Source organism: Melanostigma gelatinosum, assembly GCF_949748355.1.
Source record: "Melanostigma gelatinosum genome assembly, chromosome: 13".
NCBI lineage: Eukaryota > Metazoa > Chordata > Actinopteri > Perciformes > Zoarcidae > Melanostigma > Melanostigma gelatinosum.
The window spans coordinates 20,111,914-20,180,340 of NC_136646.1; the positions used below are offsets into that span (position 1 = coordinate 20,111,914).

The 68,427-nt window shown below is 43.6% G+C and overlaps 2 protein-coding genes and 1 long non-coding RNA gene across 3 annotated transcripts in view; 1 reads left to right on the top strand and 2 right to left on the bottom strand.

Annotated features, from left to right (window-relative positions):
- sec14l1 (SEC14-like lipid binding 1) overlaps nt 1-6,992 on the bottom strand; it is an 8,829-nt gene extending 1,837 nt beyond the window's left edge. The window contains exons 1-13 of the mRNA XM_079281413.1: nt 6,823-6,992; nt 6,405-6,493; nt 3,501-3,650; nt 3,248-3,379; nt 2,674-2,802; nt 2,365-2,578; nt 1,684-1,793; nt 1,278-1,467; nt 1,097-1,185; nt 931-1,001; nt 662-833; nt 151-285; nt 1-67 (exon numbers count right to left, since the gene is read on the bottom strand). The exon at nt 1-67 is cut by the window's left edge and continues 68 nt beyond it. Of these exons, the coding sequence (XP_079137539.1) occupies nt 1-67; nt 151-285; nt 662-833; nt 931-1,001; nt 1,097-1,185; nt 1,278-1,467; nt 1,684-1,793; nt 2,365-2,578; nt 2,674-2,802; nt 3,248-3,379; nt 3,501-3,650; nt 6,405-6,493; nt 6,823-6,901 (1,627 nt within the window). The 5' untranslated portion in view covers nt 6,902-6,992. The remainder of the gene's footprint in view (nt 68-150; nt 286-661; nt 834-930; nt 1,002-1,096; nt 1,186-1,277; nt 1,468-1,683; nt 1,794-2,364; nt 2,579-2,673; nt 2,803-3,247; nt 3,380-3,500; nt 3,651-6,404; nt 6,494-6,822) is intronic.
- Nucleotides 6,993-20,840: 13,848 nt separating this feature from the next.
- On the bottom strand, nt 20,841-60,671 carry mgat5b (alpha-1,6-mannosylglycoprotein 6-beta-N-acetylglucosaminyltransferase B; the record flags this gene model as incomplete). The annotated part of the gene is made up of 17 exons (XM_079282082.1): nt 60,542-60,671; nt 59,166-59,278; nt 51,110-51,254; nt 47,654-47,763; nt 45,889-45,962; nt 44,688-44,855; nt 43,095-43,259; nt 39,230-39,399; nt 33,014-33,145; nt 31,571-31,704; nt 30,585-30,715; nt 28,570-28,725; nt 28,326-28,472; nt 28,074-28,190; nt 25,578-25,652; nt 21,926-22,191; nt 20,841-21,039 (listed from the first exon to the last, which is right to left on the bottom strand). Exons 1-17 carry the CDS (start codon nt 60,607-60,609, stop codon nt 20,841-20,843), a joined length of 2,370 nt encoding a protein of 789 aa, XP_079138208.1. The 5' UTR covers nt 60,610-60,671.
- Nucleotides 60,672-65,883: 5,212 nt separating this feature from the next.
- LOC306786947 lies at nt 65,884-68,387 on the top strand. Its single transcript, XR_013772514.1, has 4 exons — nt 65,884-65,914; nt 66,004-66,097; nt 66,396-66,701; nt 66,784-68,387. It is a non-coding gene; the product is annotated as an uncharacterized lncRNA (long non-coding RNA).
- Nucleotides 68,388-68,427: the final 40 nt, after the last annotated feature.

Sequence of the window (68,427 nt, forward strand, 5' to 3'; positions counted from 1 at the left end):
CACTCTCCAGCGCCTCTGCTGTCCTGTACAGAGATTTGTGGACCAGACCTCCTTCAGGGATGTCACACTGGAGAGGACAGAAGAAGAAAAATAGAGTGGAAGGAGAAGCTCAATAAATACTGCACACTAAAGACCTGGACTAAAACTCACCATGCAGTCGCCTCCCAAGAAGTCAGGGATGATCTCTTTGTCAATATAGTCCACTAATCCTCCTGGACCTTGGTAGTCGTTTCCAGCGTAAACGAGGAACTTCTTGCGCGTGTTCTCATCGATCAGGGGGCTGACCTGGAAACAAGACCCCAAGAGTCACGAGAGGACCGGCAGCTTCACGTCATGAACCGTAAACGTAGATCCAAGAGTATTAGAATGAACGGGTTGGCTGGTTTATGGATCTGGATGTGAACTTTATATTGATTTGATCATCATAATGACTGATACTATATCAGCATTTCTGATGGAATTTTCTATTCGTCGATAAATAGTTATATATATTTATGACATATTGCTGAACAGCAGCAATAATCAAATCCCCATGAGGATCTACATACTGCATGGCTTCCTTTGTTTATCGTTTGCTCATATTCACAATGCAAGATGCATCTTCATCCATTCCTCCACAGTCGGCTGCACATTAAAAACGAGTGACGACATTTATTCTCACCAGAGTCCAGAGCACCGGAAAAACTCTGGGCGCCCTCAGTATGAGGAGGCGACCCAGAGTCTCGGGGTAGTTGGCCTCCACCACCTCGATGATTCTCAGCAGAGCCTTGACACCTGGTCTCCACAGGTGACGCATGTTAAGGCCCTCCAGGTCCACCAGGCAAGTCCAGCAGCTGACAGAGGCATTATTCATACATTCAGACATACATACATACATAAACCTGATGAGCTGTGAGCCAATGAGACACTGATAGATTCATATTTAGGCACCTTATGGGTCGACCGAAGACTCGGGTGTTTTCTTCACATCGCCTCAGTCCCTCCTCGTTGATGGACAGGACCTGAGTCACATTCAAGTTGTGGCATTACCGATACTTTAAAATGAAATGTTCATGTGCACGTTAAGGCTTAAATCTGGGGCGTGTGTTCCTGTCACCTGTCTCAGAAGCCCCTCCTCTCCCGAGGCTCGCACCAAGCCCTTAGTGTCCATTAGCCCCAGACGCAGGATATACAGAGGACGTCCCTCTAAACCACACACACCCACACACACAGCTCTTTTGACTCAACACTATCTCTCCAGAGAAATTGGCGGCTAGCCAGTGTTACTCTCACAGTACCTCGGTCGTGGTGGTGCCAGCCTCCAGTGTAATAGTCCTGAAGCAGAGCCGGGCGCTCCCACGTGTCCAACAGGAAATCTACCTGATGCTGCTTCCTCCAGGTCAGCGACTGGCACAAGAACTCTCTGGCCTTGTCCAGGTTGAAATCTCTGGCCCTCAGGAAGCGTAGCACATGCTGATCCTTTGGAATCTGTACAACAACAAGCACCGGTCTAATAACCGCAGAGACATTTCTTGACCTTTCAGCCAACGGAGGCTTGGTGTTTTCCATTTGTAATCTACAGCACATGCGAGAGCTGAGCAGAAGTCTGGCTTGCGCGAGTGAGTGTCCAGGAACAAATGTGTATTTTACATAATTGCGCAAACTGCCCTTTCGTCAGACAACATGCGTTTGTGTTTAAGTGACCTTTCCCTTGTGGGTTTCCTGGAGCCACTGGCGCAGTCGGATGAGACAGCTCTCCTGCAGAGGTGTTAAATCACCAAGGTAACGTCTGATGTAGTCAGCATCCAGCTTGTCTGCGGGCCAAAACAACACGTAAAGTTAGCACATATTGCGTAAATCTGAGACACCAGGAGCTGGACAATAGCCAATGTAACGTACAATGTAACGTACTTGTTTCCAACTACAACATGTTTTGTTACACCTGACAAAGTAGCTTTAGTTTCACTTAAAATTCCATCCACGTGTTTAAAACTGCGACCGTTTGACAGCGAGTGCCTGTCGCCGGTACTCTCCAAAGGTTATAATACACGTCGTTCAGCTCTGAGGACGTGACTAACAGGTTGCGTTGATTCTGCTGCCCTGTTTCCTGTTTTTTCAACATTGTTGTTAGAAATAAAGTCAAGGAGGGTTCCTGCTGTGAGATTAAAAGCTCGGTACACATCAAATACTACGTATAGTGCCTTTAAATCAATCATTACTTTCCTGTTATTAGTTAGACGTCTCACCCTCTGCAAAGATCTCAGACCTTCGTCAATCCAGTCGATGAGGAAGGAAGCGCGTGACGTATGCGTATTTTAACTTCATCACTGTTTGTGTGTTGGCTGCTACTCTGTACTTATGTGTGACCAGTGAGGAAACACTGACCGTCGGGAGAGCCAGCCGCTGGCTCTGAGGGAGCGGTCGGGTCTTTGCTGTCCGGGCCGGTCTTAGCACTGCTGACGGGGATGGCTCTGGCAGTGGAGCGGGGCGGCAGCTGAAGCCTGGCAGCGCCAGCGACAACAGGGGGAGTCCAGCGAGGGATGCAAGTTACTCCTTCTTCCTCCAGCTCTTTGAGGTAGTACTCAATCATTTCTTTACCCTGCAACACAGGACGGAGACTTCAGGTTCATGTGACATCATCACAAATACATGTAAAGCAAGAACAGACCTACTCAACAGATCACAGAGGCAAACCTTTTTAATGCTGCTGGCGTACTGTTTCATAGCGAGCTTCTCTGCCGTGCTCTCAAAGCCGAAAAAGGACTTAATGTCCAGACTAGCCGCCTGCTCGAAGCTCGTCCAGTCCTCGTTGTCTGGATGAACCTGTGGGAGAGGATACACATCTGTGACGGGGCACCAAAACCTCAACTAAACACGTCGTAGTAGTTGACATTTCACTTGTGTGTCACAGCAAACTACAAAAGCAGCGACAGAATAGAAAATGATGAATACGTGTCACAGATGAGGTGATCACATGCAGCCCAAACGATATCGCTGGCGAGGGTTACGTGGCGGAAATTCAGCAAATGTTTCGGCAGGGTAGGTATTATTTGAGTGAGTCACACTGCATTGACTTTAAAGACTCCACCTGTTGACACAAGGGTTTAGTGCATATGGCACACTAGAAGAGGATCATTAAGATCAGCGGTAGAAGCGCTGAATAGAAAACACACACATTTAACAGAGGGGATCTGCCACTTCTTGTTCTGCACTTGGCAATCTGAAAGTAAAATACAAAAGAACAAAGAAATGAAACTCTGGGGCTCACCGTGTAGTTGCAGCACTCTCGGATAACGACCCTGTTGGAAAAGGTCTCGTTGTGGACCTCAATTCGGAGCGTCCTGTCTCTGCGATTCAGCGTGTTCTTTTGCAGAAAGTACAAGTAGTCGACACCAGCGATCTGCAGGCAGGAACAAAGTCAGAGATGTGATGGGTTTTTATAAAAAACACAAATGATCTGATGAAATGATCCGAAGGCTTCATGGCCTTTCGTGCTCTGTGAGGCGTCGGAGGAGAGGTACCCGTTTAAGGAGCCGAGGAGCCTCGATGTCGATCACGCACCGCCTCTCGGTCACCAGCGTGGCCCCGTCCTTGCTGTGGCTCTCGCTGATGACCTCGCTGTCGACAAACAATGGGATCAGGGGCGACTTTGGGAACCTCCTGACGTAGGCCTGAGAGCGGAGAAATTAACCACACGTGAAGGAAACGCACTGAAGAAACCGATGTTCTGAATATCTCGGCGTTCGGTTCGATGAAGAACTCTCAGTGAGTTTACATCGACACGTTATCAAAGCTGAAGCTGATGTTGGTGATTTCTTTTCAATAGTTTATCTATCCAGGTCAAATTGATCCCTATAAGCGGATGATTATCGCATCATTTACGGAATTTTATTGACCGTTTCGAAATGCAATCCAGTCGTTTCGAGCGCGGCTTCAACGACAAGTGCTTTCCCTGAGCACACTTGTTTTCCGTCTCCATCACTGGCAGCCGCGACTGTTTATCCTTGTTTGTACACAAGGCAGCCTGAGGAACAACAAGCGCCACCGCGGCATCTCTCTGCCTCTTGTTTTGGCACGTCAAGGCTCACGGAGACAATTATTTTCATTAAGAGACAAAGACTTTATTACCCGCCATGAAAGCAGACAGGCTACAACGAGAATAACTGTAAGCGGACTACTTGAGTACTACGAGCTCGTTATTCAAACAGTTTGGAACGATTCTGTCCCGAGCTTTCAGATCCACATGCAGCTGATCGCTGTAACCGGGTTCACTGGAAACTTTTCCCACTGTACTTGTATTTTTTTTTTTGAAGAGCTGGTTCTGTACATTCTGTTCCCTGAGAGGGTTGTTGTTGTCGTTTGTCCTGCCCACTTTGAGGCAGCGCTCTGATTGGACAGGAGAGTCATTTTGAATGGACCCATTATAGGGTCACTTGTATTTGCCAGAAGAGTAAACTGTTCTGTTGCTGGACTTGAGACGACAACATGTGATTTAAAGCAACATCCTTTCTGTGTCTGGTTAGGACGCATTTACTAGTTGGTGGCTTTAACAGAAGATATGAACACGAGCTGCTGCTGCGGCAGCGTTTACAAGCAGCCAGTTGCTTTTTACAGCCCACAGCCCACTGCATTACCATCTGTCCAAGCAGCTGTGACCGCAGCTCACCTGTAAATCGAGTCACTGGGTGCAAAAAAACAGTCCTCAGTCTATGTAACGAGTAGCTGTGTGGTTTTTACTGATAAAATACAGTTACAGAAGGCAGGGAAGGAACTCCACCCTCACAGTAAAGACAGCTTTTAATGTTTAGAGCAACAATAAATGAGTGGAAGACTATGTCTTCCACTCTTGAGGTAAACTTACAGCCTGAACTAGTACACGTGTGCAGAGTTCTACCTACTATAGTACAAAAAAGGATCAAAGGAACAAATAAATGTATTTTTTTTCGACTCTAAAATGAATACGTAAAAGGGACAATTCACTCGTAAATCAAAAATACATATTCTTCTACTTACCCGTTGTGCTATTTATCAATCTAGATTGTGTTGGTGTGAGTTGCTTAGTTTTGTAGATACATGCCGTAAAGATGTCTGCCTTCTCTCCAATAACACTCAGCAGCAATGTTTCTTTCTAGGAATCATGACCCGCTGTGAAACAGCTCACACGGTTATTACTAGGGGTGTAACAATATGCGTATTCGTATTGAACCGTTCGGTACGAGGCTCACGGTTTGGTACGCATGACGAACCGAACAATAAGTTTGATTAAAAAAAATATATCTTTTTTTTGTTTAAAACCTTTATTTAACCAGGTAGACCCATTGAAATATAGTCTGCAGAGCGTCATTGCCGTGCTGCTGTCTTTATTCAGCTCTGAGGATATTGCACAAGATTTTAGCTTAATATGTAACTGCAGAGAGCCAACTGTGACAACAGAATCTTGGAAATGCACTTTTAATTTCCCCTTTGTCCTACTTTTGCTTTACAGAGAGCCGTGAGCTGAAGGTTGTAAGTGAAGAGACGAGATCAGCATCATAAGGAGACATCTTCCTCTATAGTTTATCACATGACAAAGAAATATTAAAGAGAAAAACAAGAGTGAAAATAGGATCTCCATCTTTGTTTCAGCACATTTCCCTGGTGTGACTGTTGAATACTGCTGACATAAATGTGTTGGAAGTTACATTAAAAAAGCTGGAAAGAATTCCGCTGAATAACTTATCCCTGATGTTCAAGGCTCACACAGCTACAGATGCTTCTATAATAAGAGTAGCTTTACCAATAATTTGAAATTCAATAATAATTTCTTTATTAAGATTTTGTCAACTAATCAATAAGTTGATTTAATCAAGAGATTTGTAAAACTGAGTTTCTCCACGAAGAAGCACAACTTTAAATCTCGTGTTTTCCAAAGATGTGCTCATAACTTCCTTGGAAATACGCCGTTCAGCATGAAAAAGCATAAAGAAATACTGAATAAATCTCAGTAGTGCAACCAAAACAACAGATTAGTTGACTGATCGATGAACATTTAGACCGGTTAAAGAGGCAAATACAGATTAATAAGCAGCTTCTCACAGTATTTAGCCTGAGCTGCATATTAATGTATTTACCACCAGAAGAAAACAGTGTTTTCAGTTTATTCTGTCACTGAACACGAAGCATTGATGCAGGTGAGTTTATATCAAAAAGGAGACAGGTGACCCTGAGAGGCAGACACAGCTTATTCTGAAAGTGTCTGGTTTCCTACAAACTGAACCACAGTTTGTGTTTCTGTTTCATATTTAGAGTAACGTGTGAGGGTCAGAGCCACACTGGCCACAGCCTCACAGATGCACCTTAAACTCCAGGTTGGTTATGAAAGATCCTGCATGATTCGAACATGATAACAGTAAACCATGTCACAGGATATTAACACGGCTACTCACCGCCATTATCAGCTCAAACGAGTGCTTGTAGACCCGGACGGGGGACTGGTATTCCTGCACCATGGTGGGAAGGGTTCCACGGGGAGCCTCTGATAGAGAACCACAAACATGACACAACGAAAACATCATCAAACAAAAAGAAAAACAAAAGCATGACACGGTTTATTTACTTGTAAACAGAATCAGCCGAGTGTGCAGAGACAGGAAGACTTTCACGTGACTCTCATTTTTGACGCTGCTGGGGGTTAAACCGTAGAAGAAGAACCAGGAAGAGCCCTCAGGGTTGAAATAGTTACATTATCAAGTAGGCAAAGTACAAAAACTAGAAACGCGCATATTACTGCGCATATTGTGCTACTTAAAGACACACGGCCCGAGCAGCGGAACACAACAACCAGACGAACCTTCTTATACTTACTTTGATTTGAATCCTGGCCGCTAAATGTATGCTGCGTTATATATGCGTTTATGACAGCTGTTAACTTTCTGTGTATCATCCATGTCGTCAGCTGACTGGCTGTAGAACAGTAGTTCTCCACATTATGAACCCGAAAAAGTAAAACAGTCACTTTGGTCCGTCTGTCGGTCCGTTAGCACGCAGACTGTTGACTCCGCCTCTTCCACGCAGACAGGAAGTTCAAGTCGCGTGACAAGTTGGAAGTTCAGTGGTTTTATTGTGAAAGGCCGTAGTACATTTCTAACTGATGGGCCTGCGTTAAAGTAAACGTACCCACCAACATTCATTTACAAAGTAGGTGTCCATAAAAGGGCTTTTTGCAATTTATTTTTCACAAAGTAAATATTTATTTAATTTACGTTAAATTCTTGTCCTGATTATGCCTTCCTAATTCTCAGTTATAGAGGTGAGCGATATTATGACTTTGTAGTTTTATAATGTTGCAAATGTTGCAAATGTTTTGTACTGATCACTTCTGTCCTCCTACACATTACAATAACAGCTGACATTTAAAATGCTGTATCAATGAAGTGAATTTGAGGATTGTGAACGTTATGTTCACATGTTTGAGTGAAATTATGACAAGAAAACTGTGTTCATTTACAAATTGTGATATACAAGTTGTAAATTAGAGGCGCCTGTACAAAGCCCATTTATGAGACTGTTTTGACACTGTATATATTCGCTGTCTCCCATCAGCTGTTAGATGCAGCTGTTCCCACATTGAGACTCCTGAAGCAGCATCTGTAGGGAGTGGGATTCAAAGCTTCTGGATATCTGGCAGCCTTCAAAAGGTACTGGAGTCCAGCAGGGGACATCCTGAGAGGGGGAAGTAGAGTTCAGATCAGCTCTTATTCCTAATCAGCCACAGGCACAAAGAACAATGTTACCATGAAACACGCTGCTCTCAGCAACCGTCTCCACGTTATGTGGGATAAATAATTGAGCCGCATCGGTGCAACACAGTGAGCCTCTCTCTGAGAATATCTGAGTGAGGTACAACGGGCCCCAGTGCACAAACACACAACCATCAAATCTCTCGTCACACAATACAGAGATGACATTGGACAACATCAGCATTCATCAGAGTTTACCTGAAAATCAATGCACTGCAATTCTTAGATATCCCACGAAATCAATTTGTATATAATTCACGTAATCATGAGCCAGAAAGCAGTGAAAGTCCACACGGGGTGGTCGGGAGTAGAGGTGGATGGGTCAAACGGAAGTGGATCTTCAGGACACCGTTGTTTGTGAAAAGGAGAAGTCACTGTTTGTCACATAACTTCCATCGTTATTTTAACCCAAAACACAATATTTTCCTCAACCTAACCAAGTACTTTTGTTGCCTAAACCTAACTAACTTGTTTCCTGTGGAGACCGAAGTTTATCTTGAAAAGAGTGTATGCATGTAACAAGAGGAAATTGACAGGTGTTGCTGGAGTTTCGTGGGAAATCGCACGAAAAATGAAGAGCAACTTTTTTGTAAGTGTGGAGAATTTCAGTATTAAACACATTATAAGTACGATTAAATAACCCCCCTAGTGATGAGTAGAAGTGTCACAATAATATGTTAGTCACAATATGTTTACAATATTCTTAGTTGTAGAAGATATTATGTGTCACAGTATATTAACTAATTGAATGTATTAAATCATAAAAGTATCGTCACTAAAGGTATTAAAACACTGTAAGAATAGTTTGAGGGTCAGACAGGGATTGTGAACGAGACATGCTCCGAATGGAGGATGTGACAGCTGACCAGATGTGGAGTCAAGACAGATGTTTTGCGAGGAGAGAAGATGTTTCGCTGAAAGATATGTAAGAACAGTTGCATGAGGATACGTTGCATATCACCCATTTCGACTTTCACAATGGAGCCGTAATTTTAATGCTGATAGTCAAACAAAATCAAATCATCTTAGTTTTGTTACAGAAAGACTGACTGTACCGTACATAACAGATCCTTCCTTCCTGTTGTTGGGTGATTTCGGTTGTTTTCACAGCATGTACAAAAGCAATTTCCATTTGATGCTCTAATTGTGATCAAGATCCATAAATATCCTCCTGATCTATTATGACAACAGCTATTACTTTAAAATTCATATCCTGCCACATCCCACCGCCTAGTCGAAACATTTCACAAACACAATGACTCATCTATTCCCTCTGACTTAAATATTCACCTCCATTCTAAGTTGTTGGTGGTAATCATAGTCCAACAAGGTCAAATGTGAGCACTGAGGTTTACCGTCCGTCTCCTCACAGCTTGACTCACCAGCTCTCTGAGCTCATCATTCTTTTTTTAGAATCCTCTTAGCGCTCCTGTTTAACTCTAATAATGACTCAAGCATATTGCTTGTATTTCTCTCCAGACTTCACAAAGACTAAAACACACCTCAGGCACTGTTGAGCTGCAACCTCTGGCAATAACGTTCCTGGAGATTATGAAACCTTCTGCAAATCTGTGTCAGACAGCAACATTTAAAGGAATAAACATGTCTTTTCTGTGTTGTTTCCTCTTTGAATGCAACTTAAGCTCTTAATGAGTAAGATGAGAGGCAATGAACCTTGTCAGCATTGCTACTTGTGGCCGTCAGCTCCAGTGATTACTGTTTCATGTGGCCCCTGAATCATTGTTGTTCTCCTCTGTTTCTCTGGAGAATGCACCTCAGAGAAGGAGCCAATTAGAATTGAAATTAAACATCTCAGAAAAAGATAGACCAAGCTTTGAGGAATTTAAAATGATTTTCAGACGAGGACAGAATTTACCCAGAGGCTGTTTCGCGCTGTGAATTAGATCATTTAAATTTCAATTAAAGTACCCTCTGGCCCATTGCTACCCGACTTTCAACTCCCTGATGAAATGAAGCGTGTGTGTGTGTGTGTGTACATTTACTTTGAGAATAATACTGATTCTAGGACAGATCCCAAGCAGGGGAAGTAGCTATACTTGTATTTGTGCATTGGCCATCAGGGAAAGCTCAATTAATCAACCAACAAAACCCAAATTGTGATTTGAGAGAGAGAGAAACCATTAGAAATGACTGTGATACTGATCTTGAGTAGATTTACAGTTCAACGTTGAGAAAGTTAGCTGAAAGTAGTGAAAAAGTAGTAAGTTGGAAAGAATACATGGTTCAAACATCCAGAAATTAATGCGAACTTGACCAAAGATGAATCACATTATCACAAAGCAATAACAACATCGAGTGAGAGATTGCACGTCACCTGCATTCCTTGTCGAGGTAAAAGGGATTCAACAATACAAGTTCACAAAACAAATCACACAAATTCAGTTTGTCATGAGAAGGTATTTAAACTAGGAAGTGATCTGTGAACCAGTTTGTACTGAAATGTGTTGAAGGAGGTGACTCCGGGACTTCAGCCCTGACAGCTCGGTCATCTTTCAATGAGATTCAACGAGTGCAACACCATCAGAGTACTTTCCTTTATTGGTTTCCATGTTGCAGTGGCCTATCTGCTCTGTTATCATTTATTAGATTGTAATATTTACTCGTGAAAAAATCACTAATCCTCAATACAAATATGTACTGAGATGGAAACATACATTTCCCCGATGAAAACACACTTTCATCCGCTGTAACAAACAGTTGATCTGAAGATTTGCCAGCTGGTTAGATGAGACACCAACACACTTAGTGCGACAATGTAAAGGTCAAACTACAAGGAGCACGCGTGGGAAGCCTGTTCCTGTCAGATCCGGAGAGGGATTGGTCTTTTGAATGAGTGGGAAGCTTTCTCTTTCACATTTCTCTCACAGGAGCGTGTTGTTCATCAACCGTCCACTTGAGGTCCTCAGTCAATTACCAACAATTGGGAAATTGAAAATAAATCAACAGGATATTTAAATGAATGTGTGAAAATAAATACACGAGGATACTCTTCATGTCTTTGATGTGGGAATCAGCGCTATAAATGCTCCACCACACCGCTGGTATAAGATTCATAACAATTAATAATTGCATGTCTCTATGTATTGTAAGATGCTATGTTTCTATCACCAAATGTGCTTATTCTGGGTCCCAGCAGGCAGACTGAAGGTCAAAACAAACCACGTGTTAATAATAATGAAAATGATTGTGGAAGGGCGTTTCATGCATCGTCTGAACCTCAGGGATGGTTTCTGTTATTGTGTGTCTTATTGCGGTGAAAATAAGTCATGTAGCTATTCATGTCAAATGGTGAAATATAAATGCAATGGCTGTTATTTATTTTTTTATTAACAGCGAAATGATTTCCTCGCCTAGTCTCCTCCACCCACACACACCTGTGGAAGCACCGGGCTTTTCGCTCTGCACACTCATGAATCTAATCTTAAAGCATGCTGAGGGAAAACAAACCAACAAGGTGAATTTATAAGCTTGGATGACACAAATAGATTGTTGTTTTATCCTAATTACGACTTGTTGCAAATTCATTAACTTTCATCAAAAGTAAGGAGTTAAACTGTACATCTGTCTTGCAGATAGAGGTGCTACATGCAGCGCACATGCAAAGGCTAATTAAATATATCGCATCCATCCCCTGAAACCCCACATCAAACCGTGCCAGCTTAGTTCACCCTCAAGGATCAAATTTGTAGAAATGAAGTATGATTTATGAAATCCCATTCCTCTCATCTCAGAGGAAATGAAGTTTCTTGAAGTGCATACTCGTTCAAAGAAACGTCAAGCAGAGCGGGAAAGCTTAAAATGAGCCTTCTGAAGTCAGTGTGAGACAGAAAATCACATTATGGCCTGGGAGCAGGCTGAAATAATTACGTCTGAGAGCAATGTCTTCCAACATCGGATTAAAGAGGACGCGGCGGGAACCGACCCAGCAGCCACTGAAACAAGAGGCAACCAGATATCCCACACATCCAACACTCACCCGAAAAACCTACAACAGATGCCACATTCGTGCGTCTTCCAGCTCAACGGGCATGCTAACCCAGGAAGCGTCTACTTCACCACAGAACATGTGACATTTTAGGAGAAAGGCTGCAGCTTTCAGAGCGTGCCGAGATGGTGAAGGTTTGTCCGCACACACGGCAGGATGTGCTGTAACGGCACGTGCAGTGCTTCCAGGTTGGGCTGGTTACTTTTGATTGAGCTGGGAGAAAAAGCGTTGGACTGGTAAATTAAATTTGGGCTGCTTTCGGTTTTGGCGGGGCTTTAAAAAAATATTGTGAAAACAATATCACCAAACAAGCTTTCATTTAATGGCAAGGACGTCATCATCATTGACTCTAACATGGAAATATGAGGGGCTGGTTCAGCATATTTAACATTTTATCTTTGCTTATTTGATGCAGATACAAATCTCTTCATGCTGATGTCTTCTGTGGCTTCTGGAAACTGTCAATCTGATCTGGCAACACTCTGCACGTGGCTAGCAGAGCAATGCTAACGGGTACAGGCGTTCAGACAGCTATCGGTTGCCAACATACATTTGTTATCTATAGAGTTGGCATGCTGCAGCTCTCATCCAGGTGTAATGATGATCTCTGAGTCGCTACTTAATTAGTAGATCTATATGTTGGCCTTCTGATATAAAGACAGATTGCAATGCTCTGGACTCTGAGGTGCAACGTGACAAATGACTCTTTCCCCCGCTCAGAATCAATCATCATGATGTGTGCCTCCAGTGCCCTTTCATATTCAAATGAGCAAGACGTGGGAGCGTACGGGCGCTGGGCAGGTGTGGAAAGAAGAACCCATTCTGGAGATTCAAAGAAGGGATCACTATGCAATATCACTCGTCTTGTTGCTTTATTCTAATTCAGAACCTCATTACTCAGTGTGCGCATTGTTTGATGGAGAGTTTTTAACTTGTTAAGGCATAAAACCCCATGTTGACTCAGGTGGTAATGGTCACTGGTTGCTGGGTTAGTATCACATGGTATGAATTATTGAAGCCATGCATACATTCCTGTTAACAGCCTGAATGTTTTATTAATCGCATAGCATTACGGAGACATTTATCTTTATCTATTGATCATTAACCTGGAACAATATTAGAGGCAGAGTGTTGCTTTTTGATAAATATGCTTCTTCACTGTCTTGCAGAGAGTTAGACGAGAGGAACGATTCCCTTCTCTTGTCTGTGCGCTTAGTGTGAAGTAACAGCCAGGAGACAGTTAGCTTAGCTTAGCTTAGCTTAGCGCAAAGACTGGAAACAGGGGGAAACCCTGTCACACCGTCTACCGGCACCTCCAAAGCTCACTCATTCCCATGCTTTCATGTGTCAGAAGTTTTCTTGGCTTCGTGTTGAAACTTCCTGGAGTTTTGTCGTGACTTTAGGTTGCCAACAGACTCCAGAGACTCCCAGTGCCCAGTCATGTAACAGTCCACCACGTGAGCGCCCCAGAAATCCTTTTTTACTTTGTATTCTCTTTGCCGCCTGCAGCTTCAAATCCACTGCAGAGAAATTACAGCGACATAGATCTTCTAATCTGACTGCAAGGAAGCAAATAAGCAAATATCCCAAGTGTCAAACTATTCCCTTTCTCACTAAATGGATCTTATTACATCTCCAGAGGGAAAGAATTGTGTGGTTAACTGTGCAGCGACTGGAAGGCATTGCCTCCCTCAAGATCTCATTCTCTTTTCATACCCTGTCATTTTCAGTAAAGATATCACCACGCAGAATATTGCATAAGACACCCAGATATATATATTCTGTATCAACATAGTCTTCCGTGTGAACAGACAGCAGAGAGTGTGTGGGAGAAGATACGATGCGGTGCTCTGCTTTCGGCTGCTGACTATCTCAGCATACGTGGCGCTTCACAGATGATGTTAGAAAGAGGAGCGCCAAGCAGAAACCCTCCGGCGGGTTTTTCTGTGAGGCCACGCGTAAATCTGTGTCACATGATAGAGGTCACATGTGATTCGTAAGTTAGTGAGACAAGCCAGGCAGCAGTTGTGTCCGTCTGAAACAGCTGGAATTAGAGGCCGGAGATCACACAGCTGCTTTTAGTGTCATCACGGAGATCCAACACCTCAGGAAACTATTCTCTTGTGCATGTGGCTGAAGTGATTGGAATAACTATCTCCTGCAGCTCCATTTGTTAGGGTTCTCAAAATAGCTGATATGCCATGCAGATTGTTGCATGCAGAGACAACAAACAATGCAATTATGTCTCTCTTAAATAATTGCTGCCAGAAAACAAAGTAGCTGTCAGGAGAAACAATGAGGAAGACACAAAGTTCCCTGAGCACTCTCTGTTGCTACCGATTCATTTCGGGATATCAATCAATCACACACACACAGGTCCCTTATACGCCAACAACCCTTAACTGAGTCATGGTTTAACCCACAGCCACAAAACAGGAAGTCAGGATAATTGATGAACCAAGCGTTGAGTCATTTGTCAAAAATAGTCTTTTGAGTCACTCATCAGAAGCGTTTCCAGGAGATGGAACATCTTTAATCACGGGTAAACCTCTTAATCATTGACCACTCAGGATGTGCGTTTTGGCACGAGGCCATTTGCTGCTTCAGGGACGTCATCTGTGACCGGGCCTTCGAAAAACAAGCCGGTCTAAGCTCACAGATTTCCAATTTCACAAATGCTCCAGATGAACGCAGAGGTACACAGGGCCATGCAGGAAAAAGCCGAAGGTAGAAATCATGCTCGTGCACATTTCAATGAGGACACATGAGACACTCAAGCTTTACTTGTAGTTCATTAGCGAACTGATTCTGTTTGTTATCCAGGAACACTCTTCATGTTTCCACAAATACTCGTTTCTGTACACGAACCGCGTATGTTCAACGTGTTTGACACGCCCTCGGGGCAGCTCCACTTCTTCGTCCTCTCATGGTGGACTGAAGACTCACTATCACCTCTCCAGGTACAAGTGGTATTACAAGACAGGACAGGCAGGGGCTAGATATCTCTGCAGCACAATACAGAGACGTCTTCAAGACTGTAACCTCTTCACATTCTGTTGATAATGTTCATTCAACTAACATTATGGCCTTTGAACGAGCTACACTACGAAGCTGATATGAAAAATGACTTTACTGTACATCAAGACATGCCACACTGTTCTGTCTCAACATTTTCAGCAGCTTACTTGCTTTGTTTTTTGCCCAATGGTATTTTTGACCCTTTAAGTCGAAGCATTCACACACTGTTGCCTCACTTCGCTAGCTTCAGGGACAAACTTTAAGTTGTAATGCTGGTACAGCAGCTTCGAGCTCTCTCTGATCTGATTTGGCAGCCTCTTCACCTCCTGCATCAATCCACAGCTCACTGAATAACTCATAAGAACATGCAGCATGCTGGCTGTAAAGCCGCGTGATGCTTTTGATCGACATCGATCGATGCTTTTGGAGACCTTTTACTGCATATCCTTCATATGGCGTTGGTGGAGGATCACTTTGAAGTGGCTGACGCCCTAATAAGAGCTGTCATGTACACACGCATGTGGAAAAGGATGTGGAAAAGGATTTCCCAGGACTCTTGACTCTCCTCTGACTGCAGGACAGATGTAGTTTAAGTGGAAACTCCACAGAATATATTCACACAAAAAGGCACCCTCGCCTGCTGTCCAGACAAACTTTACTGCCGCTGAAATTTAAAGGAATAATTGAAATATTTTTGGAAATACACTTCACTCACTGTGTTGAAATAACATTTCTCCGAGTAAATACTGCAGTTGTCCTTACAAAGTAAGTACTGTTGTATGCATTATGCATTCATTCTTCCTCATAACATTGGATCTTTGACCCTCTTGCTCATTGATCTGCTGTGAAGAGGATTGTGGGTCAGAGTAGCCAGGAGAGCATCCTGGCTTATACTGCAAAATATGACCTGATGGAGTCGGACATGCAGGTATTTTTGGCATACTGCATTTGATGCGCTCCGTATTACGACGTACAAAATATATTTCAGGCAAACTAAATAGCATGTTGGTATGAGTATTGGAACACACAGATGGATGGCGTATTCCAGTTAACAGAAAGATTGGACATATATATATATATATACACAAACACGTACATTAACCTCTGAAGTTATAATTATTTAAAACACATCAAGCAGTCAGAGTAACATGATCATTGATTTGAGCCGTGTTTCTGGCTGATGTTCACGCTCCTCTGGTTGAATAAGTAGTGAATGAAGTATTGCGTGAGTGTATATTGGTTCCTATCAGAGGACGAGAAGCTGAAAAATCAACATGGACCTTTGTGATTGCATGTGTTTGCTCTGTTAGCGCTGCCTCGTCGCGTATGGAATGAAGCGCTCTTCACTGTGCTGGACAACAGCACAGAGCCTCATCATGCCGCAGCAGAGCTCTCTGTAGGTGGGCAGCAGGAGTGTTACCTCAGGAGCTACATACACATCCAGTCCTGCAGAAACATGCACACAGACCTCGAGCAAGTTTCCATTTCACTTGTTCATGTTGTCAAGTGCAAACGGAATATTGACTGTCTGCAGCCAGACCTGGGGAATGCAGAGAAGCACAAAAGAGTGAAACAAATCCATTGTTGAAACCAGCAGATAAAGAATGCAATTACAAATTAAGCCTTTCCACGGTCTTCAACGGCGGTTGAATTGTACATTCTTGTTTGCATTCACATGTGATGAAGAAGCTGAGGGCAAAGAGGAATGAAGAGGAGGAGGGAAAAATAAGCTGGCAGACAAAAACAGACGTCTGCGCCATCATAGATCTGTTCATGACTGCACAGCGTTATTGTTAAACTCCTACACTGCCGTTATAACTAATACAAGTACACTGTGTATCTGCACATCTCTGACCTGCAGCACCACAGTTTCTATTGAACGGTCTCTCAAATTGACCAATATTTCTTCCACTCTGCAGTTCTTTGGTCATAACAGGTGCATGCCATTAAGTGTCCGTTTTTCAGACACCTATTGTTATGGAGGGCGGCATCAGCATACAGGGCATTTATCTTTGTGGGAGGCAGCCACAGAGTCTCCACTCTGTCCCAGATACTAAAGAGTCAGAGAGAGAAGTGAAAAGAGAGAAGTATCAAATACACAGCAGCCATGGAAAGAGTGGGTAATTGGTCACGGAGAAGGTTTCAGCATCGAAAAAAAATAAAAATGAGGCGAGGATTGAGAGGAGAAAGAAGACCCTGGATGGATTGAGAGTAAAAGAGTCGGTAAGCGGAGAGGGCACGGGGGAGGAGGCGAGCGTGAGGCAGGAGGGATGAAGACGCCTGCTGTGTGCGGAGAAAAAGTGATTCATCGAGGCCTGCGTGACCTCTCCTTTCAGAATAGGTGGCCTGCTATGCTATGAATCATACTGTGTCGTGGCCACCGTCTAATTCACAAGTGAAGAGATCACACCTTCACAGCGCCGTGAGAGCTGTTGTGTTGCAGCTCTGAAACAACCCACACACACACACACACACACACACACACACACGCACACACACACACACACACACACACACACACACACACACACACACCTCATCACGGCCAGGACATTATAGATATATACAACCCAGTTTTGTGTGTAAATGAGACGGGGCCATGCTGTGTAATTGTGTGAATAGCTATTATGTCCAAAGATAAATCATCTCTGTTACACCCCGCAGCTTGTTCTGTACCATCATTTCTATATATGAGAACTTGGGAGGATTGCTACAACAAAGTCTTTTCGACCAATTCAAAATAAAAAAGAAGAATCTAAAAGCACTTTTAAGGAGGTTAAACCACAGACTGGATATAAGAAGTGGACGTAGTCACAGTGACGTCACCCATTGTCGTTTTGGAGCCTCGAGTTCGGTGTTTTGACCGTCACCATCTTGTCGTCATTGTGTTTTTTTGCAACTAGAAGTGACACGAGAGGCTGGTGCTGAGCACAACGCTGAATAAGACGTTTGACAGTCATCAAGTAAAAACACTGTGAAAGGAGTAAAGTTGTAAGAAGAAAACAGACGAACTCCCAGAGCGGACAACGTGGTAGCGAGGTAGCTTTATGGTCCATCTGACTCTAAACGGGACCATCGTCTACTGAACGAACATCATGCTGTACTGAAGAAGACTTGAAACTAGAGTCCATAAACATAAACATGTTTACAATGTCAGGCAATAAATCAGGTGAGAAGAAGGGTCATTTTCTGACTTACTAATCTAAATTAGTGAACTAATGTTTACCTGAAACAGTTACCGCTGAGCTTCCGATCCGAGCACGCCGAGTCCCAGACCGATCCACATCAGCAGGTCGTCAGGACGGAACACCTGCCAAGGGAGCACATCGGATCTGCAGGATGGGAAGCCGTCATTGTGGGGTTTATGCGGTATCCAACAGTTTCTTATTGTGCCATTTCTTTCTTGCAGGCAAATTAATAGAATTTTTGAAGTAGTGAAAAACACACAGAAAGGTGAGTTTTTTTTCTCTCTGTGTAGCTGAATACTGAAGTGTGGGTGCAGCATTGTAGGTTTAACTCACAGAAAAATACCTTTTCAGAAAACGCTGAAGTGGTGGATTTCAGTTCTATTTCTTCTTAACTTTCCAAAGTTTTTGTCCAACACCTGAACTCACACAATTAAATCCGTGAAGGATTCAAAGTCTTCCCGACTGCAGCTACCACACACACATTCTTTTTCCTTTGGCGTTTGGGAGAAAGCTCATAATGAGTTCAGAGATTATGGATTGCAGAGGCGAAATGGGCACATTGTGAAATGGTCCTTACTATCAGTCAAAGAGGCACCAGCGCCATCATTAAATGAAAATTCTGACTGTCTTTTGAGGACGTCTCATTAAAACCCTCTTATCTTAGCGGAGGGTTTCAGCTCCAGTGGAGCAACAGCTCACACGAAAACGACTTCAGCGACATCGCATCGTTTCTGTGCATATTACAACGTGCATCTGTGAAGGGGATTTAAAACAGCGCTGGATATTAACAACAACAATACACTTTACGTCTACAAGAACAAACCAGAGAGCGACAGGAAATATTAAAACACTTCACTGTATGCTGGTTGCAGCAGAAGGAGAAACCGAATAATGGCTCGAATGCTACTTACAGAGTAAAAGAGTGATGATCTGACACAGAGTCAACACAAACACACAAACTAAACACAGGGAAGGAGGCCGTACACGAGGGGCAGGTGAAACTCATCAGGGCGGGGCAAACAATTACAAAGGCGGGATAAAGACAGGAAGTAAAACAAGAAAAGAAACAAGAGGCGAGGACTTTCAAACTAAAACAGGAAACATTGCAGATTTTCAACCGTCCCAGTTTTGGTGTGTCATGTGAAAAACACCTGCAGTTGTTCTCTGTGTCTTTGGGACACAGCTGCAAAATCTTTTGTTCTTCCTGCCAGCAGCGCCCCAATTTCACATGACAGTGACATAGTTGGTGGTATGAAGACCTCCGGGCTATTTCAGTTGGGTTGTGCTGCGAGATGCAGTTTGTGGTCCCATTTTTACTACAGTAAGAAAGAAACATCAGCATTATATGTGGAGGGTGGAGGATGAGTCAAGTATTCTCAAAGACTGAGGAAAGAAGCTGCCCTGAAGTCTGGTGGTGCGGCAGCTGATACTTCTCTTGCCAGATGGCAGCCGGGTGAACAGGCCGTGGATGGGGTGGGTTTTGTCTTTTAGTATTCTTTGGGCTCTTCCAATATCACAGATGCTCGGTCGATGGTTATCAATGATGTTCTGGGAGTTTTTTTATCACCGGCTGTAGACACTCCCCATCCCAGTTTGTAATGTTTACTGTTTCCAATATTGCTCATCTGTAAAAGTTAACAAGAAGGGGACCAGGACTTTTGCCCTCTTAACTTTCCTTTAGAAATACAGCTGTTTATGATTCGACCTAGCGTCAATGATAAGACTTGACCAATCAGATGTGATTATGTAAAGGCTTAGTCAGGGACATCCATACATTTACAGGATGGCAAAAGGGTCAAAGCTAAAGAACTGGACCAAGTGTTGCTTATGTCAGCAGGGGAAGAAGGACGATCCAAAGTCTCCTCAGGCCAATGCTGCCGAAAGAGGAGATGAAAGGTATGTGAACTTGGCAGTGAATATTCCTGTTTCACTGTCTCCACGCACTAACAATCAAAGTTAGACCCGGCAAGACCTGCCAAAGGTGGTGGGATAGAGGACACCTTGAGGCAAAACAAGATATAAACAGAGGCTCCTGTTCAACAACATAAACGTACACAGAGCTGTAAGAGATGAACCGCAGCAGCTACTAGGATCACCGTAGAACCAGGATCCCACGAAAAAGGTCCAAAAGACAAAAACACTTGAGTGTCTCCTACGTGAGACTAAAGGAGGTGAGCTGAGAGGAGGCAACGACAGTGAATCAGAAAATAATTGAATGTGCATGAACACAAGAATTGAAGCATCACCCTTCCTGCTTAGATTGATGACATCTTATCATTATTAATTAATCTCACAATTTAACAACAAATGTATTATAATTATATAAAATTTCCATCCATAAATAAGGGCATCGACTACTCTTGGTCTGTATTTTATTAAACAACACCTATGTACAAATATATTGGTTACAGGACATCTCAACATGGTGTAAATGGCTTTGGGTGCATCTAGTACAAATATCCAAACTCCACTATGATACTGTAGGTATTCACACAACACTGAGTCAACACACTTGTGAATTTCAAGCATTTTCAATATATATATTTTTTAAAATCAAAGCTCTCCATTTGATTGTACTCTACTAATCTAACTGATCCATCAAATGAGACATTCCATCACGACTTTAGTTAAGACGGTGGTCCTAATGCAGCCATGTAAACCTTTAAACTGAGGCTTCAAACCCAACACATTCAAAGTACAATCATGCAGCTCCCTGAGAGGTTATACCGTCTTACAATTTTGGCAGCCAGTCCTTGGTCAGAGGTAAAGGAGTAGAGTTCATGTGTTACACCATTTCACCATCGACTCTCCTTTTCAAAGAGATCATGCCGAGTGTTAGGAAAGAGCCTCCGTCCACAGATGCTCCTCTAGTCATAGGCAGTCTCTGCACAGTGCCACCTGGCCGATACGATAGTCTCTGCAGGGGCAGAGGCGCTGGTATTTGGCACCGGATCCGGCACAGCTGAACAGCAGCGGATCCTGCTGCAGGCCACATTCAGCATGCTCTGCTGAGAAGGCAGGGAAGAGGTGGTTCATCTCCGACTCCAGTCCGTCACACTGGAGCTCCAGCCTGGAGACAAAGACAGAAGAGGAGGACACAGATTAGGATGCAACTATAAAGACTTTTAAAGGTTATTTTTCCACTAATGCACCACAGTAATATGATTCATATTACTGTTACAGTGCTGCCCCTTGAGATTTGACAGGAAAAGGGTGAGCTTTGGTCTTCCTCTGTAGTTTGTGCTGCTGCATCATTTTGAAACTAGATGTGCTAATGAGCCGTGACGCTGTGGAGAGGGAAAGTTACTGAAACCAATTTATTATTTTGCAGAATGAGCAACTCAAAAAGTCCAGAATTTATCAAGAAGTAATCAACAGTGTGGATGGTGCATTGGTCAATGTACTGTACATCACTATCACGGCTGTAAAGTTGACTTGATAATGGTGAATGGACTTTTTCACCCTCTCACCGATTCATACACTGATGGCAGAGGCTGCCATACAAACTGCCCATCAGGATCTAATCTATATGCTAAATCCACTCTCTCTCTCTCACACACACACACACACACACACACACACACACACACACACACACACACACACACACACACACACACACACACACACACACACACACACACACACACACACACACACACACACACACTTCGGCAGCAATTTGGGGTTCAGCATATTGTCAGAGTACACTTCGCAATGCTGAATGGAGAAGCCGGGGATTGAACCGCCGATCTTCCGATTAGTGGGCGACCTGCTCAACCCCTGAGAAACAGCCGCCCCATGTGCACCCAAAAATCTGTTTTTTCAATTAAAAAAAACAAAAACAAAAAACATATACATATATATATATATACTGTATATATATAATAAATAATGGTTTGGGGCCAAATTGTTCGTCAGTCAATTGTCAGTCAACAAAGTATCCCTCATCTTACGCGCTGAAGGCCTCCTTAATGTTGATGAAACGATACAAGGCAGGTTCACAGATGAGTCCTGCACTCTGGCACGCCTTCACACACGACTGGCCCTCCAGCGAAGCCAAAAGGCGCAGAGCGCTGAGGGGTGGCCAGGACGAGTAGGAGCTGGCGTTGGCGGCCCAGGTTAGGATGCTGGAGTTCGGCAGGAGGACGAAAGGACCGGGAGCGCTGCTCAGCCAGGACGAGTTCACTGGAGGAAACGGAGCTTCAGGGGAACAGAAGTCCTGCAGGTGAAAAGACAAAGAGACCCAGATCAGAAATATGTTCCGTGTTATATTGCAAACACTTTGACCTGTCATCCAAAATAAACTCCACACTCTGACAAATCATGCATTCAGCTCTGGTACACGTGGTGTGGACAGCTGATAGAGGAAACAATAAAAGAACCGTTATGATACAGAGCTGCTTATCAGAGCTGACAAGTCCTCGTCAATCTTCTAGGAAATGATATGAATGCAGTTATGCCACCCAATAACAGATGATGTTTGGAGGCAGAATTAGGCTCTGGTGAGAGGCCTGATTAGTTTCCCCCTCCAGCTGGGGCTATTCATAAGACCCAGGTAATAACATTGCTTTGACATGTCCCACTGGCCTCCAGACCCGTTTATTAAAACAGGCTCCCAGCACCCGCAGGCAATAACTAGGCTTCCGATCTCTCCATCTCTGCTGCTCTTCCACTCCTGAACACAAGACAGCATCTGTGACACACACACACACACACACACACACACACACACACACACACACACACACACACACACACACACACACACACACACACACACACACACACACACACACACACACACACACACACACACGGAACGGGGCAAGGTTAAGAGACAGGGATGGATAGCAGGGGCGTGTGGAGATGCTACTGTTTGGAATTATCTTTTTTTTTTTATTAATAAAAACAAGTTTCTTTTTAATGTGTGCATGTATTGTGTTTTGAATGTGGGGCTTGTGAGGAAATGATATAAATGTTATAATTATATGTTGTTAATACTACTCTGAGTCATCAAAGTCAGACAATGTCCAATCCTACACATAAGGAACAATGAACATCTGACACAAACCTGGGTTGTATTTCTGGTACCTTGAAGCTGAAGCAGCAAAATGGAATTCAGCCATCACTAATCTTATCACACACACCTGTGCTTTTCCTCCTTAAATATGCCTATAAAACAAACATTCATGTCTTCAATCAATCAAGCTTTTACATTGGCTATGAGCATTCATTCCATTTCACTGGAGCCACCATTTGCCATTGACCTGCCACATAGTGGGGAAAGATGACCTCATCTGTAGGTTTCATGTTCAACCAATTCAGATCTATGTTGTCCAGTTGGATCAATCTCCTGCTGTAACGGGTCAGCGGGGTCATTGTCATTCTGAACCACGACATACAAATGGACGACGCCACGGACCGTCACGAGAAATCGTCCTCACTGATTGTTTTTCACAAACATCTCTAAATGTGTGTGACCTCCACCAGCGTGTCTCTGGAGCCAAATGAGAAAAGTCGATCAAGTGACTCCGCTGCTACGGGGACACAACAAAACAAATGTGTGCCATCACGGCATCATCCAGACAACGTTTACAGGGGAAGAGACTGAGCTGTCATCAGAGTTGATTGTAAAAGGGACAGATGACGAGGAGAGGTTCAGTCACAGGGCAGACAAACGAGGGTAAAAAGTTTTAAGTGACTTGAGAAGTTAGAAATAAACTTGAAAATGGTGGGAGAGAAGTTTAAGAAAAGCGAGAGAGGAGAGTCTGCTGGGAGTCTGACAATGTACATGCCAGACGGGCAGTGTGTGTGTGTGTGTGTGTGTGTGAGTGACAGCTTGGGAAGTGATGGTGTCACATTCCTTCAACCTGCCACGGAAAGACACTACAGCAACCATCCCATGACGGATGTACCAGAAGACAACAACATCTGTACAAAGACAGTATAAAATGTGTGTAAATGAACGGGGCGTTATACAGACGGACAGGTAACTTGTTGATAAATGTCCGGCCTTAAATACAGTTCAATAAGATCGCTTCCTGAACAGGTTTCACATTCAGCAGATGGATTTTGAAATCTCTAAAATCACACAGCTGCGATCATAAAGTCCTGCGTTGGTGCGTTCGATTGACGGCTTTCACACCAGCTCAAACAAACCAGACAGTTTGTTTGAGCTGAACCAAACAGGTTCATTCACTTTGGATTTCAGTAAAATGCACAATAAAATGATATCTTAATGATGGACTCATTTACATTTTCATGTGCATAAAAGGTTGGATAACTCGTCCGTTTTTTAAGTGCGAGTATTATTTTTCTCTTTCATCGCCATCCTCGAGGACCATCATTGCGAAAAATGAGTCACCGTGCTCGTCTATTGAACTCGCAGCTGCCGCCGGCAAAGAATTTAATAACCGACCCAGGCAGCGTGGCCGAGGGATACGCATTGTGGCTATAAGTAAATAAGAAAGCCCAGAAAAGGATTTTTCTCAATAGAAGTTCAGTTTATTAGTTGAATTCAATGGCTCTATGAAGGCTTTAATGAGAAGAGACCTCTAAATCCTCGTGCTGCTTCTGTTCTTAAAGCTATCATCATTTATCCAGCCGACATTTCCTGGAACTTGTGAAAACGTTTGCTTGAATTCCTCCAAACAGAGAATTAAATGAATACAGACACCGGCACCCTTTAGACTAAAAACGCAACCATGAAGGTAAGCAGGGGGACAAAAGGTGCTTCAGGTACTTCATGAAATAAAATGGATTGGCCGAGGAACAAGGACCCAGCATGCCAAAGAAGATCTATTCCTCTCTCCTGTCAACAAAGAAGGTGAGCCGCCTCACAATGAAGACCGAATGAGCGGAGGTGAATACACTTCTCCTTCGTACCGCTTAATTGGCCTCATTCATATTCCGTCCTATTGTGTTTACCACCAGCGACGCACATCTGTTGAAATGGGGAGACTGTGGACGTTTGGAAAAGCTGATGTTTTGTAAGAAGGCCTAAAGTGTATTTTCAGGCCTGTTAAAATCGTAGAAATTAACTGAAACCACTGCCAAGCCGCAGCCTAGCAACCTATTTACTTTATATGTAATTATTACCTCCGCCGTGACGGCAGTCGGACAACTGTGGTTTGTGTTCGTTCAGACATTACAGCAGCAGCCGTTGCAGACACACACCTGGCGGAGATCTGCCCTCTACTGAGTGCACCTTCCTGGTTTGAAAAGTGTTTGGAACAGCTGCATTCTATGTTCAAACTGTCAATAAAAGATATACTGTAAAAACACATACTACACATACTACTACTACTATTTAACCTAAACTCCCTTTGTAGTGATGATTAAAATGGTAATTTAGTAAGATTATTTGTTCACTAAGCTGCTATAGTTTATTGCACTGCACGTCTTCTCTTATAATGAGCCACATTGAGCCAGGCACAAGCAGCTGAACAATAAATCTGGTTTTTATTTCTGTGTTTTATTCACACCACCAAACTATGACCAACCTGATCTGCTATGATGCAACAAATGCAGCGGGAAATATTTTCTCTTGCATCACTATGACTTTACCCAGCATGCCTGCTGGCTTGGTTGAGTTTTGAGACCCACCTGGTTCTGAATGTAGGCGTGAACTCTTTCAAGCATCCCCTCACAGGTGTACTCATAGGGCAAGAAGGGCTCCACCTGCAAGCACAGATGTTCACACAGATGAAGAAACAGTGGGGCTGTGTGTGTGTGTGTGTGTGTGTGTGTGTGTGTGTGTGTGTGTGTGTGTGTGTGTGAAATAAGAAATTATAATTACAGGAACAGAGCATCTGATAGTTAATCAAAGCTGACATATTCATTAGCGTGATTGTGAGAGGCTTATATCATGCCACACATTAAAATCAATGACCTAATACATCACAGGCGACAGCTATGAAAACTGATTTCATTATGTGTAGTGACGACCACATCAAAACGTCAAACAATGGATTCAACTGAAAGCAGAGCACAGGTCATCCAGTACTGAGGGGGCTGATGTTTTTCTGCATTGTTCGTCCTCTGGGTGCCGTTATCAGTGTTGCTGTTACAGCCTGTCACTCGTTGTCTGACAGGAAATAGATTGTAATTCACAGAGACACCGATCAATAGCGCTCCAGTGTTTTATGCTATCTGTGAAACAGGAAGACGTTCTGCTGGTGCTGTAGGAACATGACTGCAGTTTAATGTCTTTGGATGTAAGCTGGGTTATATTTCTGTCATCACTACGTTTCAAAAATATTATATTTTGATGATTTCAATTACTATGAATATATCGGTGTACATTCTCAGCTCAGGAAGTGATTGAATGAATCTCTCCCATGGTACCTGAAGTGAGATCTCATTGTTTACTATCAGGCCATTGAAGCACTCAGGCTTTTAAACTGATCGATGGTTCCTTTTAGTGTTGTGTTCCTTTTAGCACTCTCCTATTACTTTATTTCATCTGAGTTTAATGAAATGTATCTGGCACTTCATCAGATATTTCGCAATGCAATTTGCCTCTTGGGCATATTTATATATTAGAATCTGAGCGAGAGAGAAAAACAATGTTTCATCGAGGGCGATTTGAATTCAGCAGCGTAACACTTTTTTTAAATGACTTATACATTAACTGACTGCATTGCTGTGCCACAAAAAAATCAAATGAATGCGAGCAACATCCATCATTTCATGCCATCATCGATCAACAACTTGAGCAGCAATATGTGTTGCGTGAAGAACATTATGTGATTTGAGTAGATATGATATTCGTAAACAAGGATGCATCTCATTCAACTTAAACATTTCATCACATACAACTCCTATTATCCAAATACTACAGAAGTTGAAGGAAAGCTTCGTTATTTCGAGAAAAGCGCTTATTTGTTGTCATACGAAGATTGACTCTCATGTTTGTACTGTAAATACAAAGCTACAGCTAGCAGTGCGTTAGCTTAGCTTAGCACAAAGAGTGGACACGGAGGGAAACACAGCTAGCCTGGTTCTGTCTTCTTGCCTACCAGCAACTCTAAAGCTGACTAATTAACATGTTATATCTTGGTTGTTCAATTAGTACAAAGACAAAAGTGTAATCAAAGTGACCAGTTGCCAGGCAACCATTGGAGACAGGAAGTGACTGCTCTCAGCCAAGAAACAGTCCGACGCACAGCATAATTTAATTAGTGAGCTTTAGAGGTGCAGATTTGTATTATTTGCACTCTGTGTGTTAAGCTAAGCTAAGCTAAGCTAAGCTAAGCGAAGCTAACCAGCTTCTAGTGATCAATAAATCTCCTCCTCTAACTCTCAGTAAGAGAGCGGCTCTCACAAAATGTCACACTTTTTGATGCTCTGTTTATAGGTATTATCTATACTGTGAAAATGTGAAATTCAACCGAGATTACAAATCGTAATTATTTTACAACAGTGTCTGAATTAAATACACATGTACGCATCAGGTATGCTCATCACGATGATGGGAAATGAAGCAGCTCTTCCTTTCATCTAATCCTTTAAAATGAAGGGGACACTTGCCCAGTCAGCCTTTGTGATTAGTATTGTTTTTCCTTTCACTAGGATCCACTTCTCAAGCACTTACCAGCGCCACAAGTGGTACTTCATTTGGCCTCTATCAGCAGGACACACAAGGTCTATTTAACGAACCTGGCAGGTAGAGAGGAACACATGCATCTTGGCACTGCGAGAGGCGGCTGCTCGGTGTTGTTCTGGCGACAGATTGAGCACAGCGTGATTGATTAATATGATCTGCTGCGGACAATGCTTTTCTGTCTGTAGGGCTGGCCTCTGGAAGGTTGCCATGTAAACCCAGGTGTGGGCGCAGACTACCTCCTGAGTCGCATAATATCTCAAGCAATTAGCAGCACGGAGAGGGGAGAGCGGGCCAGCTAAGCATCGCGCTGTAATGCAGGAAGCCATGATGAAGAGGTCTATTAAAGGCTGAGGGCTGCAAAAGTGGGTCACGCCAGGCTTTAAAGAAAACTATTATAATCATTATGCAGCGGTGTACTGTGGTAGACGATAGTACTATCGGGCCATTATTTTTGTTGCTGATCTTGGATGGTAAACATCAACACATTAACATACGTTGATTCTTATGATCTCACGGATGGTCGCCTCAAACTCTTCAGAGTTATTGAAGTCGATGGTGATGACATGCGGCCGGCCAATGTACTGCTCTGCATAAGGATGCTGCGAGGACACCTGGGCAGGAATAAATGGGATGTATTATTCCCAGTCACAATAAAACAAGTGAAGTCAAGATCTGTGTACTTAATATTTACATGCTTGTATAAGTGCCTTCATCGTTATGGCCAAGATGAAAATAAGAGCATCTACCTTCCTGGAGGTGGGCTTCCCTCTGAAGAAGTCATGATTGAGAGAGCTGTGAGACGGATTGAACTTGGGTTGTAGGAAGATGCAGCCATTGGCTATGGCCTCCAGAGGGGCGGGACCTTCGTAGGGGAAGCCGAACCCAATGAACAGCTTGACAGGAAAATAAAAAGGAGATCATGAGTGTGCTCATACACAGGTTCAACACACACATTTTCTGAGATCACGAAAGCCTCAGTGATGTTCCTACCTTGGCTTTTCTGAGGAGCTGCTGCAGCTCCTGCTGAGGCAGCAGACCGTGGTTCTTAACAAAGGCAGGCACCTCTGGAGGACGCTGTGTCTCATAGTAGACCGTCCCATGGACCTCCATGTAGCGATGCAGAATGGCCAGGAACTTTTCCTTTCCCTTTGAAACACACAGCATGAGCTGAAAACTTACAAATGGACACTGTGGAGTTACTGCTTTATCATTGCAAACACTGCTACAAGGGTGGGACTAGTGTTTTCAGTGCACCAGATCCCTATTGGTTGGTTTTAGCCTTTGATTGCTCACTTTGTGTTTGGCAATATGGTTGCAATGCCAACACTGTGTGAAGTTTTCCCTGCAGCACCGACTTGTGTCCGGTTGACTTAATTGAATAGATTCATCAGTGTTACACACAACAGCTCTTGAAAGGGCAGAGGAGAAAAGCCCAAAGGTGTTGGGGAGGGCAATAGTATCACCCCAGCCTGAACAAAAGTAGTGGTGAATGGAAATGAGGCAAGCAGTTAAAATGAGCCGAGTCAGCGTTTGTAAGCTTGTTTATAAATGTCATTTCAATGGAGATGAAATCACACTGTCTAGCTTACATTCATGGATTCATGCGAGTTACAATGAATTTCAATGATGACCAAATTTATAGTGAAAAGGAAAGAATGACAAACTTTGTTTTAGTAACAGATTTAGATGTTGGGAGATATTTTTTTATATTTTAAATACCTTTCTGCACAATAAAGTTCTGTTTCCTGAACTGACATTCAAAAGTTAGGCTCTGATTAATTCATGCCAACACAACTGAAGAGAATTATATACATTTTTTGGCAACAAAAAGCAGAGTAGAAGTCTTTTTTTGTTTTTTGCTATTCGAAAAATCAATAATGCCAGTGAAAAGCAGGTGCACTTACTTGAAGCTGTGGGAATCCATCAATGATGAATCATGGGATGATGAATGTAGAAAAGTACAGGGTGAGAAGAGGAGGGCAGTGGAGTAGTGAGAAGCAGGTATAGAGGAAAAGACAGAATATGACATCAAGTATTCGTCCTTTTTCCTCCTTTTACCTTTACAGATACCAAATCTCTCATGTGGAACTCAAAACCTCAAAAGGTGGAGGAAGAGGCTGCTCTCATCGAGGGGGGATTCACTGTCTGGAGAGACCCCAACACTACCGGCTTCACGGTGCAAATCTGTCGGATGCGCGAATGTTACACTGCAGCTCAAGTTGTTCAGAGAAACGGGGAATGTTGTGTTGGAACAAAGCTGCAGTCAGTGAAGTGAACCAACCCTTGTGGGAGGCTGCAGCACACTTCAAAGTTACAGCAAGAACGAGACATCTTGCCAGCAGCTCGAAGGGAAAATTTACTCTCCAAACAAAAGCGATTGTTCCTCTACCGTCACACGTCAGGACAGGTTCCCGGAGGACTAACTTGTAACATCTAGTGGGGGTTGTGCAGGTTTGATTAGGAAAGTGACATTCAGAAGTTCTCCAAACTTCATCTTGATTTTATCAAATTCTCGGAAGCTCATGAATGCAACAACTATAACATGCGATAGATCTGTCAATGTTGTGTGTCGGGGTATAATAACTCCCTGAAAGCAGAAGTTTTTAAAGTACGGCGCTGTGTTCCCCCTCGAGACAACAGCGGAGCTTTGGGGAGCATAAACAGGAGTTACAATTTTACCTGTGGGCTTTACTTGAGCTCTGTTTTTAGCCTATATTTATAGTTTTTTCGTCCAGTACAAAGTGCTGTATTTGAAGCTTTAGGAATTGATTTCTAAGGAGGCTGTAACAAAAACACCAAACACTACACTGTTTAACATAAGCTGAACAAAAGTACACGGCAATTTGTATTGAATTGAGAGGCATCTAAGAAATCACACAATATGAGATAGACCGTGCATTGTTACTTTTAAAGTCACCAAATCACACAAAGCATTATAGATTAGAGGTTCTCCTCCAATCACAAATTAAAAACATGCAACAGAGCGTTTTGCCGGGGACACTGACCTTCCACATGCTGGCTTCTTTGCCGTACACAACGGCCATGTTGTTAACCTTGTTCCGCTGAATGTTCAGCCTCTCCGTCTCATTCAGCTCCTCCGCCACAAAACCCATAAAGGAGTTATCTGGAGTGTGGGCTGCCAAGGATAAACAAAGCAACCGGCAACACGACCGTAAATGTCCAATTTCATGTCTCAAAGAAAAGAAAGACTGAACTAAAGGACGCGGAGTGGAGATCCAGGCTGCTGTGCGTCCAGAGAATACAGAACGAAGGGACAACTGCGGGGACTCTGAGAAGCTGAAATGTGTTTTTTTATATGAATAATTGTTCCATTGATTTGTAAAACATTGCCACCGATAACCTTTTAAATAAACAGCACAATGTATTTGCATACGCATCAATTGTCTGGTTGACTTTTGTTGCACAGCAAGAACGAAGTGAAACAACTTTACAAAACACTTTCCTCACCCTCATCTTTGCTATAGTTTTAAAATTGAAAGACTTTTGGATTGCAGCTTTAAAGTGCCACAGCTTACAACTGTCAGCATACAAAACAACACGATGAATGGCAGCGCACACAAAGGAAGTCGACGACAGCAGGGAGCTATCAAGTGGGAAGGTAGAAGAAACGGTATTTCCAGTCAATTCTACCTCGAGGTGAAAGCTTGCACAGTTTCGGGCTCTGTGATGAAAGCATGGTGGAAGCAGCGGGGCTGCCGATTGTCGCTGATTTAATGGGAGACGACGCAAACAGCTGAAGTTTCTCCTGTCACCAATTTCACCAAATGTGCCCTGAATGCTTGTGTTTTTTCCCCGAGCGTGTCTCTTCTGTCTCTGCTCGCCGGTTACCGTCTGGAGACAATCTGCTCGTACTTCCAGTCACACGAACACGCGCACGTATCACGTTTTTGATCTCATCTGTGAGAATTATGCAGATCAGTTCACTTCAGCAAAGAGACAATCTGTCTGAGAGGAATGAAAGCCCACATACGGAACATGGTCATGTACTGCCGGCCGTGAAGGTTCCAGTAGCCCCAGTTGGTCCTGTAGCCGTGCAGAGTGGCGTACTCCTCGTGGTTGTAAGCGGGCTCCGTGCCGAAGGTGTCAATCACTCGGATGTGGCACCTGGGACAAAAGGAGAATTAGGCTGCGCGAAAATGAGATCACAGTTGTCTTTCAAATAAAACTCATTGCTCCTAGCTCGGTTCATTCCACATAGCACATATATGCAGGCACAGCATTGGAAATTGACAGATCCATTTGTTTCTGAGCGTGACTAGCTGCCACTCTGGTGTGGTTTTTTCCCCAGAGAACCAGAACAGGCATATTATAGCACCAGCGTTGCACCAGTTCTGCTACAATAAGAACAAGTAACTGCATGTAAAGCTTTTCTTGAGAAGAAAATGTTTTGGCTGTACTTCCGACAGGATTTGGCGAAAGTTTGATATTCCAACTAATAATGTATCAGCTCATCTCTACTCACTGTATGTTTACATTTTCCGTCGCTCCGGCCTAATTGTTTCCCACCTGCTTTTAACCAAGTACCGCCCTAAAGTGCTGTGATTGACTGGGAGTTAAGTGCTGTGATTGGCCATCTACACCGGGCAGACCTGCTCACTGGTCACTCAGCGCCACAGTAAGTCACATGTTGATAACTCGCCGATGAAGCACTTTGGAAATCGAAGAGGAGCCCAGAGGTTTCCAGACTATTTCACACGAGAGATTGACAGCCATGAAAGATGGCATCCTCATTTTGAGGAATAAGAGTTCATTTCAGCACGATGACTGTCTTGTTGTCAGACTGGTGGTTCGTAAAGCTGTCAGTGGTGATGGATATCAACGTCCGCCGCCAGTCCCTCCTCACTGAGCCGAGCTTTCCAGCCTCAAGGTGAGACGTCTGAGGCTTAAATCACAGCCAACACACGGCCCTCCGCTGGAACAGATCATGATGCAGCCTGGACAAGTCTGAGATGGATTTGAGTCAAACACTTGGACGAATCTCTGAAATACATTTGAAGGAGATGCTAAACTCTCTTGCAGTGCGTGAGACTGGAAAACGTTCTCTCTGATAATATGAAGGCAACGCTTCAGCAGGGAATAGATTACACTCCTTCGACAGCATCAACACGGAAACATCTTCAAAGATCTTCAAAGTGATGAAGCCTGCACCTGGTTGATGAATCACTGTGTAAAGAGGCCAGATTGAATGCCCCATAAGGGAGAGTTTTGCTGATGAACAGTAAAGTTTCCGGCCCAGTGTCCACCAGTCTGTAACACCAGCCAGTCAATAAGCCAATAGTTAAGTATTTCAGCAATAAGGCAATTACTGGAAACAAGAAATGAATGCAACAAACAATGCACTTACATCAAGGGAAACAATTGGGAATGACAAGACACACTCATAAGAGAGAGCGAGAGCGAGAATAAAACTGACTTGTGCTTCCTCAGGGACAGACCCATGTGCTGCTTCATTTGCTGCAAGCCGTGGTAGTCGGTGTAGATGAGGTCAAAGGGCAGAGGTCCTGTCAGAGGACAGTTTCCTCTTCCTGGAGGGACCCCCAAAAACCTGCAAACAGGTCAGATGGGATTTTACTGTCGAACTGAGCCAAACAGTGTGCACAGCGGCATACAACAACAATCTCTGTAATCCCAACGAAGAGATGAAGCACACAAACGTAAAGGGGAAAAAGAAAGAAAGAGAGAATTGAAATACTCATTGCACAGTAATGACAGAGGCTGATCCATGTGTGGACTATGTCAATATACACTGCCTATATACAGGGATGGGTCAAATGCAGAGAAAAATGTCCCCCTTAAAGGGATCAATATAGTATAATAAAATAAAACAAATTTAAATAAAAATGAGGTGCACACATTCATGCTCCCCAGAGATTGAACTGTAATAACTTTCATCCTCAGACTCTCCATTGTGCACCACATTTATTTTGTTTTCCACATAAGGGGCACATGATATTCTTTCATATTCATTCTATGACAATGTGAGCTTGCAAGTCAGAGAAGAGTCAGTGGATGTGCAGATCTGTAAAGTACTCTGCGGTGTACGAAATGCAGTTTACTTGATGTCAAGACAATACAACAAGGGGCAGTTTGTAAAATCTTAATATGATAACACAGCTCTGAGGGACCAGACACAAAAACTGACTTTTACTGCGATACATTTCCATTTCCTTTGACAGAAAATGAAATGAAGATGTGAGAAACTTAGCCTTGGTTTATATCCAGCCACGTCTCCTGCAGCTTTCTCAATGTGGAACTGAACAAATTACAGGCAAAAGAAAAGGTCCTGGATGTTGATATATATATATTTTTTAAAACATAACGTAAACTGTCTGTGATCAAAGGAGTTCATATCAAAAAAGAGCTCTGTCAAGGCTTTGTATTAAGTCTCATATTACAAAGAAAAGCAAACCAAAACCAACTCTGTCAAGAATGGAGATCAAACCACAGGAAGCAGTGAAGAAAAGACCGTCTTTAGTCACTGTGCTGGAAAATAGAACAGCTTTCAGTGTTGTCGAACTGCATCCACTTCAAGAAAGTTTTACAGCGGGCCTCTGACCTCACACTGTACTCCCTCTTTCTCTCGCTGCTACACACACACACACACACACACACACACACACACACACACACACACACACACACACACACACACACACACACACACACACACACACACACACACACACACACACACACACACACACACACACACAACGAGAGCCTGTATTGATCTTTCTTTGGACAGTGAACATGTTCAGTCAGCACCGCGGCCTTTGGAAACAGACATAGCGGCCGGTTCCCCTACAGCAGATGGGATAATGAGCAAGAGTGTGTCAGCCGCCGGTGCTTTAAACTGCGGATTCATCAGTCAAGTCAAAAGGTGTGCAGGCAATTCAGCGCTTACACAAACAAAAATGTTCTTCTTCTTCTTCTTCTTCTTCTTTTATCTGCTATCTACTATGGCCGCGTTTTAGGGTTATTGCAGGTAAAAAGAATATTATAACGCAGCCATAAATTTGCAAGATTATAAAGTTTCATATTTATGAGGAATAATTCTGAAAGATAGTGGATAGTGAACAGTGGATAGTAAATAGTTGTATTGTGATAAGGATGACATCTGAGAAAAGTAAAAACGAACAACTTCTATCTTTGATGACACTTTAATCCAGCACAGTGAAGAAGGCATGACCCTGAACACACTGCTTTCCTATAGTTCCACACTGAGGCTCTGAAGGGACCAACTCACTGTGTCAGTTTGAAGGGAAAACAACACAGAAAAGGCCCCCAACATATCTGCTTGTGTTGAACCACAGATTAGGGTGAATTATGTCCTTAGAGTTTGTCGGGGAGAGGGATGTCCAGAATACTCTGCTGAGCCTGCTGCTGCGACCCGATGGATGGATGGATGGATGGATGATGGAGAGTCTGCTCCGAATGTTTTGCATTCAGCGGCTCACGTGAGCGTCGTGTTTCACGGCGTCATCTGTGGTGCGATGAGGTTGATTGATCCTGGCAAAGTAAAGCAATGTGCTACCTTAACATCCCCTCCCATTGTTTGTCATTACCACAGTTTTGCACTCTTCATTTTACACATTTACACACGTTTTTTCCCATTAATGTATGAGACTTTATAATCTCAAAAATGTGCTTGTAAATTTGCCACAGGTGAAACTCACCTGCACATGCTAAAGATACCTTTTGTGAAAAATGTATTATGTCTTTCAGCCACATATGTGGTTTTACTGTCCAGTTGTGTGTCTGTGTGTTTCGGGTTGAATTATTGGCTGTATAGCCTCTCACGGGTAAATGTGAGAGCAGATGTATTGCAGTGACTGTACGCGACTCTGCTCCTCACTGATCCACTGAAGCTGCTGCTGTTCAGAGGTTTAATCGGATATATGCAAATCCGGGCAAACTTTATTAAAGGAAGAGTGCACACAGGGATTAAAGTGCATTAAGGAGCCAGGAGTCTGGAAATGGGAGGACACACATATGTAACACACAAGCACACGTTCATTATAAAGTACGCATACACAAGCACAAACAACTCCATCTCTGTCATTCGCAGATGCACACGCAGGCTGGCATTATTTCATCTTTTTATCATTATCAACAAATCCCATAAAAAGACAACAACCAGCAATGAATGTATCCGTACTAACAAGAACTGTGGCCATGAGTTACAGCTCCATTGTCCTCTAAAAACGATTAAACACACATAAAAGAGCCATGCTCGTCTATATTGGTATATTGGTGTTGTCTGGTCGACTGTGATGAACGTGTAGTTTATTCCTCTCAGCAGGATAAACACGTCCGTGAGCACGCTCGGCCATGTCAACAAGACAGAGCTGCTCTTCAAATCTTAAAAATGCAATAACAGAGTTGTTTCAGAAGAGATCACACTGGCCACGTCCTGTAGAATGAAGGATTATGTCACTGTGTGTGTACAATTGTGTTTTGAACAGGTTTTGGACGACGCTGGATCTGGCTCTTAAACATAAGCTCAGGCACAATTTCTCTGTTTCACAGCTGGCTACTGGCACCATTGCAGCTCACCAGTTTGGGGAAAAGGGAGAGAGTCAGACAAAAGAGCGTTGGAGACCCCTTAGTCACTGCATTACAGGGTGCACATGTCCAACAGTGAGGGGAATTGGCTGAGGCAGATTTACAGGTACATACGAGGGCAGCAAGGCGGCCTCGCCGTGAGAGGGGAACGACAGAGAGGAGAGCTGATGTGTGTGAAGCCGGCCTGCCAGAGGGAACAGAGTCTGGCATGCTGGTCGACCCCTTGAGACTGCAGGATAACAGGAGAGAAGAACTCAGACGTCGACGCTGTTGTGATCAGAGACAGCCGACGGGCCACTTTGGTGCGCAGCATGGCTCCATCTCAGCTCGCAAATGGTCGCTATGACAGCCTTTCTTTATGTTAATGTGAGGAGTAACTTGTGCTCATTATCTTCTATATATGTGCATTTAAGAGGAGTAAGCTCAGATGTTATTCTGCTTTTGTGTTGTCAGCAGCTCATTTGTCTTCTGTCTTCATTTTTTTTGAAGCACTTTCTGAGCTGTCAACATCACAAGAGCGCCTCATTTTCTTAAAGTGCAGTAAACAAAGTCCTAAAATAACTATTTTGAGTGAGTAGGGAATCTGTGGGAAAATTGGTTTAAACCTGTCGGTGAAAATTTGTAAAAACTAAAAGACTGAGCTGCATCACGTGATGTGATTCACTACCCATCAGCCTCTGCTGGCTGTTAAATTTCGTTTTACGATTGTCACGTGCTCGCCCACTGACCAATCACAGCACACTCTGCACCTAGCGGGAAAGCTACAGATGAACACTGAGCGGCATGCAATGCTGACGTCATTATAGGCCGGCTAGCAGCCGCTGACACGTCAAAGAATACGCCCAACATGTCAAACTAAAGATGTCATTGGTTGAACACTATGACAATCAACAATATCGTCCCCATTCACTTTAATCTGCAGTGGCTGCAGGTGAGAGTCTGCAGGCCTCTGGCTCTGTTCTTACCTAGAGACACAGAGGTGAGATCTGATTGGATAAAAGCTCTACTTAAAACAAGCTGCACTGGAAGCAGAGCAACTGATGAAGACAGTAGCTGTGCAATGAGAAAATATTTTTATAAATTATAATACATGTAGTGCATTTAAGAAAAATTATTAAATTATAAAATAGATATATATATATATATTTTTAAATATACCGGTATATAGCTTTGTGATTCTGTTTAGGCCAGCAGAGAAGGCCTTGCAGGCCCTGACGGCCCGCCACTGTGGAAAGAGGAAAGACTGTGACCTGTTTGTTCACAGACGGCACCTCAGCGGAGCATCTGCAGGATCTGGAGTGGACAAGACTGGCTGAAGGCGGGATGTGTGAGCATAACTGATTTGGCTTCACTGAGCCAAAGTGAATACTCAGTGAAGCCATCGCAGAGAATGAAGGTTGCCAATTAGAGGCAATTATGTGATGCAAACCAACAGCTTGACTCCCGCCAGAGCTAAGCTCCCGTTGTGACTAATCTGTCTGTCGGAGAAAATGCTAAACTCTCCTGTCCACGTAAGAACCACAGCGGGCGGTTTCGTGGGAAGCCTGGGTCGGAAAGTGAAGAGCAGGAAATGTAAACAGATACAAGCCCGAGGGAATCTGTCGGAGCACAACCCACATAATGATCCGTCAATTTGATAGCGCGTGGGAGAGTAAGGGATGGAGAGAAATGTTCCCTTTTTATGTTCGCTCATCGTCACAGGAAAGGGATTCATGGATGTTCAGCATCTACCATTAACTGGCCAATTGAAGATGGCCATGAAAAGAGTGCGATATGTACACTGGGTTGTGCTTCGAGGGGAGAGAGACTACGGTCTGAGCCTGATATAAAGCCTCCGATTTCAGCTTTCCATTATATTTTCTCTGAGGCTGAACATTTCATTTCCTCATGAATAAAGACCAATAACAGCCCTAATGGAACCCACAGCACACTTATATAAATGTACAAAATCCATACAAATCTCTCAATAAAGTCCATCTCTCGCTCTGCCGTGGCATGATGACCTTAATGCACACACACATGAACACACAAGGACATGTACTATAGACATCTGTTGGAAAGTACTGGCCCTAACCATGGACGATGTTTCTTTGCGAGTCTTCAGCACTTTTTGAAACATTTCTGATGGTATTCCCAATGGGGTCAGTCTGCAGTGAGTCCATACGCCATGACACCAATTAGTGGGGTAAATAATAGCACGGTTAGCGGAAGCATTCTCACTGCGGCGACTTACCCACCTCACTGACCTCCCGGGTCTACGATTGTCAAGGCAGCTTTTCTTCACACGTTTGAGATCAACGGGCAGCTCAAACTCATCAATGCCCTTACCTCTCGCATACAGCAATGGATACAATGCTCAATAACAAGCGGCCATTATCATCAGCCAGTCTGCCTCGGCTTCACGTCGCCCGCTGGCAGAAAAATAAATCGACAGAAAATCCCATCTTGTTCACGGTCATTTTCCTGACCAGCCAGCGTGAAGCTGAGAAAATGTCCGAGACAGGACCGGACCCGTCTGAACTCTCGCACCTCGACAGCGTGACAATCAATAGTATTTTTAGATGTAACCATCTCGTCGGCCTGACTGGATGGCACTTTGTGCAAACACGTGTGTGAGTGTGTGCGTCAACTGGTAGAAGCACTCGTGTTCGTGATGGCAAGCGAGAAGCCCGTTATCAGTCTGCAGTGGGCGAGCTGCGGCAGGAAGGAGCTGCACAAACTGTAGAGATGCTGTCAAGCCCTCAGGCTGAAACAGCACTCTGCAGGAGGGAGAGATAGCTTATCTGTGTGGCCGAAGGTGATCGAAAACGGTGCGTGAGCAACTGCTCCCTCGCCGAGTGCGCAGAATGGACAACAAAGCATTTTTATTCAACAATAAATAATCCGAATAAATCACAAACCAACGGATGATTCCTGCACCGATGCCCCCACAGAATCTCACATTAAATATGGATGTGAGAAACATCGCCACACAAAGCTGAGTATTGTACATTGACTGCAGCAGTTCTGCCTACAGCTTGGAAAACAACATGATCAGGGAGGAATAAATCAAATCTAAACTCACCCGTGCAGCTCCTTGAGAGAAAGCGAGATCTTGAGGTTGTGTCCCAGCACATGGAGGGCTGTGAGGATGTCGGCCCACTGCACCATCTCGCCCAGAGGACCCCCCTTCAGCACTTTGGGACTGAACACATCCCCGGACTCCTCTGTCAGAAAGCCCACATGAACTAGAATCTGAATGCAGAATGAAAAAAAAAAAAATCAAGAGAAGAGTGCAGCGCACGCCAGCATTGTGTTCTGTTAATGCAACGTGGGCATTTTTGTTGAACCCTTTCTGCGCTTGTTATTGTCGAGAACAAGTCATTATTTCCATCATTCTTTTAGATTTTTAGATCCGGACAATCTCTAGTTTTGTGGGAGCAACTTTCACAAATGCTTTAAAGGACTCAAATGGGAATAATTTCAAATATTTGTCATGGATCGGTGATGTCAAATTTGAAATATAATTGAGTTTCCAATGAAAGCGAGAAAGCAGAGTGACAGCAAAGCCACACTCTGCAATTCTGAAGAATTACAATCAACTGTGCACGGAGTTGAAATGAAAATTGACTTGCGGAGAGCTAATTGATATGCAGAACGATGCACCAGCGGTTTAATTGCTGATGGGGAAGGATGGAACTTCCAGGCTGTTAAATATGTAATGAAATTAGATTTTTTCTTTTTCTTGAAAAAAACGTTCCATTTTATTCATCTGCTAGACCACACATTTATTCAACTATTTGTTTAAAGGCGTGACTTCCACAGCTGTTCAGACATACAGTCGTTCTCCTGTCCTTAGTCCAAATGGCAAACAGAAAAAAAACAAATATGCTGTCAAATTTCCCTTGAACAATATTAAAAAGACTTTCCTCATGTTTCACTGACTGGTCTGTATGTATCCGACTCGGCTAAATTGGTTTTCAAATGGGTGCTTTTCACACTTAAAAGCCAATAACTAGAAACTTGTCCATCATTTTTTTTTTTCAGTTCTGATACCAATACATTACAAAATGTCTTCTCCCACAGCGCTGACACAATGGTGTGTGAGCCACAAAGCTGTTCAGCCTGCAGCGCTGTCCACATGTATGAGTCCCACGTGTCAGATGTAAAACTCACCGCCCGAACAACCATGACAAATCTGGTCGGGCAGATTTCTCCGTTTAGTGAAGGAGGGGAAGGGAATAGCTTATTCAATTTGATCAAAATAGAAAATATACAGTGCTCACATACAGTACAAATACTGTTACAAGTCCTCCTGAAGGTTCAAATGTAATGCCGTTTACCCTTGCAGTCCAAATTAAACAAAGGTTTGTGTTTGACAGCAGCTGGCAGGCTGAGAACAAGTCTTGTGTCGAAAATCTGTTTTACCCAGAAATAGTGTCTCACTCCTGTTGACTTTTTTCCCATACCGGCACCAGCAGGAGAACCAGAGACAAAGTAAACAAGCTGTGGCTGTAGCTTCCCAGCCTTGGGCAGATAGTTTGTTTCTGGCGGCGGTACCGAAGAGTAAGGACGGCACCAGCATCATTCTAAATGGATCCAAGTGACGATTGCAGGGATGTTTACAGTACATGTCGTTTAATGAACTGAGCGGTATAATTAGCTACCCAGCCTGCAGACTGACATCCGCATTGCACTTTACCCCGCCATCATGTTCAAGTCATTGTGCTTCCATTTAAGAGTACAACCTGATGAAACCAACACAATACTGACGATTCATAACTCAAACATCACAAAGATACCAGGTAAAGAGCATTAAGGGCTGAATATGGGTTATAAAGTCTCAGAACAGGAAGTAGAAAAAACAGACAAGCTGGCAGGATACGTAAGGATAAAGCATCTCTCTTCTCTACAAATCTTTCTATTTCTGTTTCAGCGATTGAAGCCGAGCCTGCAGGGTCTGGTTAATGGACAGTAGCTGTTACTGTCAAACACACCCTTACAATAGACGGAGCCCTCTGCCCAGTCGGGAAGAAGCAGGCATTTTGGAAGAGTGGATTGTTCTTAACAGAACGGCCTTTGATTTATCCAACTGAAAACGTTAAAACACACGCCAGGATACTGTCAGCTTGTTTACACAAAGCAAAACGCTACAAATGAATGTCTATTATTATCCCTTTTGTTTCCTTAAAGCTTTTTGAGTCTTAAGCCGGTTTTCTGATAAATACAGTCGTCCGCCTCTTCACTATTAGAATGAAACATAATGACACTGGTCTTAATCAATATACTCCTTTGAGACATGCATGTCGATGAGTCACATGTGAGACATGAATGCGACTTCAAGCTAAAGAAACATGAAATGCCCCAGTACAGGTAAGGTTGTGTTTTTATACATATGAAATGATAGGTTTACTGTACATTTCCTCCCTGCAGTGCTGTTAGCATGTGTTGAGTATACAGTATATTTCTATAGGGTGCTGACTTTGATAACTGAATTTATCACTTAAAAGAGCGACGTAATTAACCACAATATGGAGCTCACCCTGTCAATAACTGCGTTCGCTGAGTAAATATCAAATTTGGGATTTGTGGCTTGCCGTTTTCTTGCCTTGAGTTTGGCATTTTGGCCATTGCAAACTTGATTTTTGGCCGTTGCCATGTCGTTTATTTACAACCACAATTGACGCAAGTACAACCCAACGCTGAATTAGACATTTCTTGGCAATCAAAATTCATGAACAGAAAACATACTGTGAAAGGGCTTAAATTCAAAGACAAAAACACTGACAACTCCTCAACCGGACAACGCTGCAGTAGCCACCTGTCAATCACAAGGTCGCCAATCCCTAAAGCATACGCTGCATGTTTAATTGACTCTAAATGGGACTCCATAACAAATCCAGTGAGAAGTAGGGTCAGTTTCTCACAGACTTCTATACAATCAGACTTATAACCAGAGGAATCGAAAGTTTAAGGCACTTCCTCGTTGGCTTAACTTGTCAGACTCGGAGGTTTGCCGTCAGACATGAAGGTCTCCATCGTTTCAATGACTGAATGTCTCATCTATTGCTCACCTATCGCGTGGGTATAAACATAGTGTGTTGCTACGATGATGCTGTTATGCGCGCCAACATTTTTGTTCGACAGCGTAAATGATCCCACGTGTCAGGCAGTGGAACCTCATGTTGTATATCAATGTGGGTGTAGAGTGCATAGGGTGGAGAACAGCACTCAAAGCTGCACACATTCTGGTGGCGCTATGTCAAATACATATACCGTACTCTGGGGGTCTGAAACTAAATGGACAAAAAAATGAAGCAATCCAAAGTAAAAAGAATGTTTGGCACACCGACTGGCAGCAATTCAACACAAACTTAAATGTCTTCGTGATGGACATTTACAGTATATTTCCCCTTTTTTCTGGGTTAATCCCTTACAAGTTAAAGTGTCTGATAAAGGTTTTACAACATACGCCAGGAGGGGTCTAATGTCATTTCATCAAACGTCTGTTCCAGGAGGCAGAGCTCTTTGACACGATGTCTGTTACTCAACATTCTGCGATTCACGCCAAGTAGCTTAAGATAAAAGAAGCCGTTAGTCCGACAAACTCACTGGTGTTTTGATCGCTTAGCAGCCGAGCATGTGGGCATTAAAGACCTTGTACAGACATCTGTCTGGCTTTCTGATGTTTGATCCAAAACATCCTGATCTAAGAGGTTTTTTCCCTCTCTCTCGCTCTTTAATGCCTAAATTTGGAGCCGAGGAATATGTTCCCAGAGTTACAGAAAAAAACAAGAAATTAAATCTGTTGAAACGGAGAAAAGCACTTTTTACTGGCTCGTCATCCGCAGCCTGTTTGCGACCACGCGGCTTTGAAAAGATGAAAGCGCAACACAGACTCGTTCTCTCATCCCACACTCATCCTCCAGTGTGTGCAGAAGCACATTCACCCTTTTCTGCTCTCTCCAGTGGTTGCGGAGCTTGTCATCCAGCCGTCGAGCGGCGGAGGCCCACTGTGCCGCCATCCTTCGTATGCGTCTCTTCATGAAGCTCAGTGACTCCTTCCCGGTGCCCACCTGCTCCAGCAGAGCCCCGATGTCACACTGGAGCACAGCCTGGATGACAGAAGTCAAAGTCACTGGAGAGAATCAGAAACGCAGAGAACTTCTGACGTGTTCTTTTCACGAGCCAGTGCTGAATTTATTTTGTGTAGACCTTGTACAGACATTCTACGCAAGCAAATACAAAGAAACAGGTATTTATGAATCTGAATATCAGGAGATTGGAGGTGGGATGCTGACAAAGTGTAGCCCTTCATTAGAGGAGACAGTATGTAGCACAGAGCGCCTGTCATATCCTGTTATCTGTTGGAGCCCCGGGGCTCGGCCTCTCAGACAGGTTGCCTGAGGGATTCCTGGATCATCCTCAAAAATAGTCTGCTCTCATTTTACACCTCCTCGTCCGCCCACTATAATCACTGCATCGCATCCCAGTAACAGCGTGCGAGTATTAATCAATGGAGTAACTGCAGAAGGGAGCACAGAGGACTTAGCAATGTACAGAAGAGAAAACATAAAACGCCATAAAAGAGGCGGAGGTTCTCTCAAAGACAAAATCAATATGCAGAGCCGAGCTGTTCTCTCCCAACGCAGGTGAATTATCGCCCTGAAGAGCGAGTTGTGTGCGGCACGGCAAAATGCAGAGTACTCAAGGGAAGCCCTGGGATTAGTGTCAGCGAATGCAGGCAATTAGAGCAGAGGTTAGAACTGCAGAGTGAAATCACACCAGGGCCCGTCCTGCAGGCTGTACTTTACTCTGGGGAGAAGGAGGGGATGGGGGGGGGGGGAACAGTGGGACAGACCTTGAGGACTGATTGTAAGCAGCACAATGCATCATGTGTCGATGCCGAAAATAAAAAGTAAATGATGCAGAAAGGCAACCGGCAATGAAAAGTGGGAATGACAGCCAGCGCCCCGTGAGAGACGGTGTGCAGTAGGCTGTTCATATTCTCCCAGGAGCTTTGGATCACAAAATGAAGCAATAAATGCTCTGCTTGAACTTGGGGAATAAGTTAAAAAGCATTCTGGAGCATCAGAGTCAAGCCGCTAAAGCTACAGCAGCAGTGTTTAAACAGCACCTTGGTGTTAATCGTTTTTATTCCTCATTCTAAATTATCAATTGACTTTGAACAATTTAGTCAATTCAGTTACGAATGTATGTCAGGTTCCTTGTCACTGCAAGATGAAGGACACCGTTGTTTGCATGTGAAGAGTGCACACGTCCACGTGCCTCCTCAGTTGGCTCTGCTGTCGTCTTTTCACTCCCGGCTGACATTTTTAGTTCCATGTTTTTCCCGAAGGATCTTCTCCTCGACCTGAACAGGTGTGAAACTAACCAGCCGACAAGCTCGTGTCCCTCATTGACCTAAAGTCTCTGCAGTAATAATTGCACCTTTACATGAAACTGTTGCCCTGTGTTCTGTTCCTATTTCTCCCCTTCAGCGAGCTGAATGATAGCTGAATGACGAGGAGACGTTGTGTTACCTGTTTCTTGGGCGGAGGCTTCAAGGTGGGTGTGGCAGTCTGGTTCCTCCAGGCCAGCGGGGGGCAGAACCACTCCACCTCGCTCAGGTAGGCCAGGAAGGAGCAGTCTGAGCCGTCCACGCCATAAAAGGCATAGCAAGGGTCCGAGGTCCAACGAGCCCGCATCCACTGGAAGACAAGAACCCAAACTCTTGTCTCTCTAAAATACTATCGCTCACAATGTGGATGTCAGCAAACCCTGACATTTGACAAAAGGCTGCTTTGAAATGCATCCCTTGTGTCCGCTTACATGAACCTTTGATGCTCTGTGGTCAAGTCCCCCAAATAATTGGTATTTGAAGTCAGTTTAAAAGTTTTCATGGCTTCCCGCTCACAGGTGGAGTCAATAAAAACAGCACGACGAGGTCATCCAGCGCGGTAGGGGGATAAAGATGTGAGACGGGGGGGGGGGGGGGGGGGTCAACTCATTTTCTGTGCAACTCATGCACTGTAGACTGCAAAGAGTGGACATCCAAGGGAAGGAAGCAGGCAGGGTACTTAAACTGTGCAGCCGGCTCCCCCTCCAGGGTATAGAGGTGCTTCTGTTTTTTTGCTGACGGAACAGAAAGCCATTTTCTGTTCATCAAACGCCTGAAAACTGTGAGGTTGAAGTAAAGCAGGTGGCTTTTACCGTCCACACAAACTAGAACCGTTTCAAATGAGTGTGTGCGCATCATGCATTCACACATTCATAGGGTGAGGGACTGACTGGCATATTTATGGAGGCATACTTCATGCATAAACATGACTGTGATATGAGAACCAACAGCGGTTTTTAGCTCAGCTCTATATTTAACAGAAGGCGCATATTTTTCACACTTTTCTTCTTTGATATCCACACGTTAAGAGTAAGAAGCACACTTTGGACATGCTTTATTGTTTATGCTTATATTGTACACACTGCTGTGGCTACAGCTGCTGGCTGTAATTCATACAATGTATGTAGAGTATAAGCAGTGTGTTTATAAAACCATATTTAGTTTTATTCTTTTCTATGTTGTTCTTTTTCTTGTCGCTCAGACAAGCTGTTCTCCACAAAGGAGCCTTTATACGTCCTCTTGTCTTATTATACGAAAGATGAGTCCCCAGTGAAGGACAATGAGATATTCGCTCTCTGTGTGAAATAGTTTGGACTGAAGTGAGAGACAGTGTGAATACTTACATCCATCTTGCTGGGGCAGTCTGGATAACGGGGATCTTTAGGAGTCTCACATTGTCCTAACGTTCCTTCCCTGACTGCGTGGAGAACAGACAAGCACAGAGTATTTATCAAAGCCTACACACACACACACACACACACACACACACACGCACACACACACACACACACACGCTCCAACAAAAAGACCACACACACCACACACACTAGACACCGGCACAAATCAACAAAAAGGCTGCATTGCTTTCTGTCTTTCTGTTCAGTTTCAGTGCACAAACACAAAAGTCAAGCACAAAGAGGAAGGTGATAAAAACAAGCTGGCAAGAAACATACAAAAACATCTGCAGTGTTTTTTCGTTCAAAGCATCAATTTTTCATTCCATTATCTCGAACTTCTGTCAAGATATTAGATTCGATGCAAGGTTTTAATTTGTGAATGCATCACCGAGCTCCATAGAATGTATAATTACCACGATGCCTTGGACCTCTCGAGACTGAACAGCGCTCATTTTGATCAAACATGGATTAACAGTGCTTCTCCTGGCCTTTACCTCTGTTTGTCTTTTGCATTACAGCCACATATCCTCCAGCCTCTGGGATGAACAGAGATCAATGAGAGAGTAGAGATAGCAAACAAGCTCCTGTAAAAGCTTGGCATCCCCCTGCTGAATGGCCAAGTCTCTGTTCCACCTCACTCACCGGATTTACTATACATAGACTACACCCCCCCCCCCCACCACGTCTTCTTTGTTCCCTTTCCTTCTCATCTTCCCTGTCTCTTTCTGCTGCTGTCACTGCCTCTCCTCTCCTCTCCTCTCCTCTCCTCCCCTCTCCTTCTCCTTCCCCTCTCCTCTCCTCTCCTTCTCCTTCCCCTCTCTTCCCCTCTCCTCTCCTCTCCTTCCCCTCTCTTCCCCTCTCCTCTCCTCTCCTTCTCCTTCTCCTCTCCTCTCCTCTCCTTCTCCTCTCCTCTCCTCTCCTTTCCTGTCTTTCTTCTCCTCGAAGCCCGGCTCTAGCGAGTCTAATTAAAGGAGCAGTTGCAGCTCCTCCGCCAGCATCCTGCCAAGTCGTCGAAGAGCACAATCGCAGACAAATAATTGCCAGCCATTCTGTCTGATTACCATGATGACGGCAGAACTCTCAGGATGAGAAAGCGCTGTTGCCTGCTGCTGTCAAAACATAAGCCTCATTTAAATGATATCAGACATTATGACAACAGGAGAATTATCGGATACATATTAATGAGCGAGCGAGAGCAAATAGCTTTCAGTCATGAAGTGCAATGTAGCGGATACAGGAGGGGAATTGAATCGTGAATTAAATCGTGCTGTCCGATTTCTTTTCCGCGCCCCAATAAAGAAATTGAGAGTGGAGGCTAATAAAGAAAGCCGACAGGCCCAGATCCCATTAACGAGGCAGTAATTCATCATCGTGATTTAAACATCCTGTAGGCGTGTTGTTATGATGCGGCAGCAACAATGGAGCACCGTGCTGCTCCTGCTCCCTGACACAAACGGTGGCTTGCCGTTTGAACGGGTAACGTGCCGTGAATAAGGTCCGTCAGCTTCTATATGATCAACCAGCGAGTGCACATGTGAGACATATATCATGCATTCAAGTGTCGGGCAGGATCAAGGCTTGACGGTCGGGCTTTACGTGGGCAGGAGGGCAAAAGTGTCTTCAGATTGGATGGATTTGAAATGAACAGGGGGGGGGGTTAGAGCTCTATTTGGTATTCTCCAGCTGTGCGAGTGTGTGTTTTGAGTCGTACCTCTGCTGCTGGCCATGCTGCGCTGTAGGATCTGCTCCACCCTCACTGCCATGTCAGACATGTTCTGGGCTATGGCCTGAATCCGCTCCACGAGCCCGATAGGCTGGATCCTGATCACACACACGTCACAAACACACAAAGAGAACGAGGATATCGAAAATGATTCCACAACAAACTATCTTGTTATAACCTGAATTATCTTTAACCTGCAAGTCTCTTTTATCGCTCCCTTTTATTCCGCTGTATTTGTTGTTTTCCCACTGACGCTAATTCTCTCGAACTTGAGGCTTGAAATCGGAAAAAGCTTTTAAAACACTGACAGATGATTCATTCGTTAAGATAGAAAAGGTAACTTGGCGTATTAAAGCGGGTCCCTGGGAGGGATGAAAACAAGAAGACAATTAGGTTGTTAGCAAATGTGTTTTAAAGCACTGGACCTCTGTGACCTGGAAGCTGGTGGCAAAACAACCAGGAAGCAACATTCACAACGCAAAAGAGAAGTCATCTCACCAGATCTTATCTTTCCGCCGAACAAATGAAACTTCAAAAGAAAGAGCTTTCAAGACTCTTCGCATTTGCTGCAACGCCGTAGGAATGCACTGCAACACCTTCATTCATGCGTAATGGATTCATGCAATGAATTATTAAATGTTCTCGAGAACAACCTCAGAGAAGTAAAATCTTTTTCCTGTCGGTGTCCGAAAGGAAAAGATTAAAATAGTTAGAAAAGTCCGGTCGACATGTCAGACATCTGCTTTGTGTGCAGCGGTGTGAGGTCGGTGCAACTCTTCATGGCGCTGTAGAGACTGAACCATGACTGTCAGTTCACTGCCATAGAAGATAAGAAAAGCAGAAAATGTTCACATGTAAGAACCTGTGTTCTGCCAGTTTAGCCTGAAATATTAATTGAAAGACTCATCTGTTGTACAACTCCACAATAATTCATTAATTGACAAATTGTTGTAGCTCCAGCCACAAATAACAATTATTGTGACGATCCATCGATCTGTCAATTATTTGAGGAAAACATTTCAAATGACTTGTTTCGTCTCACATACGTCCAAAGCTCAAAAGTTGATCAATTCATTTACAAACAGAAGTAATCAGCAGATGTTTCTCATTTTTACTTCATGAATAATTACTAAAATTGCCGGCAATAAATTTTCCGCCAGTTGACTAATTAATCAATCAACTTATTGTTTCAGCACCACAAACAGTGTTATAAACTGCTGTACAATCCTGCAGCGGTATCTTTTGTACATGTATACAAACACATACCTTTTCAATGGTGTTATTTTACATGTCATATTGTAATCTAGAGTTGGGGTACTTTTAATGTTTGGAGAGAAAGTGATGATCTGTATGCATACACACTTGCTAGTTGAACTCTGCATAATAACTTAGTCACTGGTGAAACCCATTCAGAGTCCTTCTCAGTGAGATCCTCGTCTCTGCACAACTAAACAACATCCAGAGAACCAAGAGAAAAGTCCATCTTCACCTCAAATCTTTGCACTGCAACACTTCATTCATCATCATCATCATCATCATCATGGAACTGCTGTATCGCTGCCTTGTTTGACATGAAACCAAACACGCAAGTGAATTATTTTAATGAGCTCTCTTGCTATGTAGTCGCGTTTCTGGAAATTACACAAGTCATTAAAGAGCTCTGAACATGGAAACTCAAGAAACTCACAGGAACTAACGGAACAGTGGTTCTGAGAGCAAGCAGCGAAAACTCGGATGCATTTCTGCGAGTGTGGCAGGGTGAAGCAATCTACCGTGCTCATGTGCATGACTTAACATCATAACCGAAACCGCAATTTCATTTTTCCATGTGGTGCCCAGGAGGCAAGTGGCAGCCAAACCTTCTCATCTATACTTTAGACGAGCAGGTCAGCACAAATGAATTGCCAATTACACACACAAGAGTAAAGGACACACACACACACACACACACACACACACACACGGCTATCAGCTGTTGAAGACCAAGAGGACCACCTAATCACTGTTTTAACGACATACCAGGTGGGCAAAGTTGTTCCTGCCTTAAGCTCTCACAGTAATCTCCAGGATCACCCCCTGACCTGAAGCCATGCAGAGTTTTTTAATCATCGGAGGTAAAAAAAAACGAAGCGAGCATGAGATGCATCTTCACCACCAAGTCAGTTTTACAACCGTTTGGCCTTTTGTCACTGTAACATTCTCCAGTTCAGTCCCTGAGAGGCCAATTAAACGATTGTAAAGACAATATGACTGAGTGAATCCACGGGGCATTTTGTCGACAAAATTTTATTCTGTGTAATATTAGACTGCCGATTCAAATAAATGCAGTGTTTTTGGCACATATTTCCCCCGGGGCTGTTGAAAAAGCAGGTCAGGTGAGGCGCCGCACCTCTTCTGTCATTGTTCATCAGTCGGTGTCAACAGCAGTTACACCGCGGCCAGACACATTGTAACCTTCATGTCTTATTACAATGTCTTTCAAGTTATTATCTGAGGTGGCTTCATTACTGTGTGTGTGAGGCGGTGCTGCCTCCACTGAAGGGCCTTTCGGGAGAGATACATTTCCCCGGCTGTGAGGCAGCGGGGAGGTGATGTCCAGCAGCGAAACCAACAGCAAAGGCAGAAAGCAGGAGGGAGCTTCCTCCCCTCAAACCCAGAGCAGGTGTGGGTATATGAGGAAAGGTCTGTTGCCAAGGCAACCGCAGAGCACACACACACACACACACACACACACACAAACTCAGCATTGGCAGCTTCAACTTGACCAGCAAGACCCCTGCACTTATATATATGTATATATATATATATATATATATATATATATATATATATATATATATACGAACACGAACAATCCCATCTGCACGAAGCACAGTACCAGGATATTCAGTCGGCATCAGCAGATGGAGTTTTCACAGTTGTCATGGAATCATAAATGTTAAAACTTTCATCTTTCTAAGCATCGTATACGTGCAATACAACCAGGCAAAGTCTGCCGATGAAGATCATGTGATTCGATCGAACAGTTACAGAATGGACTTTGAAGCAACACTGTTGGTGGAGGGATTTTACTTCGCGGCCGCCTCAAGTGGGGCCTGAGGTTCACGATCCCATTTCCTCTAAACACACCCGACCCTCACTCCTTTCCTCTAGCTCCTGAAAAACGCTTTTTTTTTGGCAGAGATGAGCTGAAACAGTGCAGTGCTATTACTCGTAAAGAATGAGAAGAACGTGGTCCTTTCTGTCTCCAGCTATTCACTAATAATCGTGCCGGTAATGTGCAGCCTACCTCGGAAACACACAGTGAACTAGGGCACCGTTGAAAATGAGCATTCTCCCTTTAATGTGTTTTCCGAGGTTTTAAAGAAAACAAATGAAGGAATGAGATGAATCGATTATCGACCAGTCGTTCGTTGCAGCGCTGCAGAAACCAAGATGCTGTACCTGTCCAGGGCCGAGCTGAGCTCGTCTATCCTGTGGGTGTCTGTGGTGTTGCCCAGCTTAGACAGAGCGTCCATCCTCTTCATAATGACCTCCAGCATGTCACTGATTTTCCTCAGCACCCCACGAGATTCATGTCCACCGAGCACTGAAAAACACACAGACAGATAGTGTGAGACAACTATTACTGAAGTAAATCACAGAGATGCGGGAGAGATGGAAAGGCAGTCTAGAGAAAAGGAGAAAGGGATAAATAAATAAAAAGTAATGCTCGGCTACAGAGTGTCTACGTTTGGCTTTATATTTGTAGAAAACAACAAGGAACACGACAAACTTCTTCTCAGATACGATATATTTCTCTTCTTTGATTTGATTTAGTGTCCCAGCAGTTTAAATCCATCAATTGAACACAGATTCACTCGTCGTCACACTTTAAATCTATCCACTCTCTGTTCCATTTTACTGATTACTTTAAAACATCACTGAGTTTCTACTTTCTTTTGTGCTTCTTTACTAAAGCAGCAGACTTTCCAGCGAAATACAGGAACAGGCGAATTAGTCGGACAGTATTGGACTCGTCTTCCCGCTCGGTTCAAATCATTCACGACCCGACAGGCGGTAAAACAGAATGATGCCGTTCGTGAACACCGAGTCAATTAAAGAGCCTGCAGCTACAGGCAATAAGGTCAAAGCAGGTCTCCAGACTGCATCGCTTGTGAGACGAGCTCCTGATCCTCAACCGCTTTCTTGATCACATTTAAGCTCTACGCCGAATACCGGGAGTAATTATTGACGCAGTTCAATTAAAATCACCAAAGGGTTCATGTGCTCTGAAGAAAAGACAATTCTAAGCATCAAAGTCATTTTTGATGAAGAAAATCCAAAGAAACCGGATGAATAATGGCACTCTTGGGACTTGGGAGTGAATCATGTGTTGGTTTGAACCAGAGAAAATATACTGCCGGCCAGCAACAGCCTGGTAATGTTCTCGGAGGCTGCGAGTGAAAATAAAGCCTCACCTCTCAGTGTTCCCTCATCAATTGCATTAGGCTTTAGAAACCGCAATGTGTGCAGACTCCCTTCTGCTGTCAGAGTTCATTCGTCACTGCCCGAGCCAAAGTCACCTTTCTCTGAAAAGAGATTGTATTCCATCACCAGTAAATACAATAAAGGGCCGAGAGGAAAAAACACCCACATCTATTGGTCTGTGCCCATGTGTGTGTGTGTGTCTGTTGTTGAGATTTTAAAAAGGAAGAGAAGCACTCACATCACATCACAAACAAGAATTACAAAAAAAAAGCTGCAGTCCAGAGCATCCCTAAATCTCTTCTCTTAATTCTGCCTCGTTCGTCGTTGGCGTAGCACCGTTTCAGTCACTTCTAGAATATCTCCGAACAAACTGGCCTGAAGACGTCTCGCTTTGACTCATTCAGCAGTTAGACAACACTCCACAGACCTAAAGAGACTTAAGGAATTCCCATTCAGATTCGCAGCAGTTTAACAATACACTTTAAAAGAAGAACGACACAGGATAGGAAAGGAGATGAGATTTAGGAGGTAGTAACGCACTGCAGGGTAATACACTACTATATTGTCCAAGTGAACACACGCCGCCAACTGTCGGAAACCTGTTGCACGGAACTGCGACACCAAACTTTGAGCACCAAAATGACCAAAACAATATCGTGATGGTTGTTATTGTGCATTCAGTTGTGTGGACTCAGACTCCTGGCTGAGTTCAGAGGATCCTCTATCGGCTCCAGCGTACTAAACCTAAACACTGAACTCACATTTCTTCACAGTAATGCTCCTCGCACACATTGTGCCTGTAAATCACCATTACCGAGCCCTAACAGCCTTCCTACGCAGCGCTTGTTTTTTTTTTTTTTTTAGAACTGAGCCTTATATATGTTGGCAATCAACTGTTCCTCCGACTGCTTGTTTCCCTTCGTGATTCCTGCTGCCTCTTGGGAAACATTGGCTCATGTGTTTTATTTTCCAACGCACAGTCTGGCAGGCTCACAGTGGCGGAGCAGGAACTGATGGTATCAACGTGCTGACGTAGAGCCTCCTCGATGTCATTCCTCGTCTGCTGCTTAGTAAAGGGCCGATTTAGCAGCAGCTAATCTCCTTTAACGACTCAATTTCGGAAGTGCCACAGCACAATCGATATCATGAACAAATTCCAATTAGATCGCCATTTGTACTGCGGCCTGCTGCGTGCACTGCGAAACGAGAGATGTTTTAGTGTAACAGGCTGCTATATAATCACAACTGAATGTTGCTGACAGGAATGAAGGATGTAAATAAATGTTGAATACGACTATAAGCAGGAGAGAATGTCCCTCACACACTATTCTAACCGTCAGCAACACTTGGTTGACCTCAAACCAGCTGTTTTTATTGACAGATTGAAAGATGCTCCCTTGCCTCTCTGATTTGTCCTCTCAGACCCCGACGTTCCCCATCACCTGATGCCCACATCGTCATAGCCAAAGCTCATCCGGCGGACAGGAAGAGAATGGCAATGAATGGGTTTGGGGAAGTGGCCGGAGGGAGGGACATAGAGCCAGAAAGTGACCATCTCAGCCTGAGAGTCTTGTTATCCTGCTGAGTTGTGCTCTGATCAACGACATTGCCTGTTCCGTCTGTGAGCCACGCATTTTAAGTCCTCACCCTGTTTTACTGAGCATTTTACTGACAGATTCGTGTTTTGTTCAGCTTCAAAGGGTCCCCGGAGAACATCTGCTTGCATACAAGTGTTACAGGTCCAAGTGAGCCAGTGAGCGGGGCAAGTGCTTTCATTGATCGGTCCGTCGACAGTTCATTCAGAATTCAAAGGTCTCTTTAAAAACAGCACAAAAGACGATCTTTGTGGACTATCTGGGGTTCGATATGTTTCATTGAAATCCCCGACCAAAGTCAGAAGTCCTTCCCTGGAGTTTATTTAGATGTAGCAGGGACACTTACCGTCATAGATTTATCGAAAACCACAAGTGAAATCATGTTTACGAGAAAGAGCGGCAGTGCATCTCACCACCGTGGCCCTCGTGCAGCGTGAGGATTTAGACGCTGCTTGACATTGTCTCAGAGGGAGACACAGTGTCTCACAACACTAGGATGATTCTGCCACCAGCAACTCCCACACACACACACACACACACACACACACACACACACACACACACACACACACACACACACACACACACACACACACAAGCACAGATTATTACGCACAGAAGCTTTCACTTGTGCAGACATTAGTGGTCAGAACCATCTCATATTTCACTGCAGAGACTCTGACCCAGGAGCGGAGGCAACTTGCAAAAAAGAAGCAATAAAGTTGCTGCAGTTCAACCAGTCTCACTTTCCTTCTACAGAAAGGTGAAATGAGCAACTTCGCCAAAAACAAAAAAAGCTCACATATTAAAATCTCCAACTGAAGACATCGTCTTTGTCTCATGTTGAGCAGAGGAGACACTTTGTCCGACCTCAACAGAAGCCAGTGAAATAGAAAGCTTCACAACAGCTCATATCACATTTTTATTGTGAAACGAATTCAAATGTCAAATGTAAACACAGCATATCTGCACGTAATGATTTATTCATCAATAATTGATTGTAGCTCTGTGTGTCATGTTTGATTCATTGTAAATAAATATTTCTCCTCCCCGTCAGCATAACTGAGGACCAAATGAATAAATCCTGTCATCCCCGCTGATAATGCATGCTGGCTGTTCCAGACCTCTCCGTCTCACCTGTCACCGGGACGCATTCACGTATTCCCTCCTGACGTGCACTCTTACACATGCACAGACGTCCTCTCGCTCCCAATTCAAACATTCATTCCAGAAAAGGCTGAATGAGATTGAGTTTTTTGTTCTATTCTTGGTGGAATGCGGGCCACTGACATCCAGACGCCATTAGAGCAGAATCACTTATCCTCTGGGCAGCTCCAGCCTCTTATTGCACCTGACAGCCTGGAAACGGGAAAACCACCTGCACCTTCTTTTTAACATGGCTCTCTATCGCTTTAATTAAAAGCTGAATCTGTCTCTTTCCTCAGTTATGTCCTCTGCCCCCCCCCCCCATTCATTTGGTGTTTGATAAAAGCAGACCTTAGAAGGTGAGGAAAGGCTGACTCAGAGACAGAGCGGAGGTTGGTTTTATTCTCTTTTATGTTCCCCCTGCTCAGATTGTGTGGCACCATAAAAATGAACATTTGCATCAACATATTTCCTGTTTTCACACCGACAATTCTTGCATTAATGCAAACGCAGCCACAAGAATAGAGAATGCTACCTGAACCCAGTCTGGGAGTGAACATCCTGACCCAGTTTGCAGCTGACGATGCCTGATCAACAGTACACATACGCTCCAAAAGAGGCTGAAATAAAGCTGCATACCAAACTCACTTTCAGACAATATGAAACAATGACAGAGCACAGGGTGTTTTCAATGAGTTGCACTTTTGTTTGTGCAACAATGACTTTGAAAAAGACTGTTGTGTCTGTGTGCGTGCTGCATGTTCACGTGACGTGCACGCACTTCATGACCACACTCACATAAAAGTAATAACGTTGCAGCATCTAATTTACAGAAACAATCACAACTGCAGTACTGCATTTCCCCCAAGAGACAGTTTAATCGAATGAGGTGAACACTACAAACAAATGTGTGTGTATTGTTTCAATCCTATCTAAGACCAATGAGCATTCTAAATACATTAGAATAATCTGTTTAAAATGAGTCTATTGTAAAGCCAAACAATAACACCAAGAGCCAAAAAAACATGTTGTGGATGATGCTTTGAATACCACAAAGCCGTGAACAATAAAAAGCAATCTGAGACACAGAAAACATGTTTGCAGTTGGATCTGGAAACTGCCCATTTTGGGCAAAAACAGTCAGTAAACGCTGTGTTGTTGCACCTTCCTCACAATCAAAGAGACAATCACTGGTCTCTCCACCTGGCGACAGGAAAGAGTGAACAGCAGTCATCTTCCATTCACACGTCTGTCTTTCTCTGTCAAACACAGAGCCAGGCAGTCAGCTGGACAATTCATCGGCACTTCTTAACTACTGGTGAAGTAGCATCAGTAGAAAAGATCAGTTTGTTGTATTCATAACATCGACACTCACTTCTATCTCCAGCAGATTACTACTTATCCCATTTTTCATTGAAACCAAGCGATGAAGTTCACAGCTTTGACAGACCTATGGCGCACCCTTACAAGGAGCGGTGTCAGGAAAGACTCGTTTGGACTCATTTCCATGCACCACGCAGAGACAGGACTGCTGAGCCATGACATAAAAAGAAGGTCCTGTCACAGTCTGCGAAAGGATCGCAGAGAGCAGGATACTGAACACGACGCTGCTTCCACACCTGATGCTCCGCTACGTGACTCCGTGATGGATTAAAACGTTGTGGGAAAAGGCAGAGATTCAGTCGTCCAGCCACAAAAATGTGCAGATTTGATGATAAATGAAGGTGCGAATGAGAGCGTACAAATACGAGGGTGTGGCTAAAGACAGAAGAAAGCATCCGCTTCTGTTGATTGGTGCAAGACTCTGTTTGCATTCGGCAAAATGTGTTTTTCCATCGCTAAAGGGGACGGTGGATAAACAAAAAGCTCAGGTAATGGAGCTTACAAGTAGGAATATAGAAGGCATTAGCATCTGAACCATTTAGTCCTGGGACGCGAGAACCGGATAGCGTCCGAAGCCTATTCCTCCCTTTGTGGCACAGCTGCAGTGAGACCTGTGGTAAGAGGACACTGTGAAGGTGGTCTTCAAAGAGCTTATTAGAAAGCTGCAGTAGACCTCTGGAGCCTTTAAGATATCGAGGATCAAACGCTTCCCGCTTTCATGCTTCCTACTCTGGTAAACCCCCCCCCCTCCTCCTTTTTTCATTTTCTCCACCTCATTAGCTTCCTGTACCTTCAAAAGCAAGGGGTGAAGGAAATGCACGCACTTTAAAACTGGATTAGTAACTTGGTATCCAAATGCAAATGGTATTCTGGGTCTCTGGCTCCGGGGTGTCAAAGAGTGCAACACTACTTCATACGTAGCACACAAACATATAGAAATGCAGAAAATAGCACGTTTCTGTCGGAGCAAACCTGAAAAGCAGGTGAAAGATTCTTTGTGCAGCTTCGGGAAGATTTTTGACAAAAATAACACCAAAACATGTGTCGACTGAGGTGGAGAGGAACATCAAAGAGAAAGAGAAAGAGGGCGGCAGAGAGAGAGGAGAGAGAGACAATAATTACGTATGTTTCTTCACACCTTTTGCTCTTCAGGCAATTCACAAGACGAGCAATAAAAAGGTAGTGGGTTCTCTCAGCACAGACCGGCCATTTCGTTTACCCTGTCAAACACACACACACACACACACACACACACACACACACACACACACACACACACACACACACACACACACACACACACACACACACACACACACACACACGTTGAGTGGCAACATGGCTGCAGGTGTAGGTGTGCGTATGTTTCCTGTAGCTCTTTACGGTGCTCAGCGTCTGGGTGGCTGTAAGTGTTGTCAAGTTGCTGCTCTACTGAACAGTTCTTCCCGGCTCATTCATTACGCAAACTCCCCGTGCCGCCAATCCCCAAACCCAAAACATTCACATGTACACAAACACACGCAGGTGAGGCTTTACATAGCTGGGCTCCTCTGCCTGGTTTGCGGTGAGGCAGTGTTTAATGAGTTTGAGGCCCAATGCCTTCCCGTGACTGCGGCCTGTGAGTGGTTAATTAATCAGACAGCTCTCCTGTCGCCCCCCCCCCCCGCTCTCTTTCTCTTTCCTGAATCAGCCCTGCATATAATATTTATTAAACGCATGATAGCCTTGAAATCGTCTGCGGTGAGGACACCTGATGCACCTCCATACACCATCGCCTTCATTAATACAAGACTCACACTGACTTGCCAGAGGAAGTGCTCCAACTCTGAGCCAATATTTTAATATTGCAATCATTAAAGTCAGTCAGTCAAACATATTTCAACACTTGGCATCTCGCACAACAAGCCACCACGGCGCCACATGCTGCTCACCGATTGGCCCAAACGGTTGGACTGTATTACTCGAGAGGGATGAAATGATGAGCATCGCCTCATTTGCATCGCTTCTTCCCGTGCCAGCTGGTATCCGTCACAGAGGATGACTCGCAGTGTCAACACCGCGCCAGGCGGCAATTAAAAAGGTGAGAGACAAAAGTCCAAAAAGCTAACACCGGCTCTCCCTCTCGCTAGTGCTGTGGTTCATATGCAGAGGCACAGAGCGCAAACACAGAGAACGTGCTGAGAAAGATCACACGTTTCTCTCAGGGATGGCACGTGGAAATTATTTTGATTTTTGATTTTTTGATTTCTGCGAAGGCAAAGTAAGCTGCCGGCTTCATTGGAGTGGCCATTTGGTTATTATAAGATACGAGTTGTCTAAAGGAAGTTGTTAATCAGCTTTATATGACCAAAACATGATCACTCGTGCTTTGTGATACATGAAACATACAACTATCACGAAGAAACAACAGCACCATGTCTCATGACTACATCACATTCAATAGCTGTGGTGGTTCAGTCTTATCAACATATACTATTAACAGTTTTACTTTTTGTAATTTCATTTTTAAATCTTCAGGGTCATTCATGTTTGCAATAACTTCCTTTTGCTTCAGTGAGCTTACAGGACTAAAAGGACCCCTACAAAATAAATGTAATGTACACTCAGGGTCAACATCACATATGAAGATTCATAAAAGGGCAACATAAATCCTACCTCAGCAAGTAGAACTGCTGCAACTAAAATGAGTTAATGTGGGTCAGAACGAGGTTATGTGGGCTCTGAGCAAAGATGAAAGCAGGTGTGAAAGCAGAGTGAGCAGGTCTGTCAGCCCCCTGGCAGCAGTCACGGAAGCCCCACGGAACTCTCAGCGTGTTCCCGGCCTGTTCATTACCAGCGCTGGCGTGGCACAGCCGCTGTGTAGTCAGAGGCGACCAAGCAGCACTGACTCGCAACTGCAGGCTTACCTTCAGCTCGCACCGTGAAGGGGGAATCTCCGGATCTCTTGGCCGAGAACTGGCCCCCGAGAGAGGTCATTAGAAAGCACAGGCTGAAGAAGCCGATCCCCACCACGAAGATCCTGCAGGAGACACGGGGGTGATCAAGTGACACGAGAGCAGGACGAGGTTACAAGCTCAGGAGAACAAGAGTTCAGAGGACAGATACTGACAAGAGAGTAGAAGAAGAAAAGACAAGACGTGTGCAAGAGAGTTCACGTCAACAAAGGGTTGGCCATATCGCCCAGCCCCACATCAACATGAGCTCTATGAGACAACATCACTTTAAGCCCTTTGTCCGGCTTCATGGAGCGAGGACATCATTTTGTAAAGCTCATTTACCAATCAACCCACAGAAAAGCATTGTGTACTCGCTTGAGTGTGTCATCTGAAATGAACCATGACATGGGTGGGTTTTCTGCATCACTATATGCTCAGTGAGCTAACATCCAAAATAAAAGCATTAGCTCACGGGCGGATGGCTGCATTTTGGAGACAAAACAGCGAACGCGCAGCAAACATGTGTGAAGTCCTGAAGCTTTGACAATAAATGCTTTGGACCGATGAGCTGAAAACTGGCTCGTCTGGCATTCTCCAGTGGTCGTGCTGAGAAAACAATCCTTTTTAAAGAGGGGAACTGCAGGGCAGATTGTCACACCACAGCTTGCTTTCTGGAATCTTTGTCAAGCGGAAAACCGTCAGAGAGGCCGCAGTCACTCAGCAAGAGTGTGTGAGAGTGTCGTATCACTATCCAATTGTGAAGTGGTGAAAAAAATGGGATTTGATGTTCAGGGAAGCATGCTGTGTGGGAAAAAACAAGTTGCATGTTGAAACAGCTCTGGAGCCATGGCAGAGAGCATAATGTGAGCACCTTTGTATTGACTCAGACAGCTGTAAAACATCTGGGAACTTTACTTCGGAAAGAGAGACTCCTCGTAGTGGCATGAACACCATCACTTCCATATTAATGCCAGTGAACCCTGGAGTTTGTGTACAACCTATCTCGTCAGATGTGTAAGTTTTAATGAGTTTACATCTGCTTGAGTTGCTTTCACTCCTCTCCAATGGCTCCAATGAACAGAAAAAAGAATGCCAATGGTTTGAACATGCAAGATTTGCTCTACTGCAAAAAAACAAAACAGCAGACATAAAAAAAAGCATACAATGATTGCATTTACATCGATTTTGAAGGTTGTCTGTATTTCTTTTAATTTCATAATTTTTAGTTTAATATTTCGGTTTTTTTCCATTTTATAAACATCAATTAATGTATAAAAACCAACCAGCGTGCATTATTTAACATGTGAGTAAACACAGTCCACACATCCACTCCAACATGTTCTCACCTGAACGGTTTGAAAGTGAGAAGACATCTTCTCACCATAATGGAAAGGTCGGTGCTGGTTGCAATCATTTCGCACACACGCAGAAAGCTCCGGGTCCTCTTGACATTGTGCGAGTCTGTGTGACAACCAGCGTCAAAAACATAACTTTGAACCAGAGTCCGGAGGATCGACAGAGAGCGCAGCGAAGCACGCAACTTCCCGGTCCGACAGCTGGCCGTGTTGTGCTGCGTGTGTGTGAACAACTTTAGCGGGAATCCCACCGGTGCGTCCTGCTGCAGCAGCGGGTCGATAGTCCTCTTTTCCGGTTCTGTAGAGGACTAAATACGAATCAAAACTTTGTCAATCTCCTTTTGATCAGTTACGGTTGTATCCTTAACGATGTTGGAGATGGAGCAGCGTCGGTGCTACAACACATGACTGTTGAGTTCCTTGATTTCCTCTGAGTCGGTGGAGCACTCACTGACTCTTCTCATAGCGCGAGCAGATCTTTCGCTGCGGCTCGTTTCCCGACAGCGCCATCTAAATGACTCACACTAGAAAAATACATATTTATTTTCTGTGTTTATTTAAGAAAACAAAAAAACAGACGATGGATGAAGACACAAACAACAGGCCTTATTATTCAAACGTCTAGTAGCTGTAGGCTAAGTAGTGAGTGAAATATTATGACATTATACACCAGTAGGATCAATGTAAATGCATAATACGACAGGGCTAATATGGAATTAGTTCTTAATTCAAGTGAACAAATCATCAAGACATGAACTGATCCAATTTAATGGATTAATTAAGCAAAACACTTTCCATAACGATGACGTAGTTGTCTCCAATAATACATTTAGCACCATTTTAAACGTAATATGGTACAGAAGCTGTTCCCTCTGAGGTTACAGGATTTATTTCAGCACCACGGACAGCTCCGAGTGTGAACCGGCAGACAGACGGCAGCTCAGCAGCGACACCCAGTGGACTGACCGCAGAATACACTCACAGCCCTGTGCTGAACGCAAAGGCATGAAAGAAACGTTTACTCTTTAATATGTATTTACGGCTTTTAAAAGACGTTGTAAAACGGTGGCCTTTTTCCTGATGGAGACTGTGATACCTTCCTGGTAATATAAAAACGTTGGCTTTTAATAATTTTATTTTAAAAGGATAATTATTCAAAATGTAATACATTGTGAAATAACAACAAAAAACAGTTGAAGTATCAGTTGTTGCTGTTTTCATTGTTGTTGTTGTTGTCCTTTAGTTTGTCATTGTCTTTATAGAAAGAAAACAGATGAAAACAATACAAACTAAAATGTTGACTTGACCTCGGTATAGCCGGCGTACCATCTTAAAGTCATCCATGAAAGAGTGGCCATCGTTGAGTCGTCCAAAGGACACATCCAGCGTCGGCCTGTAATGGACCGCAAGCATCCTCTGTTGCCATGGAAACTGTTTCCGCTCTTCCGTTGTCGGGCCTCGGCTCTGCCTGTTGCCGCTATCGCCTCTTGTTGGCTTGCAGCCCAAACAGACTGGCTCCGCTGACATCACGAGCCTGGCCTGAGATTTAAAATGCACCACCGGTCAGATCACATTCACTGATTGTAAAATGACAACATGTGTGTGTGTGCTATACGGACAGACAAGAATCCTTTTCCTCATTTGTTTTCTTTATATTTTAAAGCAGAATCTTTGGCTGCAGAAATGAGCAGAACAATCACAGAAAAGCAAGTGTTCACTGAGTCGGAGATAACCTCTCACGCCTTTTTGATGAGAGGATGAATCTTAATGCCACTTGGAGAGAGTTGAACCAAGGGAACTACCACCAGCAGCATCGTGTCAGGATATCTCTCACACTTCATCTTTATCTTTTCATTTTCTTTCCTCTGCTTTTCTCCAGTCCAGTCCTGAGTCTTATCGTCTTTCTCCTTCTACTGCTTAATGATGACCTCTTCGCCAACGCACTATCCATCAATATGTATTATCTTACATCGACTGCCTCTCTGTCTGAGCCTCTCTATCTTTGTCTCCGTCTGCTTACTCGTCTCTTGAGTACAGTTTCTCTTTCCCTCCCACTGTTTGGTTTGGACTCACAGAAGCAGACGCCCAAGGACAAAGAACTCTTAAAAGCATTCCCTTTATACTAAACACTGTATGCATATAACGGGGAAATATACATCTGGGAAAAGCAAGTGTGAAAGCAGGCTTAGGTGTTACGAAATGGGAGGAAAATCAAATGCACTTGCAGCTTTGATCACAGTAGAAACTAGAAGGGCATTCAGAGAGTGCAGACATCTGCCATGGCCAACCTGCTGCAACATTTAATGAGCTCTTCTTTGGCCATTGCTACACCCATAGCAATTAATAAGGCCAGACGTTTTCCAGTGATCCTGCTGATGAACAAACCAAACCAAAAACATCTTTGGCAGAGGAAATAAAACCCCGTCACACTGAACCTCTATTGTTTGTCTGCCAGGAATGTGAGAGGAAGACAAACAGCAAAACCGTTTTTCTTTGGAATAACATAGAGCCTGCTAACATTGTATTATTATTCTGTTGTTCCCTCTTGTCTCACATAATGTTGTCCCCACAGCCCGTTACTGATGAAGCTACTCCTTAATGTTCCATTGTTTATTGGTAAAGATTGTATAGCTAGCTAGTTACCACAGCAGAGGCTGGACGTTAAACCAAACTAAACCATTCAGCCATTACTTTAGCTAACTATTCCTGCCAATTATCTATTATGCTGCTTTTAACGAACAATTTCTACCAATTACATCGATTACTTTTGGCTAAATATTTCAACCCTTTAACTTTTAGCAAACTATTTTAGCAATCTATCCATTGCAGATACTTTTAGCTGAGAATTTCAACAACTTAGCTTAGCCATTGCCTTTAGCTAGCTAACTATGTCAACCGTTTGCTACTAAACTATTTGAGCGGTTGATTACTTTTAGCTCGCGCTTAACGCTAACTGTTTCAACTAGCGTTACCGTGGTGACTAAGTTAGCTCACGTTAACTGGTAACGTTAGCATAAGCTTTGATGTACAGTCGGCTTTCTCTCCTCTAAGCAGCTGCTGAAACACATCCACCCCCATGTTTCGGGATTGAGAAACCAACTCGAAAAACAAGATTTTAATTACATATCCCACGGTGAATATGTGCATTCAAGCATCGTGAAGCCAGGCAAACCAACAGTTGTGACTTTGTAGAGCTGTAGCCCCTTAGTGGTGAGAGAGTAGCATATTTAAACTCTTAATTTCCCTCTCTCCAGCCCGCGGCTCTCAGCTACACATGACGAGTTATTACTCACATAGGAGCTCTCAGCAGATATGTGCCAGCTCATAGATAGATCACCTCTACACTGCCATGAATGTCAAAAACACCCATTCATGTAACTGGGAGTGATGGCACTGCAAATGTGGTGATCTAATATTGGTGCTGAAAACAGTCTTAATGTTCATCTGTACAGCTCCATCAAGATGCAGATGCATTAAAGTCTAAATGGCAGCAGTGGCTTCCTCCTCTGCTGAGGCTTTTACACTTACATAATAATTCAATGAAATACATACTGCCGTACTTCGATTCATTAGTAATAAATGATTCAGTCAACAGTTACACTGCGAGTGTACAGTATTGAGATGTCTGTAGGCTACATGTGAGGGCCTGTACCTGCAGTCAGAGCAACGCCTCACAAGTGAGATTTTCTTTCACACTGCACGAAAAGACGTGCATCCTTCAAAATGTGGGTGCAGGTGCAGGTATGAGCTGGTGCATAGGGCTATTCGTGTGACGGTTGTGTGAAAGGCAGAAAAGCTGGAGAATGTTTTGGAAAAATATCCAGTTCAAGTTTCAGGGGACTTTTGGCTGACTAGCCAGGTGTTGCACTATATTTATCCGACAGCTGCACAAGCTACATTGTACATTTTTAGAGGAGAAGTAAATAAATTCTTTGTGGAGGATATGCGTTTCCAGCATTGGCAGCAATCGCAGTACAATCCCTGCAGTGCAGCTCTGTTGGCAGGTTATTGTCAAGAAGCAGCGCGGCAAGTGATGAGAAGCTGGAGGCTCATGTTACTCATATAACTCTGTATAAAATGTGTTTATGGGGAATATTCTCAAAGACAAAATGAGGAAATGTTAAAAGAGGATTAAATTAAGCTCTGCTGCAAATGTTTTTTGCAATTAATTAATTAATCAATTAATTAAAAAATTGCAAAAATTTGCTCTGCTGCAAAAAGTGTCTAAAAGTGTCTATCGGATTTATACAATTTCACAATCAAGTTTGAAGGCAGATTGTGAAGTAAATCTCTACATTTAAAAGAACTCAAGTGAATGCAAAGCCCTTTCAACTTGTTTTCACCTGTGCTGCAATACAAACCAGTTTCACATGGTTTTTTTCGATCATTTTGCAGACTCATCAGTTCCTTTGTACACATACGATCCTGACACATCAAAGAAAAGTGTTCCTGGAGGTTCAGGGCTGATCAGTTTTCTCTCTCTTCTCCCAGACAGTCGTTGTGTTCTCCTCTGGAAGAACCTTGTCTGCTCTGCAAAACGAATTTGCATATTGCGCCAGATCCTAATGTGGGCATAATTTAAGACAACAAGAACACATTTTAATACTATTAAATAGGCCGTTCTGTCTGTAAACATAAACGTGATTTAAACAAAGGATCCTGACAAATAGAAGTCGATGCAGCTTTTTCATTTTGAGAAAGAGTAACTTGTCCATTCATGCCTGCCCTCATACAGGATCACTGAGGTCTTTTATTTATTTAATTACAGCCGACGCGGTTTGTTCTTTGGGCATTACAAAAACCTTCCAGGCCGAGCTTTCACAGCTCAACAAAATGCAGCTGCTTGCAGAAAGGTCAGTCCTCAGCAAGACTTATTCTTGAACAAAATTCTGACGCAAACATCAGGCAACACTGATAGAAAAGCCCTGAAATATCTTCACACAGCCTCCTGACCTTTGATCTTAAGGAACACAGAATTGTTTGCATGATTAATAAATATGTGACTTCTCTCTGGAGTAAAGGGGAAGAAAACTGGTTCGATCAAGTATTAAACATCTCAAATTGACAAATGTTTTGTCATAATATTTGCTAGAATAAATGTTCTACCTTTTAGGGCTACAAATATTAAATTTGACCCTTCCCTGTATATAGGGAGCAGCCAATGACAGGCGCCCGGGGATATGGTTTCTTTTAAAGACGTTGATTTTTTCAGCAGGCAGGAAGGTTTCACTTTTACTCTTGTTGCTCATCAGCCATTCATTCCAGGGCATGTCTGCTCACGTTAGGAGCTGACAACACATGACTTAGTGTTTCCCTTAAAGTGGACTCAGTGAGCCTTCCTCCACACAGTAGATCCTCTGCATGGTGAGTACCCGCAGCCCTTTCGTACAATCGCTTGCCTGTGTGTAGCTTGTATTTGCTTCCTCGAATGTGATTATTGATTTCAAATGCAGATGAAAGAGATGAGTTTCTCCTCTGACGTGATGACTCGGCATGTTTTTGGCTGGGTTTCGATCCTCTGGTTGACTTCAGCAGTCAGCATTGCTGGTGAGGCTTTTGTTTTGTGCATGAAGAGACACGTTGATCAAAACAGCACAGAACAGCTAGCGTGGTTCTTCCTGATAAGAGTCCAACATATAACCCTGTCTACAGTCGCTCTTTGGGTTTAGAACAGATTAAACAAAGTGAGTTTTAGAGGTGCTGGTAGGTGGATTGTAATTATCATAATTTGACCCTCATATACTAACTTCAAAACAATATTGACAGTGGAATGACGAACGACAATACAATGTTTTCAGACCGTGTTTTTTTGAAACTTGAATCATCCCTTTCTCTGATAATTCAGCCAGTCAAGGTGTGACGCTGGAGACCATTTCCCAGGTGGTTGCGCGGTGTGGAGATGATGTGGCACTGACATGTGATGCCAGCTCATCAGGCAATATTCTGTCATTTTCCTGGCTGGCTAAGAATAAACGTGTGTGTCAATATGGAGCCAACGGATCATCTGAGGTTCTGTGTGAAAGCACGGCCAAGCCTCACAGACTCACTCTGTCTCTCCTCAACGTGATGCCGGTCGACCAGGGGAAATACATCTGCAAACTACATTCCACCAGCGGAGCAAAGTCCAACACAACTCATGTTACAGTACAAGGTGAGCGACAACTTTTTCTTTTTTTAAACACATTTTTCTCGCTGTCTTCTTGCGTCTGTCTAAAAGTCCTTGATCATTACAGACTGCGTTGGAAGCTACGGCTCCTCCATCAATGGGTACCATGCTGAGTGCTGGTTCAATGGAGTTTACCCCATCGGCACCGTCCACTGGCTCCAGGGAGACGATAACGTCACGCTCTCAGCCAGCACACAGACAGAGACGGACCCTGATGGACGGTTCAATGTCTCAAGTACAATTAGTGTACAGAAAGGAAACCTGAGTCAGCCGTACGAATGCTCACTGTGGATTCCCTCTGCCAGGAAGCTGCTCTCTAGTCAACGGATACTTTTGGTTGAGAAACAGATCAGGTCATCAGGATGCACGGTCAAACTGCAGTGGATCTGTATAATGGTGGGGATCATGACGTTGATGATATGAAGAGAACAAACAGTGTTTCAGTTGTTGATAGAAAAGCAAAGAACAGAAATGAGAGGAGGCAAAGATTGAGGCACGGCATTAAAAAGGGTGACGGTCTATTCGACTTGTGTAGTTCCGTTTGAATCGTTGCTGAGTGCTGCCGTTGAGTGGGCACATTATTGCTTTCAACATGTTATCTAGTGACTTGCAAGTGAGAGCCGACGGGCAACTCTCTTCTCTGGAAAGATGAGACCTGAAGCAACACTTTGTGTGACTCCCATGTCTATAATGCATGATCAACATACTTATAATGCGTTGATCAGCTTACAGCATCGTATAATTAAACTCATTCATGTTCATAATGCTTTATAACTATAACGACAACACATTATAGAACATTTTAAGGACATTTTTTTACAACTATGGGAATTTTAATACACAATGTCAGTAATCATGATACCCCATAAGACATTATAAAATGCTTAATAATGTGTTATAGTGATTGTTATGAAGCATTATGGATGTTTCTATGTGCTTATGATTGGAATGATATCGTGCCATGAACTGATTAGAACACACTATAAGTATGTTTAAGTCAGTTTGTAAATCTTTAACTGGAGATGAGGAAGTCAGCTGATTTAATGATTGGTTTGAGTACAAATCTAAAAGCGTATTTTGACTTCAACCTTTGCAGAAACAGCAGTTGTGTTTTGAAATGCCATAATGTGTTTTGCTTTACTGGTAGTTGTAGGAAATGACTTCATCAAACCTTCACTTCATCCTGATGGCCAGAAGGAGGCAGTCCTCCCATGTAGGTAAAACAAGGAGCTGACTCACTGCCTTTACGCACCTCTTGTTCGTTGTGAAAGCTTTTCTTCTTTCACACCTCGTTCATATCGTACATCCTCTCTTTTTTAGGATTTGTATCTGGTGTTCCTCAAAGATAAGTTTCTGTTCCAACCGACTGTGTTTGCTCATCTGTGGTGTGACTGTCTGTGGAAAGTTGTGTGAGTTTAGACATCTGTATAGGTGGTGGCCTCATACAACAGTATTTGCTTGTGTTTTAGTTTGGTGATCTTTGTTGAACCATTTTGTGTTTTGGAACACAGTTTCGCAGCCTGTTGAATATGCTTTTGTATTTGAGTTTGAGTTTGTTGAGAATCTGCTCTGAGAGGCAACATTCAAATGACACGCAGGTTTCGCTCGGTGGAAAGACAACTCTCCTTTGCGTTTGTATTTGTATGCATTTCTTCTTTTGTGAAATAAACTCAAAAGACCCGATGGAGTCTCTGGCATTAGTGACAAAACA